The 60,519-nt window shown below is 32.9% G+C and overlaps 2 protein-coding genes across 2 annotated transcripts; both read left to right on the top strand.

Annotated features, from left to right (window-relative positions):
• Positions 1-3,005: 3,005 nt before the first annotated feature.
• LOC140440704 (venom protease-like) lies at positions 3,006-23,546 on the top strand. The gene is made up of 7 exons (XM_072531066.1): positions 3,006-3,184; positions 9,552-9,746; positions 15,313-15,398; positions 15,695-15,804; positions 17,035-17,252; positions 20,154-20,365; positions 23,214-23,546. Exons 1-7 carry the CDS (start codon positions 3,127-3,129, stop codon positions 23,412-23,414), a joined length of 1,080 nt encoding a protein of 359 aa, XP_072387167.1. The 5' UTR covers positions 3,006-3,126; the 3' UTR covers positions 23,415-23,546.
• A 17,270-nt stretch (positions 23,547-40,816) lies between these two features.
• On the top strand, positions 40,817-60,000 carry LOC140440705 (uncharacterized). The gene is made up of 7 exons (XM_072531067.1): positions 40,817-40,933; positions 46,418-47,083; positions 50,200-50,294; positions 51,187-51,296; positions 54,302-54,519; positions 58,745-58,956; positions 59,717-60,000. Exons 1-7 carry the CDS (start codon positions 40,876-40,878, stop codon positions 59,930-59,932), a joined length of 1,575 nt encoding a protein of 524 aa, XP_072387168.1. The 5' UTR covers positions 40,817-40,875; the 3' UTR covers positions 59,933-60,000.
• The last annotated feature ends 519 nt before the right edge of the window (positions 60,001-60,519 follow it).

Consider the following 60,519-nt stretch of genomic DNA (forward strand, 5'->3'; position numbering starts at 1 on the left):
ATTAAAGCATTTTATGGATCTAAATCGTGTTAAATTAGGTAATTGAAATATTGTCAATTATAATAATGGATATTGTGTACATTCTCAACCCTTAAATAATCTTAAAAACCACCCCTTTTAATAAAAATAATTGTAAAAAATCGTTTAACAGGTTCAAACGCTTTTGTAGTGCATTTATATCATCTACAATGTAATTCTCTGCTTATATAAAATAATTTTGGTTGATTGCAACACTTCAACCCTTAAAAACTACCCCCTATGTCAAAATATATAAAAAAATCTTTTTAAACAACTTCAAAAGTTTTTAATGTACATTTATATTCAAAAATTCCTTTCTTATCAATAAAATATTTTTTGATTGGTTGCTTATTTTCAACCCTTAAAAACCACCTCTATGCTCACGAAACAAATTTCCCTTTGGTAAATGTCTAAATAAAAAAATTAAGTATAGTCATGATGTTTTTATTGTAAAAAATTATGCATGAAAATACTTTACATTAGAAAGTATACAAAATATATTTACAAAAATAAAAATTATTTACAATATATCAAATTATTCATTGTCTGAAACGTCATTCTCGTCGTGTTCTAACTCCACCTTTTCGTCTATTGCAGGACAGTTTTGACAATTGTCGCCAGAGCATGTTCCACACGTAGCATTGCAAAATAGACCTAGTCTACGACAGCCACACGCTGAGCCGCAACCCTTTTTGCAATTGCAAAAAATCATTTTTAATAGTTCTTCTGGTGCAGGTGAACTTTTCATTTTTATTGGTTGTAAAATATCATCACTCTTGTACCATCCCCAATTCGTTATATCAATCTCTTTGTTTCCAAGCCATATCTGAGTTTGTAAATAAACTGTTTTGATATGCTCATCCAGGGCACTTACAGTTGGTACAAGAGATGATAATTTAACTGCACTATTTTTAGTTGTGGCTTTAATAAAGGATTCGTATCGCATTTGTTCAAGTAATAATGAATAACCTTCGACCTTATTCATTTTGTTCATGTACAGTATCTCCCAGCTTCTAAAATGTCTTCGAGATCTGAAGTACTCCTGTCATTGGCACTCCTGTCATTGGCACACTCAAAGAAGTGTCGCTTCCCTGTGTTCGTTAGTTCTCTGAAGCAAATGTTCAGTTCAGAGGTGCGTATATTATATACATAACATATATATATATATATATATATATATATATATATATATATATATATATATATATATATATATATATATATGTATGTATGTATTATATACATATTTGTGTGAGTGTTAGTGTGTCTGTTACCAGTTTTTCGAATATACTTGAATAAAGCATTTATATATACAGAAAATAAGTTGATGCTCCAAAATATAAATAACATGCTCCAAAATTTTTTTAGAATAACTCCGTTAATTTTTAAGCTACATTGTCCATTAAAAAAATATTTTGAAGGTAATTTCAAAAGCTACAAGACTAAGTAGATTAAAATATGTTAAAATTCTTTCTTTTAAATAGTAAAGGGCCAAAGTGCTGATTACAGGTGTGTCAGCCGCTGTATCTCAAACTTCAATTGGCTATATCTCTATTATTTTTCGAGCTACAACAAAAATAAAAAAGTCAAAATTTTTGTTAAGAAGAAAACTACATTTTGGTATTGAATCATTTTTCACGTATCTCTTATAGTTTTAGATTTATTTTGAAAAAATGTAAATTTTTAGATAATTAAAAAAAAAAAGATTTTTTAATTTAAACATGGTTTTTTCAAAAAATACGCATTTTAAACAGGCTAAACTTTTAAAACTTATAAATAACACTAAAAAAAATGAATTGTAGAAGATATAGGTACGTTTAATTTTAATTCTGATCGAAATAGTCTTACTTATACTGCTCGTTTTTTTTTTTAACGCTAGAGTAATTCAAATTCTTTCCTTCGTATTTCGCTTTGTTTTAATAGAAATGACTTTTAACATAGCTCATTTTAAAGGTTTTTTCTAGCTCTTTAAAAAGTGTTGTATGAGTTTTTATCAAAAAAGATGTCCATTTTCCGATATTTTTTTGCCAAAAGTTTACTTTTTCAAGTGCGTATAACTCAAAAAGTATTGATTTAGCGAAAAAAATTTATATGACATTTTTTGTTTAAAATTTGATTCTCTATCAATTCCCGGGGTTATTTTGAGTGTAAAAAGTTCAACTCCCTAGATGGGATGCCAACCACCCCAGGGGTAGAAGCACTCATCGGCACCATATAACTTATGTTTTTTGAGTAATTTACTACCCACTGTAAAAATTTCAGATAAATCGGTGCAGTTATAAAAAATTCTATTTTACAAACTTGTGTCTGCTAATGATTGTAATAAATATCTAAATAAACTGAAAAATCTGTTGACAAAAATAGAATACGGCCGGTTTTTATAATTTTTTTAGATTTGTGTACTTTTTGTTAGTTTAAACTTAAATTTTTTAGTATACATTTATAAGTATAAGCAAAATATTATTCACAAATTTTTCAGAATGTACTTAAACTTATAGCTGAATCTAAGATTTTACTTATACTATCACTGAATTCTTAAAGTAAACACTTATTTTTTATTCGCACTGCTAACTGAATCTTGTGAAATCCCTTTGGTCGCAACTACTACGTTACCTTTTACCGCCGATCACTCAAAATCATACGGTGAATTTTTATAATCATTTCAGATACGGTTATGATCTTGACGTAATTAATGTACATGAAATTTTGACAGCTGTCTGCTAAGAAATAATGCTAACCAAAAATAAAATTTATGTACTAAGAGCACGATTTCTTGAATTTTCTAAAAAAATTATTGATCGATCTAGGTAAAATGTTATAACTTAGAGCAATATAAACTCATACATTATAAGTAATCATCGTTTACGAATATTTTATTCGTAAATACGAATATTTAAAAATTTTGATGATGTTTAAATTTTGTCAAGGTATTTATAATACTGGAACCTGTTTATTAAGGCAACGCTTTATATCTACAGTTAGACTTATTCATAATTTGCGCAATCTCGTATTGGAAAATACTAGTACTATTAAATCTGACGTAGATAGCTATTGTTATTATAAGATTGTCGAAGATAACTACTTAGTTTTTTAAATACAGTGCATACTATGTTTGTGATCTTTATTATTTTCACTTTTATTGCAAAGTTACATGCAGCTGACCAAGGTAGGTTATGTTATTTTTATTTTATTTCGAGAATCAGTTGCGTTTTGAAATAAATACAGGGATGAGTGCCTTAAGAACCGGCAAAATAACGCAAAAGATAGAAAACATAATACGTTGTGAAATAAAAAGAGATGAAAGTAGTAGAGGTGAGAAATTATCGACATAAACCTATAATTTACTTTACACTACATTAGATCTATCGAAAGGTTCCCACCTTCAGACGTTAGCTTATGAGCTGGTTGACTTCAGTCATAGTAATACGTATCACGTAATTTAAGTAAAGACAGTTTAAATGTATTTTTTTATCCAAAATTAAAGTATTGATCAATAATAAACTGTGATTTGAGACGTAGCATACACTCTTCTCAATACAGAATTATTATAGCTTGTTATTCTGTATTCGTCAACACAGAATTAATTATCAAATTACTACTAATTAAACTGTTTACTTACATTTGCTTTATTGTCTTCAATCAGTTTTTACTTTATGCGAAATTTAAAAAATGTTAATGTTCGACGTCATACTTGTAATATTATGACTGAAGTCAACTAGCTCATAAGCTAACGTCTAAAGGTGGGAAACTATCGATAGTCCTAGTGTAATGTAATGTAAATTAGAGGTTTCTATCGATAATTTCCCACCTCTACTACTTTCATCTCTTTTTATTTCACAACGTATTATGTTTTCTATCTTTTGCGTTATTTTATCGGTTCTTAAGGCACTCATCATTGTATATTGTTTTGAATGGAAGATTAGGCATGCCCTAAATAGAAATTAACTTTACGTTTTTAACAACAACGTATAATAGCTGTAATTGCAAATATTGGCAAATAAAATTTTACTACAAATAGACGATACTATGTTTAACGTCCTATAGTGTGATCACATGTATCATGTTAATAACTAAATACTATACTATCTTTACATCGCCCCATGCAAACCTTCCACTGTGAAAAGCAGTGCGGCAGGTCATCTTTTGATAGGCTATTGGGTAGCTGCGCCGATTTGTGCCTTATCTTATGGCGGTTTCCTTTCATGCAAAATTTGATTTTTTATATGTATGTATGTACAGCGTTAACAGGCCTTTTAGGCCCATTGCTGGATGGATAATTTCCATCGTTTTCTATTCTTAGCTAACAGCTTCCAATCTCTGATTCCCATCTCTCTGACATCTTCCATCACTACATCTCTCCATTTCTTTCTCGGTCTTCCTCTCTTTCTTTTGCACTCAGGTACTCTCCAAGCAATGTTCTTGACTAGTCTATTACCTTGCATTCTTTCTAGATGACCGAGCCATTCTAGTCTACGTTTTTTCTCCACTTTTGTTATTGTGGGGTTAGCATACAAATGGTACACTTCTGCATTAGTTCGTCTTCTCCATTCTCCCTCTACTACTTTTCCACCAAACATTCTGCGAAGTAACTTTCTTTCCCATGCTTCCAATGTGTTTTGTATGGTTTTGTTGATAGTCTATGTCTCGGCAGCGTATAGCATTGTGGGTCTAATTCTAGTTTTGTATACTCTTATTTTTGTATTACGAGATACATATATCTTTGGAATTAATTATTTTGCTCATGGCTCCAGCACACCTGTTGCTCGTGGTCAGTCTCAGGTGGATTTCAGTTTCTTCCTTATATGTCTGATCAATAAGAGTACCTAAGTACATATATTCATCCACCTTCTCGAATTCTACAACTGATCTATCCTCCACATCCAATTTTAAGAAACCCCTGGTGTTTATTTCTTTTTTTCAGTCCCATTTAAGAGCTTTCCCGATTCAGTTTTTTTTGTTATATTTGATAGTTCTTTTCCATTTCTTGCAATGAGAACCACATTATCAGCGTATGCTAAGCATTGGTGCTTCTTGTATAAAATAGTTCCTGACCTATTTATCCCACTAACCCTTACAATTTTTTCTAGAACTATATTAAATAGCAATGTAGACAACGGGTCTCCTTGGCGAACACCTTTTTTCACTTCAAATTCTTCTGAGACTGTACCGTTGCATTTCACAGCACAAATGGTTTGTCTAATTGTCATTTTTACCAATCTAACTATTTTTTTTTGGCACTTGGAATTTTTTTAACGTTTCTATTAATTTGTTTCTGTCTATTATATCGTAAGCGGCTTTGTAATCAATGAAAAGTACTTGTGCTGAAATGTTGTATTCATAGCAATTAATCAGGATTTGTTTTAGCATAAAAATTTGATCGGTTTTTGATCTTCCTTTCCGAAATCCTCCCTGGTATTCTTCTAGATTCTTCTTTATATATATTTCCAATCGTTTTTTAATTAGTATGGCGATCACTTTATATATTACCTCTAATAAGGATATTCCTCGATATTTTGCGCATTCAGTTCTATCTCCCTTTTTGTGTATAGGAATTATAATCAACTTATTCCATTCTTGGCATCACATACTTCTAGTATTAGTTTACCAAGTTGGTTAATTAAGGCCTCTCCTGCATATTTTATGTTCTCTGGAAACAGGTTCCATAGATATTCTATAAGGAGCCAAAGAATATAGTTTGATATTACTGGACGGAGTAGATCGAACAAAGAATGGTTTTCTCGCCCAAAATACAGAATTGGATTGGATAATGTCAGGGATAGCACAGTAAGAGAATATCCCTAATCTACAAGTACTCAGCATGATATCTAGACGACAGATGGATGAAGAAATAAAAAAATACTGGGAGAAGAAGTAGATCAAAGCAATACTCTTTCAGTAGAAGAAAAAGAGTGTGAAGAATATTATAAAATAACCGTAAAAGGGGATGACCAAGGAAAATTTTAAGTTAAAATACCCTTCAATTCTAATGCAAGCCTATTAAAGGACTCAAAACAGCAAGCATATGCGAGACTGCTACAATTAGAGAAGAAATTTTAAAGAGACACAAACCAAGAAAAAGGAGAGGTGGTGTTGTGCGCTCTTTGTTGGTCCCAAGGAATCTACTTGCAGTAGATTACAATAACTTTTGAACTATTTTGAAGTGACATATGAAGATAAAGGAAGGTGTAAGAATTAAACAAAGGCATAAAGGTTCTTGCATCCAACCTCATCCAGCGTCTCGCAGACATACGGTATCACAACCAAATTTAGGTAAAACTTTAGAGAAAGCCCTTCCTAGACCAGTTTCACTTAATGAGCTTAGATTTGAATTAGATAGTTTAGCTGAATCATAAATTCTAAATAATCAAGTTATAGGTAGCACTGCTCGGGTGGGATAATAATTCAAAAACCGAGTAAATTAGTGTTATGATTATTGTTATATTATTATTAGTTTATATCTGTTTAGATATTTTCTATTGATCGTCTCTTTCTTTTATATAGTGACCAATATTTTCAATCATAAATTATTCTCTTGATAGCAGCATTAAGCTCTACGCTGAGGTATACATTATTTGTGAGATTATAAATTGGGGATTTGAGCTCATTTGAGCGCAGTCTGTTATAGATAGTTACCTAACCAACATCTATAGTATAATTATTAGTATCTGTCAATAAAACTATAATTTTTACTCAACATTTTATTGTATTTATCATCGTCGATCGAGAAGAATCGGACAAAGGGGCATTACAAAACAATTCGATCCTTATAACTACAATCGAATCTGTCCACATATATGTTGCTGACAGTTAGAGAACAGCAGTATTTTAAGTTTTGAAGTTTATAATTATCATTGTATTAAGTATTGTAAACAAGTGGGTGTTGAATAATGTTATTTTTAAGGAGCGTAACATTATTGACTTCCATAGTTTGAAATTAAAAGAAATGTCTCATTATTTGAAAATACCATATACTTATCAATTCGATTTCGATATAAATTCCTGAAAGAACGTTACCTATGGAAAGATTCGAACGTAGTTATGAGGTCCGAATCGTTTTATAATGCCCCTTTGTCCGCTTTTCTCGATCGACGATGATTAATACAATAAAAATTTAAAGTTGTGGAAAAAAAATGTTGATTTTATTGACAGCTACTACAAATTACACTATATGATGATGTTAAGGTAACTCTCTATAATAGACTGTGCTCACATGAGCTCAAATCCCCAATTTATAATCTCACAAATAATTCATACCTGAGCACACAGGTTATTGCTTCTATGATACTAACAAACTTTGAACTATTAGCTTACATTAAAATTTAATCTAGGCCATCATTGCAACAATTAGGAAGTTCAATTAGAAAAAATATATTATTCGACAATTCATTAACAGGTGAATGGACTTTAATTATTAAAATATTACTCGATATCATTTTCACAAAGTTTGAATTATACACGGTGAAACTATAAAATATTAAGAAGTTAAGAATAATGTGAGATTACAAATTAAGGGATTAATTTCTGATTGAACATATTGGCCACTATATAACGAAACATATTACCAACAGAAAATATTTAAACACATATAAAATATAAAATAATAATATAAAAATAATCATAACACTAATTCACTCGGTTTTTAAATTATTATCTCACCCGAGCAGTGCTACCTATAACTTGAATATTTAGCATTTATGATTCAGCTAGACTATCTAATTCAAATGTAAGCTCATTAAGTGAAACTGATTTAGGACGGTCTTTCTTTAAAGTGTTACTTAAATTTGATTGTGATAAAGTATGTGTTCGAGGCGCTGGATGAGGTTGGATGCAAGAACCTTGATGCCGTTGTTTTCTGGCTCTCTTGGAGTTTCGAAAATATCTAACTACCTTCCATATAATGACAATCAACATAACAATGAATACAGTGACTAGTCCCGTGGTTAAATGAGGAATCCACTGATGGTTAGCAATAATTTTCCATGGGTGTTCGGATATATCTTGGTCAAATTGCTCTGCCTCAAGTACAATATTTGGAAACTCATCTCCCCGAATATCTAGATTATGTCTGGGAATGTTATTTTGCTTTATGATTGGCCTCTGTATAAGCTCTTCAATGGGACTGACGGGACTCTTTAAATAACTTCCAATTGCTGTTTCCAATTCTTTACTGGATGTGAGTAATGTTATGTTTCGAGTCTGAGCAACGCATTTTGGTGACAGGTTTATAAAACTCGTTTGATTTATTATATGTTCAGATCGAGAACCATTGCACATTATGGCTAAATTTATAGCGTATGGTGGAATGACTAACCAGAGGTTTGGTGTGCTCATTTTCAATCAACTGGCTTCCTTTATCGTGTATTCTATTATATTGCAAGTGGTATTAGTAGTTCTATCATATAATTGATTTTAGATACAGTTTGGCTGAGTATTCATATTAATGATTCCCATTGGTGAACATGCCAACTCTCCTTTGTTTAATTCTATACTTAATTTATATTAATTCTATATTAATGCCCTTTTGATGTTATTTTGTCGAAGGACCAAGGGACAGATTCGAACGTAGTTATGAGGTCCGAATAGTTTTATAATGCCCCTTTGTCCGCTCCTCTCGATCGACGATGATTAATACAATAAAAAGTTAAAGTTGTGGAGAAAAATGTTGATTTTATTAACAGCTACTACAAATTACACTATATGATGATGTTAAGGTAACTCTCTATAATAGACTGTACTCACATGAGCTCAAATCCCCAATTTACAATCTCCCAAATAATTCATATCTCAGCACAGAGGTTATTGCTTCTATGATACTAACCAACTTTGAACTATTAGCTTACATTACAATTTAATCTAGGCCATCATTGCAACACTTAGGAAGTTCAATTAAAAAAAATATATTATTCGACAATTCATTAACAGGTGAATGGACTTATTATATATATTATATAATAATTATTAAAATATTACTCGATATCATTTTTACAAAGTTTGAATTATACACGGTGAAACTATAAAATGTTAAGAAGTTAAGAATAATGTGAGATTACAAATTAAGGAATTAATTTGTGATTGAACACCTATTTTTTGTGTTTAAAAGTTTATAAGACTTTATGATTGTAAATTTATTGTAGAAATTTGTATCTATCTGTAAAAACTTTTGAAAAAATATGGTGTTGACGTATGGTGCTTTACACAAAGTTTATCTCGAATTTTATGCAAAATTTAAAAGTGAAATAATATACAGAGTGTTCCATTTAAAATAACAAAGTTGCTCTTCGCTTCCGGTATAACCGAGAGTGGCTTCCGATATATAGGTAGTGTAAGCTCGTCGTGACATACCTTATATACATATATATATATATATATATATATATATATATATATATATATATATATATATATATATATATATATATATATATATATATATATATATATATATATATATATATATATATACCCTTAAAATGTTAAAGAGCTGTTTCATTAGCTAATTTTAAAAATAATTATTTATTTTGTTTTTGTTTCAGAGTGTTCTATTGGAGGCCTACAGGGTACTTGTCAGCCAATAAGTGCTTGCAGCGAAGTTTTTAGTTTTCTGACAAAGAGCGATATTAATTTTTGCCAGGAGGAAGAACCCGAACTTTACATTTGTTGTCCTGAGTCTTTACCAACAAGTTCCCCTGTTGAACAAGATGAGAATCCATCGTCAATAAGTGTAAAAAGTAAGTTTGTTTACAAAAGTTTATTGACAAATTTATATATTTTAACAACATTAGGAATTCTTTTATAATTATTTTATTATTTTATTATTATATAAGAATAATTATTTTTATAATTATTGTCCCATGACGGGAGAGATTTTGTTTTGATTCGGAGCAACTGCATATATGTCGTTCTGATGAGACCTAAAGAGGTTGAAATACGTATACCTAAGCGGCTTGCAGATGCCCTGCAATTAAATATTGAATCTTATACCGTCTTTCCGTTTGTTCTTTACTCTGTGGTCGACAGCCAGACAACCAAGTTGTAAAAATTTAATTACTTTATAACAGTTTTTTGCGTCGAACTGAAATTTTTCAAGCAATCATATTACTTATTCATTGACCCAACATACTTGGTGCTAGAGGAGCTGCACCAACACCATGTGATGATTTGCTTGCGTCAGTGTATATCACATAGTGATTTTGACAAGTATCTGTTATAGTTTCACTTTTATGTATATACTAAGGGACTGCAACCTTTAATCTTAGTGCAGGCAAGTGGTTACTACTTCTGTAATCTTCAAACTTTGGTAGTTGGCAATATTGATTGGATTTTGTAAAAATACTAAAAGGTCGATTTATGTTATAAAGGGACATCTTTTATTAATGATTTAGATATCTACACCATTTATCTACACCATTCCTGTCAGTACCACAAATCTTTTAATTTTTAATAGGGAACATATTATATGTGGCACATCATTTAATGGGTATGTCGCTGGAGAATTTAGATATCAGAATCATATACATATACCAACGTTCATACAATTACAAAGTCGCAGTTTAAAATTACGACGAATGTTTTAAAGCCTTTCAGTGTTTACTAGACTAGATTCATGCACTATTCGTCATCTTAGTTCTTTAAATGAAGCAGAAATGGTTCTATAACTATTGCTTTTATTATGGTACTATAAATAAATTTAACTTAAATAAATATAAGGTTGAATGCTCGAATAAATGAACATTGATCAGATAAAAGGCATATAACGAGCACAGTTTAATTTAATCTTGCCCAAGTATTTCGATCCCTAGATCATCTTCAGGGACATTTCGTCAATTGCGGCCTATCCGATAAGAACAAAATGTCATAAACATATAATTGTATATCACACTACACTACAAAAGGACAAACAAACACTTTAAAATTATTAAAGAAAAGCTACATTGCGTGGAGACAGAATGATCATTCTGTCTCCGGCTTCTGCACGCAATGTAGCTTTTCTTCGATAATTTTGTTTTGTTTTGTAAAAGTGTTTGTTTGTCCTTTTGTAGTGTAGTGTGATGTACATTTATATGTTTATGACATTTTGTTCTTGTCGGATAGGCAGCAATTGACGAAATGTCCCTGAAGATGATCTAGGGATCGAAAGTACTTGGGCAAGATTAAATTAAACTGTTCTCGATATATGCCTTTTATCTGATCAAAGTAAATTTAACTTAATTATTAAATAATATCACGTGACTTAGTACCTATCTGTGTCGCTGGCCTGAAACCTCGGGAATGAGGGAAAGTGATCCAGTCGCACTATCCATAGCTGAATGGACCGGAGCAGGTAAGGGTCACGGTCCGTGGACATATAGTCCGTATATGCTCACAAAGCTAGAGGGAAATCCTTTTTTAAAGACATGCAAATAAATGTTTACTAAAACTAAGAATCTGCAAATAAAGTGTTAATTAGTCTTAGAACTAAGAATCTGTAAGAGAAAGTTATTAGTTATCACACCTGAGACTAATTAATGCAAAAAATTAAAATGAAAAAAAGTGAAAATCTCAAAAATTTCGAAAAAACATGAAATTTCTACTAAGTCGATTTCGTCAAAAATGTGATAATATCAATGTAATAATGACGATGTCACCGTCGTCGTGGTGACTTCGGGACGAATCAACAAACACATGTAACGAAATATCAACACAAAGCAAGTTATTGGAAATTTTCGACTATCGAAGTCGATGAGACCTAAAATATAGAAAAATATTTAATTTAGTAAGTTATTTTTATACCAAAAGATTTCAAAGTCCAAAAGGAACATAAAATGTTAGAAAATATTTCAAGTTATTTTTATACCAAAAATATTTCAAAGTCAATAAAGAAAAATAAAATACTAGAAACATTTCAAAGTCCATAAAAGAGAAATAAAATATTAGTAAAATTATTCTGTTAAAGTTATTTTTGGTCTCAAAATATTTCAAAGTCAATAAAGTTCCGTTCGGGAGCTTAGAGAGTCTGAAAGAGAAATAATTTTACAAAATTACCCTCTAAAGTCTAAATTTGTCTAAAAATACCAAATAAATAAACATGAAAAATTATTCTAAATTCGTGTATGAAAAATAATCCGAAAGAGAAAAATAAAACAGCAATAATAACGAAATTATTTCAAGTTAAAATTCCCTGAAAATACAAAATGAATCAAATAAGAAGTTCGTTTAAGAACTTAGAAAAATCCTGAAAAAAATAACCAAATAATTCAAATTATCTTAAGTTATTAAATTAGAAATAAATATCTTACCAAAATTTCTTTTGTTGAAAATACCCTGAAAATAGAGGAAAAATATTAAATCGTACTAAGTCGAAAATACGATTTAATTCGAAATAAAATCTTTCACGAGAAATATCCTAAGTCTAAAAAGCTGAAATAAATACAATTTAAATATAAATTAGACTAAGTCTCGCTAGAGAACTTCTGAAAAATTCTGAAATAAAAGGATAGCGGTTAGGTGCAATAAAAAGCAGAGTTTCTGGGAACTAAATCAACCAGAAGGTCTCTAATGCCAAGAAGGCCGGTTCTGCGGAACCCTGTTCAGAACAGAACGAATTTTTGGCCGTCGTGCACCTATACTTATATGAAATTAAGTAGGTCAAGTGCTCCATAGCGCTCTGCCATTGGAGCTTGCACGACAGCCAATGCTCAATTTCGGGCAATACCATTGGCTGCAATTATGTTGCAATTTGTCCAATCTTCTTATGGATGTACTGATAAAGCAGGTATGAGAGGGGGAGTTAGTTAATGCTCGTTGCTGATGATATTGTGTTAGTAAAGGTGAGCAAAGAAATGTTGGAGGAGAAGTTAGAGGGTTAAAGAAGGGCAATTGAAAAAGGAAGACTTAAAGTTAGCACGTCAAAAACAGAGTGTATCTGGTTGTTATGAAAAGGAATGGTCGAGGACATAGAATTGCTTGGAGAAAAACTAGAACGAGTAAGAGAATTTAAATACCTTGAAAATGGAATACTAGAACGACAAATTGCCCGTAGGATACAAGCTGGTTGATTTAATTGGAAGAAAATGAGCTAGGTACTTTTCAATCTAAAAATCGAGGAAAATCTTAAATGAAAGGTATACAAGAGTGTGGTGAGACCTGTGTGGGTGTACGGTGGTGAAGTGCAGCCTGTAAAGAAGATTCAGAAAAAGAAGATAGATGAAGCTAATATGAAAATATTATGGTGGATGTTAGGTCCAACTAGAAAAGATAGGATCAGGACCGAATTGATTAGTGAAAAGGCCGGGATGACTACAGTCTAAAAAAAGATTTAAGAACAAAGACTGCAATGGTTTGATCAGGATAGAAGTAGAAATGAAGACTATGTGGGACGAAATGTAGAGCTCTTGGAAGTTGATAAAAGGAAAGGTAGAAGAAAACCAAAAAAAAGATGGAAAGACTGTGAGGCAGAGGACTTGAGATAAAACGGTTAGCTAAAGAAAACACGATGGAAAGAAATGAGTGGCGAAAAAGAGTTAGGAACAGTGACACCTGAAAAAGGAAAAGCTAAGTAAAAAGAAGAGGAATGGTATCTTTGCAGAGAGCTCATTTTTGATTGTTTCTAGCTGGTGTCGATTCACACTAGCCCAGAAAGGCCGACGGCTTTTCGTGCATTCCGAAGCACGGTGAACAGCTATCAATTTTAGAAATGAAAATGTCGGTGGTGATAAAATCTTGCCATTAAGCTACGGTGGTCCACACAGCCATCCTCTTTTACTTTCTTTATCAAGTGTATTTTGTAGGCATAAAATTTTCTATGTATAATGCAAACAGCAGTACGTGAAAAACGAGATTCTTGAGCTATTTATTCTGTACTTGAAGTATGTTCCAAATTACCGTTTTTTATCAGCTGCTAAACCCGTTTCATGAATTGTTTTAACTAGCTTTATTTCATATAAGTCATGAAGTAGCTTATCTTGATGAAGCTGAATATACAAATTTTGTTGTTCTCCTTTCACACTTTCTATGTTAAAACAATATAAAAATAATTTTAACGCATTTTGCGAATTCATTCAAACGAAGTTAAAAAAAAATGCTTACCAGACCTGACACAGTGCCACCGTTCTCAGGATTTTCTCTTTAATGTTCAAAAAAATATAAAACGAAAGTATTTTTAATAACTAACTATAAACTAAATATGAAATACGAAAGTAGTCATTAGAATTGTTCTTGGGTATGGTAAATGCCAAAGCAAGGATGTGCGCAGAGACGCACGTCAAATTCCCGACACATGTACCTTGATTCGCGCCGTTTCTTTGCTTGAGTCTTTGTTGTTGAGCAAACATTGCATCTACGAACTTTGTTGTTGGGGACAATATTAGGAAAATGTCTACCTACTAGACGAAAAACGTTTCGCACATAAATGTAAAAAATTCATTTTCTTTAAGTGTCGACCAAGAAATCTTTTTATTTTTGCAAACTTCCGCTGCAGCAAAATCATTTGTTTCATGTATAATTAAATTAACGGTACCTGGATTTCGAAAGAAAAAAAAAAACAATTTATTTCCCTGACAGGATTCTCAATATTTTCTAAATGGGCACCTAAATTTGTGTCATCAAACTCATTCATTTTCAGAAATAGCTTCATCATTCCCATAAATAATAGTAACAATCTCCTCCTCTTCCGAATCATCGCTATCTGGTACATAATCGCTTTCACTTTCTACAAAAGGCTCTTCATCGGAATCCAAGCATGCCAGTATATCGTCATATTCTTTTTGCGTTAGTCCACACAAACCATCTGTATCGCATACGCGCCGTCTTTTTCTCGAATCAGACATTTGCTTGAAATTTCACAATACATTTGTACTGCAACAGTAACAGCAGAATACTGCGTAGTCCGTGCTAACGTGATATTTGCGGTACAAGACGCATGCTAAAAATAGACCAAAAACCCGACATACCCGGCAGTTATCGAAATGCCGTGTATCAGAAGCTGCCGTATCAATACGGCAGTAGGTTCATCACAATGCATGTTCGAACGTACCAATACGGGATTGGTGCTGATGGGACTGTAACAATGCCGGATAGATGCGGCAATAGAGCTGGCAGAGGTGCAAAAAAGAATTTTATGCCGTATACAAACGGCATGGTATTAAAAACGTTTTCACTGGAGAACGTATATTATATATGTCACTGGGAAAAGTGGCACTTTTCCCCAAACCGTAAAGAAAGGGTTAACATCACTGTTATACTCTACCAACGACAGTTCGAATAATTTTTCATAATAAAATAGTTCAAAAAGCTTTTTGCCATTTTTTTTTATTTCAGAATGTGCGGAATACTACCCACCAGCAGAGTTTGTTTTAGCTGCAGTAGGTGGCACTAAGTCACTTCCAAAACAATTTCCACATATGGTAGGTATACTCCAAGTGAACTAAAATTTAAGATATTCAGCTATTAAAGGGACTGTCGACTTTTGTCGGTGCGTACGCCATTAAAATAGCATATCTTCTTTTAATTTTTGATTGCTGTCTTGTAAATAAAGCATTCAGTAACACTTATATCAGCGTAGGGGTAAATATTACAAGAATAGTATTGCGATAGCTGATAAGAGATAAAAGCAATTCTGGGAAGAGTATTTTGCATGTACTTGACTATCTTTTTGAGATATTCACCCACATTAATTTTTTGTTTACTTTAAATATTTTAGGCGCTTATAGGATTTGGGCCAGAAGGGGATAAACAACGGTTATGTGGTGGTTCGTTGATCAGTTATAATTTTGTCTTAACTGCAGCCCATTGTCTTCAGTCAACTGACTAGTAAGTTACTTCGTTTATTTTATTGTTTAGGACAGATTTGTTTAAATTTTTGCAACATCGTTATACTTATCCTTATTATATTTAGCATGACTCACAATTTGAAACAATGCAAACAATAACGTGGAATACATATCTTCTTCTTCTCCAAGTGCCATGTTCGTTCCGAAGGTTGGCGATCATCAGGGCTATACGAATTTTCCAAACTGCTGACCGAAACAATTCGTTGCTGCTACAGCTATACCATTCCCGTAGATTCTTTAGCCAGGAGTTTCGTCTTCTTCCTATGGACCTTTTTCCTGCTATTTTCCCTTGCATAATTATTCGAAGCAGTTCATCTTTCGCCTCTTGTAATGTGTCCCAAGTATTGCAGTTTTCGTTTTTTGATAGTAAATATGACTTCCTTTTCTTTATTCATTCTTCTCAAGACCTCGACATTTGTGACTCTCTCGGTCAATGATATTCTCAGGATTCTGCGATACATCCACAGTTCAAATGCCTCTAATTTTTTGGTATCAATCTTTTTCAACGTCTATGACTCCATTCCGTAGAACAGCACAGAAAGTACGTAACATCTCATCATTCATATAGGAATACATATAGTTGATCAAAATAATAAATAGTTCATGTTGTGAAATCGTTTTCTAAAAATGTTTTTAATTCAGTTTCTTTGCGGATTGTTGTTAAAAAATATTCCCTTTAAACAAATATAAAGGGTGTTGGGGAAAGTTTTGGGCAAAAAATCTTTAAACAATTTTTTAAACAAATTCCAAAAATCACCTTTTTGCTCTGGAAATATTTTAAGAATTTGTGTCATTTGAAGAAAAAGTTTCTTGTTATTTTTCTCTAAAATTTTTTCTTGCGTTTTTTCTTGCTTTGAATAGGAAGAAATGTTACAATAGAAGCAGCGGATAATAATAGAATTTTCTTATCCATCATAATATTATAATATATCTTATATAAAATAACAAAGGTAAAACTAAGAAAAAATTTGTATTATATATCTATGGGAAAAATGAGCTTAAGTTATTGTTAAAAAAAGTAAAACATTGAGGTTAACAGTACATGTGCCAACATAAAAACCATACTTTTTAGCATGTAATGCGCAGAATCACATAACATATTCTAGTACAAAAATGTGACAATGTAATACAGAAAACTTCTTGTATTTAATATTGTATACAATCATTTTAAGTTATTTTGTTTTATCGATTTCTGTTAAACTGCTTACAGTGGTGAAGCCAAATGGGTCCATCTGGGTGATCTGGATATTTCCACAGATGAAGACGACGCAGAACCCCAGGATTTCCAAATAATTAGAGCAATTGCGCATCCAAATTACTCATTTTCTTCAAAATATCACGACATTGCTCTACTTCAATTGGATCGAAATGTTGTTTTAACGGAATATGTAGGAATAGCCTGTTTACAAACGGTGAAGAAGATATATGGTACGTAATGTTTTTTTTCCATTGCTCTTCCTTGAATATTTTGTTTTTTGATCTTATTAGATATTTTCTGGTAGAGTTTTAATTGAATTATTGTACTAACGTTTTCTATTTAACCTTTTTACTTCTCCAAACAGATTGTTTGCAACGGATTAAACTGCTCCTCTTAGTATATCTTTGTTATATATTGTTAAAATAATATATTTAGATATTTGGTAATTTTAACTTTCATCCGGAGTTGGCGTGTTCGAGACTAATAAATCTCTTAGATTGTCCGGCAAAGGAGCATGAGTTTTATTTACTTCTTTTTCTTCATCGAGTCTTATAAGCTTTATCCTAATAATTAGACATGTATTGCTTGCTCCGGTATCAAACTTTGATCCATATAGTCAAAGGCGATTTAACAACAGTTTGTAATTTATGGTATGATAATTGTCTAAATAATTTTTTAATTAATTTTTTGTTAATTATCATTTATAAATTAATTATTTCTAAGGTATTTTTACAGGGTTGGCCAAATATAATACTTATAAAATTTTAATTTTTTTTAAGTTTAAATGTTGTCAATTATTTTTTTTTCTTCTTTTAGCGGCATGACCACAGAATTTAGAATATAGTGAGAACTATAGAAATGTTTGAAGGTTACTAGATATTCTAGACCATATGATTACTATTGTACCGTTTTTAAATAAAACGAGCGGTTCTAAGTTATATAAATATATTTAGTTATAAGTTTACAGCACGAAAATATCTTATCAACTAACCTTAACTCCTAAAAGGTCTGCACTAATGTTTTGGCAAGAAGGTCTTTCACTTCGACGCATAAAATCCAATACTCTTTTTATACATGGATCATCTGCTTGAGCGTCTTGTAGCTGTTGAGGCTGCCATTGAGTCTCACGGGGCAAAGTCGTTCTTCTAATTTAAGACAGTGATTACAATTTGCACTGCGCGGCCGTCTCGAACGGGCATCAGCATTTAAATGAACTCTTCCAGGCCTGTGTTCGATCTCGTAATCATTTTCTCGTAATCGTTCTAACCATCTTGCCATCTGGCCCTCTGCATTGCGGAATTGTAGGAGCCATTTTAGAGCTGCGTGATCCGTGCGAAGAAGAAACTTTCTACCATACAAGTATTTATGGAAATGCAACATCAATAATTTTAGTTTTTCTTGGGATATTTCCAAGTGGAATTGTTTTTGGAGTCCATAGTATCCCCTATTTTAATTTCCTCAATACAACATGTCAATTTGTAGCTAAGAAGACTGCTACGTGTCAGAAAACCGATTGTTATATTTTGGCTAATTTTTATAACTATATAATATAGCTATAACTATATAATTTTTTAACTAAATTTTATAAAAACACTTTATATATAAATTTAATTTTTGTAAATATTTACCAAGAAATTATTTAAGGCCGCTAATAGTTCCTAATAAAACAACTGTTAAATATGTTCAGCAACCTTTAATAGATATTTTTATTATAAGTTACCGCTTTAGTACTATCATGAATTGCCATTAAAGTCTGTTTATTCTATATTATGCCTTTAAAGGTTTTCCTGAAGTACCAAAAATTATCAATTAGGTCATGGAAAATTCTATTTACTTCGACGACTCAGCTAACTGTTTTGACTAACTTGGCGGTTATGGCTTTTGTTTAAAAATATGGGGTATAGGGTATCGTTAAGAAAGCCCAAGAGTGCTAATATTTTCCGTCAAATTCACAAACAATATGTTGCCCAAGCATGTTTGCCTGTGTATGAAAGACACATAACTCTTTTTTCCTACATGTTTTTCCAAGCCTTTTTTTCAGGATAAGACTATTATTTTGGTATCTACTATATTCTTTTATAAATATGTTTAATTTGGTATTTTTTATGTAATTATGGTCCCTTTAAAAATCCAAATTCCTTCTAATTCGGAGGCCATTGTAGCCCAGTTTTTTTTTTAATTTAAAGGCAACCTTTATCCTAATATGGAGGCCCCTCGTATTAAAATTTATCCTAATTTGGAGGTCACTCGTATCTTAGTATGAAGCCTAATTTTGTGTCTTCGTTTAAACGAAGGCAATTTTTGTTCAGGATTCGGCTGGTGTCGAATTTTTTAAATTATTGTGAGTACATCCAGATTTAGCCATACGACTCACTCTCCCTCTAGGGGTAAAATTCCCTCATCCCAGATACCTAGGGTATCGAAAGGATCGTTCCGTGTTATCGAGCCATAGGTGACTTGGTAGGTTGAAGTATCTCCCAAAAATTTTCGTGCACATCTGGACGTCACCAGGAGTACAGATTTCTGCATGGTCTTATAAAGATGTTCATTTAGACCCAGCTGTTTTATGTTCGCTAGGAGGTTTTTGGAAATAACACCAGTAGTAGATAGAATAATAGGTACTGTCTGGGTACTTACCATTCTCCATTGTCTCCTGATTTGTATTTCTAGATCTCTATACTTGGCGATCAAATCAAGTGTTGTTTGCCTGATAAGTTTATAAACTAGTATGAGATTCGGTCTATTATGTGCCACTGGTTGGTCGTGAGCATAGTGCAGTCCCAGTATAGCTTGTAGTTGTCATTTTTAAGTATTATGTTAGGGACGTATTGATAGTAAGGAAGATGGTGGGTTTGGAGAAGTCCCAGTTTGTCAGCTACTTCTAGGTGGATAATCTTTCCTACTGAGTCATGGCGTTCTTTATAATCAGTACCCACAAACGCCTGGCAGCCCCTGCCAAGATGTTGGATTTTTTTCTTAAAACAATCTGTTACCTCGTTTGTTCTTGTTATTTGAATCGTTCTACGATTAAGTAAGCAATTACTTCAGAGAATACGCTGACTTCTAGTGATACGTCTCCGTAAGAGGCTGCAATTCGCTTAAAGGTATATATAGAGTATTTTTCATTTTAGATTCATATGATAATATGACTGCTTCTGGATGGGGTAAAGTAGGATTTGCTGAAGAGCAAAGCAGCTTTTTGCTTAAAGTTCGTTTAAATGAAGTGGATACAGACAAATGCAATAGATTATATAACGACGTAAAAAAGTCGGTCCTACCACAGGGCGTTGATGGTGATACGATGATCTGTGCTGGAGGAGAAATAGGAGTAGATACATGTGAAGTAAGTACTTTGTATACCTCTAATAATAATAAAAGACGTTTTGTGATAATAAAATATTTTAAGACAGGTTAAAAATCTTTAGAATATTATTCCAAAAACTTTTTACTTCTGTAATGCCATAAATTTGTTTTGTAATTTGTACATGTCCTAATTCTACATTTATTCTCTAATAATCTCAAATTTATTATTATGTTAAATTTTTAAACCAATAAGTATTTTTGTCGTTATTGATTTTTATTTTTACAAATATAAGAAATAGGGCATATGTATATATCACAATTTTTTATCAGCTTCCTATGATTTATATATAAAATTTTACCTTATAAATATATTTTTCTTTTTCTTCTTCTTTGTATGTAGACATAAGTCTGTTTTTCAATGCCTCCATTTGATGATATCCTTTTTTAGTTTTTACTTTTTTTTATTATTGAATCGTTTTTATAAAAGTACGAAACAAAATTTGCAGAGCATTGTTTTTAGAGCTTAGCAAAACAATGTATTTACACGAGGGAGAGGTAAAACATTTGCAATGTCGCTACGAGGAAGTTGCAACCGATGAGGAAGAAAATTATAAAGATTCAGATTCCGATGAGTCTATTGTTAGAAAATTAGAAAATGAAGATGGTAATCATAACTCAGAGTCTGAATTCGATTTATCAGATACCGAACTAAACTTACAAGAAGGTGAGTCAAACCAACACCTTTATTACAATACCAAAGATGGAGTGAAATGGAATAAGATATGCGGATCACGAAATGTTAGAGCTAGACGAGAAAATATCATCACAAAACTGAAAAAGAATGCTGGAAACTGTTTTTTAATGACAAAATTATAAAACGTATTGTTGAATGTACTAATGTATATAACGTGCGTGTGTCTGTGAGATATAAAGACAGTTCCGATGCAAGGCTAACAAATATATGTGAACTAAAAGCTCTGATTGGCCTGCTTTACTTAGCTGGAGTTTACCGTGGAGGTATAGCTTCAATTTTTGAGTTTTGGGAAAAAAATGGTACGGGCATTGACATATTTCCGGCAACGATGGCTTTCCGCAGATTTAAATTTCTTATGAAGTGCTTACGCCTAGATGATATTCGTACAAGGGACGAACGGAAAGAAGTGGACAAACTTCTTGCAGCAGTTAGAGTAGAATTCGAGGATGTAGTTGAAAATTTTCAAAAATATTATACCATTGGCCAATATTTTACTATCGACGAGATTCTTTTAGGCTTTAGAGGTCGCTGTAGTTTTAGAACATACCTTTCAAACAAACCGAACCGATACGGTCTGAAGGTATATTCTTTGGTGGATTCTCGCACTTTCTATACTTATAAATTAGAAATCAATGCCGGTACACAACCACCAGGTCCATATTCTATCAGTTCTGCAGCCTACGATGTGGTTGGGCAGCATTGCAAACCAATCTCCAAATCCAATCGGAATATCACAATAGACAAAATTGGTTTACATCAATTGATGTCGCACAAAACTTACTGACAATAGGCACCCTACGAAAAAACAAAAGGCATATTCCAACCGAATTTTTATTGAACAATAGACCGCCAAAATCAACTATGTTTGTATTTACCAAAGATATGACGATATTGGTGTTGACCCATGGTCATCTTTTATGGATTGCTTGATGTCGCTGCAATAAATGCACTTGTGATACAGAGAACTAACAAACTGGATCTAAAACCAAGCAAAAGAAGAAGATTTTTTTAAAAGAACTAGGTATTCTGTTAGTAAGTGTCAATATAAAAAAAAGAGCTCAATCTCCTCATTTGGCACGAGATATAAGAGAGTTTGCTGCTAAACTCAGTGGTGTTGGACCAGTACAAGCACCTGCGGAATTGCAAAATAAAAGGGGGCGTTGTGCTTTTTGTAGAGATCGGAAAACTCAATACATGTGTCACTATTGTAAAAAATTTATTTGCTTGGAACATACCGTACCTGTTTGTCGCATATACATTTATAAAATGTCTGAATAAGTTATATACAAGGTGTTTTTTAAACATCGGCCAGATTATAGTACGTAATTTCTTTTATATTTTTAGTTTTAGAAATTATAATAGAAGTTCATTTTCTTTTAATGTATGTAAGTTGCCTGTAGTAGTAGTTCTAATATATGCAACGCAAACCTTTTGTTACAAAATTAAACATAAAAATTCGAAGTTTAATTTTTGGGTCGCTCAGACTTCAGACCCGTTCTTACGTGTATTAAAGTATCACCCGTGTACAGAAGGGTTATTTAATTCCTCAACAATTTTCCGAGTCTGATATGTCTTACTTTTTAAAGAGGTTTTATGATGCCTGATCTCCATTTTTGTGGTATTCTTTTTTGTTCTATTATTTTTTGGATTAGTTTTAATAATTGTTTTGCAATTTTCTTAATACTTTCTTTACCTCTTCCTTCTCAATAAATAATTCTTCTTTTGTCGTCACTTCTTGTGTTTGTTGTTTATTATCGTCACCTTTAGCCAATAGGAATTGTTTCTGAATATTTTTATTGGCTCGTTCATCTCTTTTCATTTTCCTCTGATTATTCTCCATATTTCCTTTTTGTGTTCTGTAAAAGTCGTGTTTCATCTGTTTTGACAAGCTCTGTCAGTGTTACCTTTTTATTTATTTATCTGATCTACTTCTTTCATTTCTGATTCGTTTGTAGTGTTTGTATACCGTTGTGTTGGTTGTATTCTAAAATTGTATTGTAAAAAGTTGTATAAAAAAAGTATAAAAAAAAGTTGTATTGTAAAAAGGCATTCTTCCTTTCTTCACATTTTGTTCTTACTTTCGTAAATATATTAACCGTTAGTTTTATTTATCTAAAGTATTTTATGTTTTTAGGGAGATTCGGGAGGACCTCTTCAAGTCAAAAATAACTACAAATATAGTAATGGAAAAGGTTTTAGAATAGTTGGAATCACATCGTTTGGTAAAGCATGCGGTATCACTAGAAGTCCATCCATATACACGAGGGTTTCTTATTACGTCGACTGGATTGAGAGTATTGTGTGGCCCAAGGAATACAAAATGGCACATCCGTAAATCACACCAGAGTGGCATTATTTTTAAAATTATTTTGATATAATATTTTGTACAAATAAATTATTGTTATTAAAATTTTACTTACTAATTGTGTGAAGAAAAAAAGTATTAAAAACATGTGCATGCAGACAGTATTCCAGTTTCCATGTCCTCTTCTCCCTCCAAATACTCCTTCTAACAGTTCACTCCTTAATAGCTAAATTAATTTCTTTGTTTCAAGTATGATGAAGGTCTTTCTCTTTTCGTTACTGCTTTTAGAATTTACGATAATACTTTTCACCATAGCTCATCTTTCTTCGTCATTACATATTCAACCCACTAAGGTTTTCTTCTTTGGCGTATCTCAGTTCTTGTATCTGTAAAATTTTACATTTACACCTTATTTTACATTTCTTATTCTCTGCGTTCTTAAAACCTGTCATAATAGTCTAAGAAAGTACAATAAGAGAACTTACATATCTATTTTTTCTGAACATAGTCCAACATTCTGAACTATTAAATTATCACCTATATGATAGATAAGGCCGTTGAAAATCATTGAAAATTTGTCGCATCAACTTTTCCTCATATCTACTCCATCTTTTTACCTAAGTTTTGGCCTACATGTACATTTAGTTAATACGGTAAAAACAAGAGTCGATATCTCTTCCTACTCCTAAATCTTTATCCCACCTTATAATTAGATGTGAATTTGTTTATTTTATCTTGACGGTTTTATTTTGTAATCGATCATGGAACCCTTTAATTTTTCTTTCTTCTGTTCATTCTATATGTCAATGTATTTGGATTATATTCAACCTTATATTTTCTAGCTCTATTCTTATATATGTCTTATTTTTTCTTCTAATTTGTCACTAGCTTATTACCACCCTAAAAATTTTGCACCCCTACAGGGTGCACAAGGGGGAGCGATTGTGCTAACTTAAGGCTTAGGCTAACAGAATTCAATAAAACACTTTTTTTCTATGGCATATTCTTCACCAATTTTTCACCCCTAAACCTTTTTTTTTGGTGGAAATTGTTAAAAACCGTACCAAGTTAACCCATCTCTAAGTATGGCTGGCGTGTGTTGGATTTAGGGTAGAGGAGTATATCCAAACCCATTTCCCCAAGAAGGAGGTCCTAAAAACGGATGTTTTCCTGTTATCCTACCTACCAACTAAAAACCACTCTGTGAGGCTGACGACACTTTCAACGTACTACCTTCTCTTATCTAGATCTTATCTCTGTTGTTGATTTGGCTGGTATTTCTCTTTGTTTTAATTACTGTTCGGATGTAATTATGTACAATATTTCATCCCTCCTTACTTCCTGTCATATTTACGATCATCTCTCTCATACGTTTTATAAATAGGGTTCATACCTATTTCTCTATAGATTCTGTTTTTCATCACTGTCCATCTATTAGACTCCAGCTTTGTGTGAGTAACCATGTCAGAGTATTCACAGTATAGGCATTTATCTGTATCTGTCTTTCTGAACCTGTGAAGATATGCCCTAAAACACCCATATCCTGTGAGCACTTGCCTCAAAAAGTAATCCAGTCTGTGACCACAGTCCATTCAGTAGCTAAATGCTCTCTTCTTTCATAGATATGTCTCCTTTCTACTGCTAACATATACAGAGAATCACAACCCGTGATAATCCACAAGGCCTCCACAGATACATTCCTATAGGAGCATGTAACAGGCTTGTTCTGTCTACTCGTATCATGAGCCATTTGTAGGTGGGTAAATCTACCACCTCGCTCCAGACTAGTACCTCGTAAAGGATGATTGATTGTACAACACCTTGTATGTCTTCCTTTCGGATTCGGGTTCTGCGATGTTAGGTATTATCTTCCTCATCGCACCCTTACTCTTCGCTGCCCTTTGGGCTACCACCAGTATATGCTCCCCCATCCGCCATATTGGTGTAGTGTTACTTCCAGATATTTGACGCATTTTTTGATGTTATCTGTACCACTGCAGATTTGAGTATATCCCTTGTCTTTTCCGTTTATCCTTTAAAATGATGGCTTCACTCTTCTCTGCTGCGAGTTCTAGTCGGTGATCTGACATCAAGTCCTTCACGACGTTGCTCAGCAAGATTATCACAGCAAAAGCAAAGGGGGTTATTCCTTCTAGATATTCGTAGCCCGTCATATGCCAGGTTACATAGCGTCGGACGTAAGAGTGATCCCTGTGGAACTCCAGTCTTTACGTCAACGAGCGTGCCCTTCCCAACCATGATCTTGATAGTTAGGACAATTCCTCGCTTCCAATACTTGCATCACCTCTTTCCACTGCAGAGTGTTAAATGCATTTTTAACATCAAAGAGTGCAGCATGTATAAATTCCTTATAACTATCGAATATTTAAGGTATAAAAATTTTTTGGTACGTCCCTGAGCCATGTATAAAATTTCGTATGTCTTTATTTATATTCCACAAGAAAGAATTAAATGGCGTAATAAACATATGGTTATATTGGTACGTGTTAGTTCTGCAATTTTAAAAGCTAGGAATGATCAAGGTTGAATTGAAAACGCGTGTTTGAACAAAATTCCATAGAAATAGATTGGCTAGTCCCTTTGACTTAGACGTAGACTTAGACGTAGAGGGGGAGAGGGAAACTGATACGACAGAGCGTCAGGTAGAAGTGAATTCAGGTTTGGAAGAGTTTTTGAAGAGATAACACGCAGCGTGGGTCGTCTTAAAAAATTGGCAAATTTGTTGGTAAAAGGGTGAATTATACTCGAGTGTAATGTGTCATTTTTTGCAAGAGTAGTCACTATTTTGTTTTCATGCCGTCTCTCACCTAAGGGATTTGAAGAACGACGTTTCCAACAACTTTAAAAGATACCCACATGGTTCCATTGCGCTTGAGTTTTTAAGAAGCCAAGTTTCAAAGATTGCGTCCCAGTTCCCAGCTTCCACCCTCATTTTGTTTGTCCCAGATCATCAGTGTGAGATGCATCTGTTTGTGTTGCAGTGAATTTGAGTCCAGTTCCAACCCCAGAACTTTTAAAGGAAAAAATAACATTTAGTGAAATTCAGAAATGAAAAGCTTACCTTTCCATCCAGCAGGAAGATTCTTGTAAGCGGCGTCCGATTCAACTAGCTTAAGAACCTTTTTGTGTTGTGTTTGTCCCGGAGATCCATGTAAGTATATTTTTATTTCACATTTTTGTAGTTACTTCATTCCAGTCCCCCTGTTATTCACTGATCTACGGCCCAGCTCTCCAAAAAAACCCTGAGTAACCGTTCGCAAACTTTCCGGTTTGTTTTGCTTACCCTGTCTCCACCACAATAATTTCTATCCCGAATTTTCAACCCCCTACAATGATCCCAATGAGGTAGGCAAAATAATTGTTACAAGAGCAGCAGAGCCGCCGAGCACTGTTTGTCGCCAATATTGTGCAATGTCTCGATTACATTCAAAATTGCGTCAATTGTGCTCTTCTCTTTGCAGAATCCGATTTGCCTCGGGAATAGGCCTCCTGTGGTTCCATTGCGCTTGAGATTTTAAGAAGCCAAGTTTCAAAGATTGCGTCCCAGTGCCCAGCTTCCACCCTCATTTTGTTTGTTCCAGATCATCAGTGTGAGATGCATTTGTTTGTGTTGCAGTGAATTTGAGTCCAGTTCCAACCCCAGAACTTTTAAAGGAAAAAATAACATTTATTAAAATTCAGAAAGGAAAAGCTTACCTTTCCATCCGGCAGGAAGATTCTTGTAAGCGGCGTCCGATTCAACTAGCTTAAGAACCTTTTTGTGTTGTGTTTGTCCCGGAGATCCATGTACGTACCCCTTTTATTTCACATTTTTGTAGTTACTTCATTCCAGTCTCCCTGTTATTCACCAATATTGTGCAATGTCTCAATTACATTCAAAATTGCGTCAATTGTGCTCTTTTCTTTGCAGAATCCGATTTGCCTCGGGAATAGGCCTCCTGATCTCGAATGGAAGATCCAATATTCCAAAAAAATTAAATATGATATACCACAGTATTCTGCTAGGTTTTTATGAATTTTTACCACCATAGTAATTTTTCACCCTCAACTACCTGTTTCATATACAAACTTCCTCCAATTCTTCTTATTGCTTGCCAATTTCTTCGCTTGCTCCTTGGTGACTCCTCTCCTGTCTAGGATGGCGGCAATTTCATTGTCCCAGGTCTTCATGGGTCTGCCCCTCGGTCTTTTCAAGGTTCTTCTCACTTCCCACACTTGTTTCACTTGGCTTTTTTTATCCATCCTTACCATGTGGCCGTACCATCTCAATTGGGCTTCTTCGATTTTCTTCTCTATTAGATTGGATTGAATTGGATTTTAAGGCGTTCTCTTATTTCATCGTTTCGTATCCTGTCCATGCTGGTCACCTCTAGTACCCTTCTTAGATACTTCATTGTAATACTTTGCAGTTTATTTTTTAGTCTGGTGGTGAGCGTCCAGCTTTCACATCCAAATGTTTTTTCGGTAGGAATGTGCTCTTAATTGCGTGGTATATCCGGGAAGCGTTTGCTATTCGATTGTTTATCCCTGCTTCTTGTGTACCCCTACTCTCTAGTTGCACTCCCAGGTATTTAAAAGTTTCGGCTTGTTCTAAAGTATAGTTATTGATTTTAATGTTTGTATGTTGGTCTGTTTTCCCACATACCATGACCTTGGTTTTACTTTCATTAATTCTCAGGTTACGTTTTTCGAGTTTATCTCTCCATATCTGGAGGTTTCTCTTAAGTGCGTCCTCGTTTCTTCCAAATACGACGAGGTCATCTGCAAATGCGCACTCCGCTATCTGTATCATTTCAAGGTTTCTATGTCCAACAAATATTCTCGATGTTTCTTCTCTAGTTTCCTTCATTACATCATCTAGTACAATATTGAACAGGATGGGGCCTAGTACACCTCCTTGACGTAAGTCATCATTGACTCTAAACTCTTCTGATTCCATATTATCTGTTCTTACTCTGTTTCTTGTGTTCTTGTATAGGCTCATAATAGCTTTTCTGAGTTTGCTGTCTACTTCTCTGTTTCTTAGGATTTTGTCTATTTCGGTTCGCGGGGTTCTATCAAATGCTTTTTCGAGGTCTATGAAGGCTTGATATAGTTCCGTGCTTGTATTTCGTGCATTTTCTATTAGATGCTTGAGTGTAAAAACATGGTCATGGATGCTTCTTCCCTTCCTGAAACCGCTCTGTGACTGCTCCAGCTTATGGTCTACTTCTTGTAGTAGTCTTTTCTCCAGTACTCGTTCGTAAACTTTGGAAGGGATACTTAGGAGAGTTATACCTCTGTAGTTGCTGCATTCTCGTCTGTCACCTTTTTTGAAAATGGGTAGAATAACGCCCACTTCCCAGTCTTTTGGGGTCTTGTTCTCATTCCATGCTTTATTGCAAACTTTTCTAAGCATTTCATTTCCATTTTCTCCCATATTGTTTAGCATTTCCGCAGTTATCTTATCATAGCCAGCTGCCTTTCCTCTTTTGAGCCTGAGTATTATTTCTCTTATTTCTTCTATTGTTATTTCGTTTTGGTTTGGGTTCTCATATGGGTTTTCTTCAGTGTTGTCTATTTCATTATTATAGTCTTTTTGAGTCAGAAGGTCTTCGAAATATTCTCTCCACCTGTTCATAATATTTTCGTTCTCGCAGAGGATGTGGCCATCTTTGTTTTTAATTTGTTTTGGTGTTTGTTGTCTGTTCTCTGTTCTTAGGCTTCTCAGAGTTTTGTAAAATAGTTTTTGGTTAGTGTGGTAGTCCTTCTCCAGCTTATTCCCAAAATCCTCCCAGCTCTTCTTTTTTGCTTTAATCACCATGTCTTTTACTTTTGCCCTCTGTTGCTTATATTTTTGATAGCTTTCTGCATTCTGGTTCCCTAGATATTTCTAGAAGAAAAATATCGTGGCTTCGTAATCTACGTGAATGTTTCGGGTGTAGTTCGATTGAACTTTTTCGGCGCGCTGCTAACAAAGTCGCAGTGGCCATGATGATTTCCAATCTCCGCTAGGAGTGGCACGAGAAGAAGAAGAAGAAGATATTTCTTCCACGCTAACTTCTTGGATTTGACCTCAATTCGTACATTGTCTGTTTTTATTGATTTTAGCTATTCCGCAGATTTGCTTGCCCCCATCTAGGAGGGATTCTTTAAGTTTTTGCCAAGTTTCTTCCAAGCCATAGTTCTGGTTTAAGTGCTTTTGTAGACTATTATTCACATAGCTTTTGTATTTCTGTGCTATTTTCTTATCTTCTAACTTGTATGACCTAATAACTGCGTTGGTGAGGTTTCTTGGGGTTCTGTCTCTTTTTCTTGGTACCTTTTGCGTGCGTTTTTGTTCCACACCGATATTAGTTCGAGATACTACCAGATAATGGTCGCTATATATTTCTGCTCCCCTTCTGACTGCGATATCTTTAATACATTGTCTTAAAGGTCTGTTTACCAATACATAGTCAATAATGGACTTTTCTCCTCTACTCTTGACTTCTCTGGTATATTTGTGCACATCTTTGTGTTGAAAAAACGAATTCATAATTATCAGGTCATTCTCTCTGCAAAAGTCTATAATTCGTTGACCATTATTGTTTCTTACTTGTTCTCCGTGTTGTCCTAGTACATCCGAGGATTCTTTGTCTTTTACGCCTACTCTACCATTGAGATCGCCAATTATTATTATGTTACTTTCTGCGCTATCTATGATCTCCGTCGCCTTTTCCCAAAAAATGTCCTTGGTGTTCGCTCTTTCGGTATCGTTTGGTCCATATATAACAAAGATGTTGACTGGTTTCTTCTCTTCGGTTGTCATTCTAATTTTTAGGATCCTTTCGGTAATACATTCCCAATTTTTAATGCTACTAGTCAAGTTTCTATTGATGAGACAACCAACTCCTTCACGTGCTCTTTCTGACGGGAGTGCTCCACTGAGTATTAAAAAATGTCCATTTTCCAGAAACTGTGTGCTGTTACCTTTTCTTTTGGTCTCTGTGATTCCTAGTATGTCTATTTTAGCCTTATTAAATTCTTCTACAAGTTCAGCCTCCTTGCCGTTGAGACCTCTTGAGTTGAGTTAATCTCATTGATTGCAGTTGCTTTGTGTATTTGTAAGCGTTTCTCATCTTCCTTCTTTTTTAAGTTTCCATACTGGTCGTATAGTGCTTTACTACTACTCATGTCCTTGTTCATTGCCTGTTTCGTCATCGTTTTTCCATTGCGGTTTTTTATTAGTTTTTTGGTTTGTCTATCTTATTTTCTTTATTATTCCATTTCCATTCTTCCTTATTTACCCACAATTTATTGGTGCCAATCTTTACGTCGTTGCTTTTATCTCTTTCTTCTCGTGCAATCATTCTTATAGTTTTTTGTATTTCTCTTTCTTTCATTGTGGTGTCGTTGTTGATATATATTTTTTCTTCTTTGTGGTTTTTTAGCTTGTACTTGTTTTTCATGACTTTCATGACTTGTTTTTCATGATTTTTTCTTCCTGATCTTCTAGTTTGATCAGACAGGTTTTTGTTCCCAACTTGTATGCATCTTTGATTTTGACATCAATTCCCATATATGTTTTGAATATATTCAGCATCGCCTCTTTTATTACTTTTTGATCATAGGTATCTATTAATATACCATTCAACACTACATTGTTTTTCCTCCTTTGTTTTTCCATAAATTCCCTATTCTCTTTGATTTCTTTCAATTCCTCTTTGATTTCTTTGTTTTCTTGTTTTAGGTCTTTGTTTTCCTTCTTTAACTTTTTATTATCTTCGATGAGCTGTTCTATTGCTTCTTTACTGCTCTTTTGGTCGTTCTTTATCTCTGTGACATCTTTTGCCAACTTGTTCATCATTTCAATTATGGTATCTAGTTTTGTTTTATGCTCTCTTCTTTCTTCATCTTCGATGTCATCCTCCCTCATTTTTCTTTTTATTCCGTCGTCCGTTACTGAGCTATCGCTCTCCCAATCTTTTCCTTTCTCCAAAAACTTTTTCATTATTCGGCGCCAGGCACTATCTTCCACCTCAACGGTTCAGAGAAAACTGTCTACCGTTTATTTATTACAACCAGCTCAAATATTGTCGCCTTGGATATTTTGCTCACAGTGGCAACGTCGCTTGAAAATTGGTGAAGACTTCAGTGAATGCTTTGCTTTTTATCGCGCTTATCAGTTAACCTCTTCGGTGTATTTTGGTTAATTACTTATAATAATTATTTCACTGACTCACCTTTTAGAAGTCCACTTTTTATACTACTGATTAGATTTTAATTTTGTTTTGCACTCTAACTAATTTTGTTTGTTTATTTCTCGTTGTAACTCTCGATAAATCGGGTTAATTACAGCCTAAACAACAAACGTATTTATCTAATCGCTACCGCGTTGCCTGTTACCTGAGATAAAACTACCTGTCATAAAAAATCAATAGTTCTGTTAGATTAAAATTGAAGGCGAAAAAAATATTTTTTTACAATTATAATGTACTCTACTTATAGCTAAAATAAGAATCTTATAATTTTCCACCCCTAAAACAATCTTATTGAGCAACTTTCCCGTTAGGTTAATATATTTTGCTAGGTTTTTACTAATTTTTTCCACCCTAGTAATTTTTCACCCCTCAACTAATCCTCATTTTGTTTTTTAGAGGCAGCAAAATAAAAAGAAGCCATTTTCAAGGACCACTACAAAGTTTTTGCTATTCGTTTTCACTCTAATACTTGTTTACTCTTCAACTATCTGTTATGAGAAGCCAATAATTCTGCTAAGTGGAATTTTGAACTGAAAAAACAAGATTAAAAAAGATATTTTTGACAATTTTTCTATAGTGCACTTTTACTTCAACCTTATACAAGTTTTTACTATCCGCATATTTTTTAATTTAACATACCTGGCGTAAAGTCCCCACTTAACGCGTAAAGTCGTACATTTCGTTCGCTTTAAAAAATGCACGTTTTCGCATTTCAAGAGTTGAAAATTAGACCGGTCGTGCGTAGATGAATGTGACGCGCTGTTTTTGAATATTAAAAATTACTTAAATAGTATTGTACTCAACATAAAACACAGTAGGGTTAGCACCGTGCCGCTACATTTTCGATCTACTCTTGGGTTCGAGAACTATAAAAAATAAAGATAAGTGTTCCTGTATTTGTCCTTAGGATGTTAGTTATATTGCGAACTTTATTGCAGGCTTTTTCTAGTTCCTTTCTTATATCTGTTTTGGGTATAAAATGATGGATATGTTTTATTACCACTCCGTAGGCACGTTCTACTTTTATTTGGTAAGTATAAGTATCTATTTTATAATCTTGACAGTGTCGTCTGGTAGGGATCTGGTATAGTGGGTTTCTTATTACACAATTTGCGTCATCGAGTGCTATAGTCTGTAGACTAGTGTGTACTCCGATGTGCATCGCTTACAATCTAATACTTCCTATTGGCCAATCGACCTGTAAATCCCTAATATCGCTACAATACGCGCATGTAAAAGTAAGCGATTTTAATGTCAGGCAGGTCAGTTCCTCGCGGGCTCTCCTACTTTCTACTACTTCTAGACTCTGACGCTGAGATGTTCTGCAAACTACAACTGGTTTTTTATTACATTTTTATCCTGGAAGAAATAGCTTGCCTTTTTCAAGGCAAGCCACACCAAACCAGCTACATCAACTTTCTATAGCTAAAATGGACTTCGCAGATATTTCTTCACTTGCGACGGTCGAAGTCCTCTGCAGAGCGTACGAGGATGCTAAGATGGTTCGACCCCTAAGTTTCCCGAGACGTTTCCCGAATGCATTTGTGCATTTTGTTAATGGCGAGCTTGGACAGTTTGGATCGTTATTTTGTTTTCTAAGTTTACGTGTTTTGACTACTTGCCATAAAATTTTCTTTTGGGATTCCTTATCGTCGTCTTCGCCAGAGTCTATATCCGAGTTTTCTGAATGTGTATGTGCAAGTTTTCGCTATCTGTTTAAGGTGTGCCCTACAGTAGATGGATTGCTTGGGTTGTAGGTAATTGATTGGGGTTGTGGTGGAAATTGTTGTGGTTGTGGTTGAAAAGAGCGAATTGACTTTGTGAAATTTTTGGTATAGGAGTATTTGTCTGTTGCCAGTATATGTGATTTGGTGCATTTTCTGATGTGTATTCTAGTGGCGGATATCGTTGAGTAGTTAAGAACATGTTCCTGGATATTTGTTAATAGTGAACGTGCTGCTTACCTGAAATTTCTGCTGATAATACAATAGACACTAGTTGTTTATTTTCCGTGTGTGTGAATTGTTCATTGTAGAAAATACAATACGTTTATTCGGAATGCGTGATTACTCTACAATATTCAAAACTTAGTCTTCAAACAAAGAAATAGTTTAATATTTTTTGTGCAGTATGACAGTATTGTAATATCGACATAAAATTAAAATAAAAGCTTAAAGTATAAATATTCTTAAATTTTTGAAATGCTGTTAATATAAATTCATTTTATTTATACTACATATATGAATAATCTAAACAAGCTGTTTTCACCAGTCTGTATTTTCCGTCTTATTTGTATACCTATCTGAAAATAGTTATATCCTAAAATGTTTTAGAAATGTTCAAGTAATATAAATTCTTTGTGCTATAGAGATAATCTAAACAATATGTTTTGACCAGTCTTTAATCCCCGTCTAATTTGAATAAAATTAAAATATTTATACCTAAAATATTTTCCAAATATTCAGATAATAAATACATAAATTTTTTAACAATATAAGCACAACACTGGTATTTCCTAAAAGATTTTTTTGTATTTAGCTAGGGTAAATGTGTAGCTAGTGAAATGACTTCCATTAAGTGTGACTTGAAACTGAAAAATTATCAGGTTGGTTAATATTTAGTAAAAATTTACTAGAGCCCTTTCTTATTTCAGTTATAAATAGAGTACAGTGAAATTATAAAAAATATTTTCTTCACCTTAAAATTTAACCCAGAAGAATTATTCACTTACACAAGGGTTAGTGTAGATATGTGATATCAATTTATGTGATATATCATAAATAATTTTTTTTTGGAATTTTGCTAGCTTCAATATTAAGCTACAGTTCATTCAAATTCGACGTGCATTAAAAGTAAACAAAACCAGGCTATGCTACGTAAGACTCCATAGGCGTGCGGTTTTGCTTTCATATGTCCTATTTCCTATCAAATTAATAAAACAGTATGTACAATTAAAGATTTGTTTACTATGAACAACGAAGATAAAATATACAATGTTAGTATTATTTTCAAGGAAATTCAAAATTAGCTTCCCTACTGTAAAATAAAAAGAAACTTATGGTTTGACAAAAATAATAAAGCAGTAATTGCAACGTTGTTTTGACACTTAAGCGATCGAAATCGAAACATCAAATACAATTATTTTTTAAAGTAAATTATGTGTTAGTTCGCATCAAAAGTAGTAACTTATTATTATGTTTTCAGTTTTTATTTGAAAAACAATAAAACTGACGTGATCCAGATTACAAATGTTACCAGAAATTAAAATCCCATTTTACATAAATTTCGTAAATTTGAATACAGATATACCTTAACTTAAAATGTTTTCATAAACGAAAATTTTGTATTAAAAAAAATAAGGTATTGCACTTGGAGAAGTGCCGCCAGAAGCGGCACTTCTGTTTTAATAATTTAATACGAAAGCAAAACCGTATGCCAAATTTTGATTTCTTGACTAAGAAAGCTGAGTACAAAATAATCAACTGATCAAATCCTATCACGCGATATAGAAAATGAATTACATTACAAGATATAACGAATCTTGATAGATTCGTTATATCGTCCCTTTGCACATTTGCTATGTCGCATGTTAGGATTCGATCAGTTGTTTATTTTCCACTCAGCCAGAGGCCTTCTTTAAGCCAATAAATCAAAATTTGTCTTACGGTAAATTTTTTTTAAACGATACGTCCATTAATTACAAAGATGCCGTGTAGCGCTGCCCTTTGGTAGTCGCCTTGTTTGTTTTTTCTATCTTAATATATCCGTTATCTCTCCCCTTTAATGTTCTATGCGCATGTGAGAATTCGATCAGTTGTTTATTTTGTAGTCAACCCGAGGCCTTCTTGAAGTCAATAAGTCAAAATTTGTCTTATAGTAAATTTATTTTCATCCATAGTGCCCTATGATATCTCGTATGTAACTATACGTCCATTAATAACGAACATGCTGTGTAGTGCCCTTTTGGTAGTCGTCTTGTTTGTTTTGTCTATCGTAATCTAATCTTTATCCCCTTACCTTTCATTTTCTATGTTGAATGTTAGCATTCAATCAGTTGTTTATTTTGAACTCAGCCAGAGGCCTTCCTTGATTCAATAAATCAAAATTTGTCTTATAGTAAATCTATTTTCATTCATAGCGTCCTATGATATCTTGTATGTAACTATACGTCCATTAATAACGAAGATGCTGTGCAGTGCCGTTTTGGTAGTCGTCTTGTTTGTTTTGTCTATCTTAATATAATCGTTATCCGCTCCCCTTTCATTTTCTATGTCGCATGTTAGGATTCAATCAGCTGTTTATTTTGAACTCAACCAGAGGCCTTCCTTGAGTCAATAATCAAAATTTGTTTTATAGTATATCTATTTTCATCCATAGCGTCTTATGATATCTCGTATGTAACTATACGTCCATTAATAACGAAGATGCTGTGTAGTGCCGTTGTAGTAGTAGTCTTGTTTGTTTTGTCTATCTTTATCCCATCCCCTTTCATTTTCTATGTCGCATGTTAGGATTCGATCAGTTGTTTATTTTGAACTTAGCCAGAGGCCTTCCTTAAGTCAATAAATCAAAATGTTGGTGGGAAACCGCCATTAGATATTACATTTAATTTTAATTCAATTTTTACATATTTAATTTAATTTTATTAATTCAATGCATTACAATAACGAATTCACATATTATGTTGTTGGAAAACCTCATTCTAACATTTATTAATTTAATTTTATCTTTGTTATTCTTCTGATCATAAAGTATAAATGATAACATTTATTATAAATATAAATGAATAAATTCAAGCACTATAATTCCCTGACGCACGCCCTGGCTAAAATAGTATCACTAGAACAACAGTGGTCCAACTAAGTTATAGCAATTCTTCCGCGTACAAGGACTACTAAATGATATGGTATGCTGTTAATACTTGAATTTCGTATACGATGTCTATTTATATAGTTTATGAGGTGGATATTATGTACGTTTATAGATTGTAAATCGTGATTTGGGAGTGCTCCTCGTAATATTCATAATGTTGATAACGTGTCTTGGTTTGTTTACTGCTACTGCATCTTTAAGTTAAATTTGGTTTAGAGGAATCGCTCCCACTAGGGGAAGGTTAGAGGGTAAAAAAATTATTAGAGTGTTAATAAATTAGTAAGAAATGGGTGATGAATGAAAAATGCTCATGTGTCCCTGCTAGCTTAAGGCCTGGCGCATATTGAACCCAGCTGAGGCCCAACACACGCCGAGGCCACGGGCTACCCGTGCATTTATTTTTCTAGTGCAGCGCATATTGAACCCTTCCGTGAGCTGTCACCTTGGTCAGTTGCTAAAATGGTAGCTGGTTTCATATACCACGGGATGATCCCTAACGAGTTCAATTAGCTTCTCTATGTCTATCTCGGAAACAAAAACAAGTAAAAGTAAACAATGGGCAGTAGAAGACGCACGCCACGTCCCACGAAAACTATACGCTGATGACAAACCTTTTCACGTGTAACCAGCCGGCGTGTGCACAACCTAGTCGTAGAGTGGGTTCAATTTGCGGTACCTCGCTTCTAAATGTGCTTCACAAAACTGTCCACGCATTTCGCCGGCGTATGCTGGGTCTCAGCAGGGTTCATTATGCGCCGCGCCTGTCTTATTCTGGGTGATATTGGTTCATTTATAAGGCGGGTATCAAACGCAAAACAATATGATTAAATACAGACTTACCAGACATTTTAAATGCAGTACGACTGGATACCTTACGCCATTTGGAAAAATTTAAAAATATCTCTAGTAGTGAGGAGGTAAATCCAGGGCCGCCGCTAAGGTATTGGAAGCCCGTGTGCAAATTAATATTTGCCGCCCCCCTTCCTACACTTTAGACATACATACTATTATTTAAAGAAATGTGCAGAAGATGCATAATATAACAATAATAATTTGTAACTAGATAAATACTTATTTGAACATTTAGACTAATCTCCATGATCCAACGTCCATATATTATCCTAATGTATATTCTAATGTATATCCTAATATCCCATCCTAATATCCTAATTTAAACGTCCTTTATTCTAATTTAATAACCATGATCCAACGTCCAGAATATGTAAATCCTAATATCCTAATTTAAACGTACATTTAATTAAAATAAACCGTGAATAGAAACATAAACACATAAAAAAACTAAAAACGCACTTTACGGGCTTTCGTCTCGGTCCAATATCTGTATAATGTCGCACACACTTCATGTTCCATAGATAACATTGCTAAAGCAGAAAGTCTATCTGGCTTCATTGAGGATCGCCAATAGTTTTTAATAATCTTAAGTTTTGAAAACGAGCGCTCACCCGTAGAGTAGCTACAGTAACAGGTAGAGTTAGGAATATACGTACTATTATAGGTAAGTTAAGTTAACTATTATTTTCGTAAATATACTCAAGAATATCACTAGGACTTTTTTCTGCGGAAAAAAATGGTCGAATAGCTTTAATTTCTTTATATAAATCGGTTGCACTAATGTCAGTCGCTGAGCTGTTTATGTCTGTAAGGGGTTGATTCACTTTTTCACAATTGGTTTTAAGTTCATCATCGTTTTTAACTTTGTTTATGCCCAGAAAAATAGAATAGAAATAGAAAAGCCCAAGAAGTATTCAAATATCTGAACTTATGTTGAAGGTGAAACACATCTTACTACAATTGTTATTTGTTCTACGTGCGTTATATCTGGGGTACAATCTAATATGATAGAAAAATATTTAGATCCTCGAATTTGTTTTAGGATAACGTCCTGAACAGAGTTTGCCAGTAAAACAATCAATTCATTTTGATGTTGCCATACTAAATAATGTGGTATATTTGTACTCTTGGATTTCACACGACGAAGATGCTCTGATAATATAGCATCAAACTTAGAAATTATTTCAACTAACTGCAAATAATTTCCATTATTTCGTTTAAATGACTTATTGGATGATCCTCTTAAAGCTAAACATTGTTAAGATAAAAATTTTACAATTGATAATAATCTTTCAACAACAGCGTCCCAATGTTTTTTCTCCATTTCATATAATTTTTGATGAGCAAAGTCAACTGTTAATCCTTTTTTTAATGCTGTAGATAGTTCAAACAGTTTTTGAGAATATTTTATATGAGCTGCACCGGATTCATGTCTTTTTAAAATAATAGCTAAATGTTGCCAGTCACTTACCCCATTAATTCCACTAAGTAATTGTCGACTGCTTTCATCACAACAAAACAGTTTACAAGGTGCACAAAAAACACTATTTAGTGATAATGAGTAAAGTAACAGCGGGCGATGAATTTGGTCTTGATTAGGTAATGTGCGATAATAAAAAGTTTCTGAAAATTCCCTATTATTTGTATCTCTGGGGAGGTTAATTTTTGTAAATTGCTAAGGAAAATTTTTAACAACAAATTAAACTTAACTTGGATTCATATTTGCAGGCCATTTTCCGGGATCATCTGAAACCAAGTATATGCTGCAGCTTCCCACACTGCAATCCAGATTAACTGGAACATTAATTGTTCTGTCTTGGTTGGTAGTTTCAGGTTTAGGCGTTTTAGCATCAGCACTCGCATTATCGCTATTATTGTGATCAAATCCTCTGTCTCTATTCGCAGGAATATTCAATTGTTTGGTACTTTTTTCTATGGTTTGGACTTCGTTTGAAGTTGAAGGTCCTAAATTTATATCCGAGTCTTCTATATTTTCATGTATGTTTTTCATCAAAAATAATTCCAGTGCACCGCTAATTTTTTTTCTCCTCAGTTTTTGCCTCTTTTATTTTTCTATATTGAAAGCCTGAAAGTCGTTTTCTTTTTCTTTCGGACATTTTGAAATTATCACTTAAGAACGAAGCCGGGCGAATTTAACAAAATAAATCCAAAAACACTTCAAATAAGTTGTCCAAATAATGTTTCTCCAAATAATATCTAGCCGTAACGCGTATACGAATAAAATTGTTCTGATCTCGACGTTACTTCGAAATACAGTACCTACTGTGCAAAATAAACGGGTACACTACTATATTTTACAAACAATATCGTTTATCAAAAGCGTGTCTAAATTGATCGAATTCTCAACTAAGACTGAACATAAGACGTAATAATCCATCTATAAACATAACCGTAGGAACAATATTATAACAGAAACTTTACAACCACTTGCCTAAATTCTTGTAAAGTATCTACGTGTGAAATTCCAAATAACTGAAGTCCGAAAGCGCCAGCCGCTTTGAATTAAAAAGTATTTCCGAAACTGCTTTATGACTGTACCTGCAATAAATAATATTTTCTGACATTTTTTTTTAGATTAGTATGAAAAAAAGAAGTATAGTTGATAAATGAAACGCATTTGAGTATTATCACGTACTGAATAATTATTATTGTTTGGAATATTAGAGTTCACAGAATTATCTGAATGATTACTATTTAATTATTTGAATTTCTGTTCGTTTTAAAAAAGTATTATTAAACAATGGTATTATCATCAGTGGACTGCTGTTGGCCGCCCCACAAACATATAAATGTACATCACACTACACTACAAAAGGACAAACAAACACTTTAAAATTATTTAAGGAAGGCTACATTATGTGCAGAAGCCGGAGACAGAATGACAGAATCTCCGACTTCTGCACATAATGTAGCCTTCCTTAAATAATTTTAAAGTGTATGTTTGTCCTTTTGTAGTGTAGTGTGTGATGTACATTTATATGTTTATGACATTTTGTTCTTGTCGGATAGGCCGCAATTGACGAAATGCCCCTGAAGATGATCTAGGGATCGAAAGTACTTGGGCAAGATTAAATTAAACTGTGCTCGATATATGCCTTTTATCTGATCAAAGTTTACTTAAATTATTGTTTTACATACTACAGATATAAGTGTGATCTTTCTTCAGTGAAATATTTTTTAAAATGTAACTTTAAAGTGACTCTTCTTATTGTTTCTAATGTAATGATATTTTACGACAGCATGCGTCAGGAAATTTCCCAATGTTTTTTAAAAACGTTGATGGTACTTAATTTCGTCTAAGAATTTATTACACCAGAACCTGTTTTTGAAAACACAGCTACAGGTAGAGTCAAAAATAATTTTTTTTTGCATAAACTGGTATGGGCAAAACCTAATATTATTATAATATTTTACTGGAATTTGTATAATATATTATATAAAGTTGCAAATATTTGGCATAGCTGTTTAGTATAGTTTAACTGGCTGTTAAAATATAGTGTGACATGTTTGTTATTTTTATTATTTTAGCTTTCGCTTCGCACTCACAAGGCACATATCAAGGTAGGCTTATTTTTTCTGTATTCGGGGTCAATGGTACCTGAATTTTAAATCATTATTTAACAGTTAAGTTGAAAATTTAGTCAATGAGTAAATCTTAATTAAAATAATTGTTTTTAATATACGCTATTACAAAATATTATGGTTACGTGTAAACTTTTGTTTTGTTTTTTGTTTAACATAAACCGCACACTATTGGGTATCAGATACCCAATGAGTTTTGTGAATAAATAAAAAAAGTAAATATTTCATTTTTTCCAGAAACTGTTTAATGACTATTGAATATACATGAATAATCAAATAAATCATTTCATTTTCTATCTTAATTGCTGCAATTGAAAAAACTATTAAAAATCTTTAAAAAATTATTAAAAAACATTTTCTAAAAAACCAGAAATATAATTCAAAAAATTTGACAATAATTTGGAGCATGCATGCTTCGTTTTTCTGCCTTCTCCTTTGCAGAGATAACACCTAGTTTGCTTTACTAAAGGCTATAGCAGGATAAGATGGTCAAAAGTGCCTCCGCACCAATCAGCAACTTGTCTTTTCAATAAAGCAAATAAAAACATGACTTCATACAAATTTTTAGCTTCACAGAGCCCATAGAACTTCTTAAATCTAAAAAAGAAGTTTTTTCGACTTTATTTTTTTCTATTTAAATGAGAGTAAGCCACAATTAAAGGTTAAAGTACGTTTATTGACGTTTCAATTTCCACTTCGGAAATTGTTCTCAAAATACAAACATTAGTAAATTAAACAAATTTTGTTTTTTTGTTACTTAGTGAAAAATTCTTTTAATAATTTAATTTTATCTGACTCATCTATTATGACAATTCAGACATACATTATACATTTTAAAGTAGACGACTTTAAAATGATATTGCCAATATTGTTGAGTTGCGTTCCTGAGACGACGTTACTTATAAGATAGTTCATTCGATTACATGAAATTAACTTTAACTTAAGAATATCCGTCAGAAAAAATAATAGCATGTAATTCGTCTTTAAAAAGACAAATACATGCCATGATGACAGTAAAATTCTCCTGTTAGTGATTCCATAGTAATCTATGAGGGAAAACCAGGAAAAAAACCTCATAATATTATCCCGACATGGTAAGTATTTGGTCGTGCATTTAATTTACCTTCAATAAACACCAAATTCTGATTTTATATGTTTGTTATTTAAAAAACATAAATAATGTATCCTCTATATGTTACTGACTTATCAATACTGGTTTTTTCCTTTTAATAACTTTCTCTTTCAATATGGGTAACCAGGTACTACATTCTGCCGAGGAATTCGCGACACAATTGGTCTCATTTAGCATAATTAGAGCAGCTTCTTTGATTTTTCTCTTTTTACCATCAGTTTCTTTAAGGACTATATTTGAATCATTCCATTGAACCCTATGTTCATTATCAATAAACGTACTTTAACCTTTAGTTGTGGCTTATTCCCATTTAAACAGTAATTACTTTAAAATGCCACAAGAAAATAGCTTCAGAACAATATTTATTTTTTTCTGGACGCAATTTTGCTTTAAAAATCTGAAAAAATTCATGAAGATGTATCTTTCGAATACAAAATTTTGTTCAAATTTTTATATTGAAAATTGAGCTCAGGAAAAATCATTGAAATGTTCAATAATTTTTTAGGCTATATTAATAATTTTTGGCTAACTTTTAGATAGTAATTTTTTATGTATTTTTTTTTGTTCTTTTAAATGGCCAAGGCATAATTTTCAATTTCTGAGCGGAAAGCATCTAAAAATCAAAAAACCGTTTTTTTACTGATTTATTTCCACATAACCTCAAAACTAAAGTTGGTAATTCAACATTTTTTCTTCCACATTTTAAAAACTCATTGTAAAATTCCCCATTTAACTTCTTTATAAAGATAAAATTCAAAAATACCACGTTTTTTTTATCCTTTTCGCACTTTTTTTTACCTTACTTCAAAATCAGATAGTTAGATGTATGCTTTTTCATCTATTTAAACCTATAGCTTTATGACTTACCCTTCCTCAACAATTGTTTTTAATCGCATATCACTTTTGTGCTCAAGTCTTAGCTGATAATGCATATTACCTACATATAGTCTAGTGTCGAACTTTTGCATGCCGCAAAAGACAGACGTCTGACCTTAAGATAATTCGCCAACGCACTATAGGTGCACTGCACCATAAGAAGAAGTCTAGTGTCAAATGTTTATCAAAATAAATAAGTTACTAGATAATGATAGAGCACGCCTATGGGATATATCATCCTTTATCCTAAAATCCGTTGCGAGTTAATATCGAAAATCTCGAGTCGTATTGAAATTCTCGAAGTAGTTGGCCATCGAAGTTTAGAGTTGAATATTATAATTATTGTAATATATCCTATAGTCGCGCGTATTGTACTCTATGGGCTAACACAGTCAAAGCGATACGAAGGCGATGGCGACACGAAAGCGATACGAAGGCGACACTAAAACGAAAGCAGTGGCGACAACAGCAATGTCTGTTACTTGCATGATCCATAACCATGCTAAAAATGTGTTATTTTAATATTTTCCCACTTTATTGGCTCATAACCTTAAAATCTAGTAGCTAAATGATCGAATTTCCTCATATTTTTGATCGCACCCTTCAATTTTGTTATACCACTTGTCCTTTTTTTCTTAAATAGTCAAAACTCGAAAAAAAAATTCTTAGTGGCCATCATCTGTATTTTCGTAATGCAGTATAAGAATGCCTACTTCTTTTTTACCAAGAAAAGATGGTGAAATTTCTTGTTTATTTTTTCTCAGTTTACCCAAGAAAGTTAGTTTGACTGCCTTCTATTTTGGACATATTGAGTTAATACACGTATTATAAATAATCCTGTGGGTACTGAACAAATAAATTTACGAAAATAATTACTACTTACTTTCCAAAGTTTCTCGTAAAATACAAAAATAATTTATAAATAAACACACAAACACACACTTAACAATCCGATATATAATTTAGAGAAACACACATATAAAAATAAATAACAACGTATTCCCGTTTGCCAATGTGATACGCCAGCCTTTTCCATTCATTTGTTTTGAAAATTTACATTCAGTTACCGGTAATTTTAAAACTCGGGGGAAATTTTGTAGTTCAGTTGAATGTCTTACAAAGCAGCATATCTAACCCTCTAACAAAAATAAAGAAATTTTAAGGAATACATATACTAAATTTTGCCACTGTGGTATGTTGCAGTCCAATACTAGAGATGAGTCATTTTTTATTATTTCGAGATCTCCCTATAGCGTCTTTTTCTTTGTAAAAAGACCACTAATGATCAAGTTAAGCCATTTTCATAGGTTATAAAGCCAGGATATTCTTCTCCTTCTTGAAATTCTATTTTCATGCTCCCTACCTTAAAGTATGGTCTCAAGTAGGTCCCATTATTTTTTATCAGTTCTTTGTATGTCAATTATGACTATATTATTACGGTTTTAAGATAAGACCTTTTTAAAAGCAAATTTAATTTATTGTTTAAATGGGTAGAGGAGAAAGTACAAATATGGACTACCATTTTCTTTATTGCTGATATCTTGACTATTTTTTTTTTTTCGAAAAAGTTCAAATTACATAATTGGCATGCAGAATTGTTTTTCTTTTTTGTGCTAGTCCGTTTTTCTGCCTAGTAAGATATTTTTTCTCTAATGTTATAAAAACACTCACGGTGTCATTTAAGTAAGAAACAAAAAGGTGATATAAATATGGGCTACTAGTACACATATTTTTATTTTTATTTTATAATTTTTTATGTACAATATTTACACACATATTCGTTTCCTTCTGCACCAGAACAATCTATATGTGCCCAAAAGTTGCACATAAGGCACTGAATCCATTTTCACCTCGATAATCCTCACAAAATTTTTCGTCACAGAAAATTTAAATCAATACAATTTAAATCCGTATTTTCCGGATCCGTTACACCAGGAATATCTTCCAAATCTATATCTTCATCAGCTGGTTGAAATTCCTGCTCACTATCGTTGTCAGAAGAACTTTCAATTTCCTTTTTATGTCGCCTCTCTGACTTGTTTTTAAATTTTTTCTTAGTAACCTCCCTTGTGGACTTGCCGGAATGTGTCGTTTTACCGCTTGTATATTTATCTTATTTCTTTTTGCTGTTTTGCTGATCTTATGCTTCCTTGTAAGGTGAAAAAGTTATTACCCTTTATTTTGATAATTTGCTACCACAATTTGTAGATTTTTTTCTGCACGACGGCACTGGCAATATTTCAAATGGACTTACAAAGTTCTGCAAATCAGAAGGACCTGGTTCACTGATGTTGCTTGCTTCTAGTGTTTTTGGTAGGATAGCAGGTTCAATAGCTTGTGGACTTACAAACTTCTGCAAACCAGAAGACCCTGGTTTACTAATGTTACTGGCTTCTGGTGTTTTTGGTATGATAACAGGTTCAAAATAACATTCGATTGATGTCAGTCCGCGTTAAACTATAGAATTTCGCTTCCATTTGAAGGATACAGTCCACCAAACATTTTTATAAATCTGGGCCAAGAATAGTTCCTCTTCCCAGTTTCTTAAAAACTGCTTCATCTGGACTCAATTCAGTCATTTTTGCTAACCGTTGTGCTGTCGATCTCGGGACGTTAGAAGTTTTAGCTGGTTTTAATGTACCCATCGTTTTATCTCTCACAGCTTGAATAGTAGATTTCATGCCATCTGGATCCCAGGACTTTAGTTATTTTGGGCTTACAATACTCTTTCTAGGCATTCTGAAAAGAAAAAAACCCTGTAGACTAAACTGATACAAGTACTGGCTAACTCATATTTGTAGTACCACGCCAGCCCATATTGCAACATAACCAAACATATATTCAAATATTAATAACTAAAATGCAACACAAATTAAAAGAAAAAGTCATATTATGAAAATATCAGCCTTTCGCTTACTATGTGTGATAAAATATTAAATTTATTCTTAGTTTCACCGAAAAAAAATTGAAATAAAAACATACCTTAAAAATTTTTTGAACAGCGTCAATACTAACATGTGATTGTTTCAACGGCTACTAGACCTAAGGTCACTATAAGCTTTATTAGTTATTATTTTAGACTAAAGAGTGTCTAGTCAAGCTATTGACGTATAGATGGTGGTGTGTATTTCTTATTAATTGCGATAGCCCATATTTGTACCTTCTCCTCTAATACCATATTTTGCGGTTTTAAATATAAAATAGGTTTCTTAAATTATCCAATATTGCAACGCTACTGCATAGTTGTTTAGGATCTTTAGCTATGGTCAATTATTTAATTTTTTTGGTACTTTGTATTAGGTAGCATCGTGTACTTGATTTATAGACTTTAAATAATTCTCTGATTCTACCATTACTGCTATATCCTGTCCATCAAGTTATAGCTGCTATATTTTCTGTTATGCTATGCTATGTTTAAGTCCTATACATTTTTTCTTTCTTTTTTTTTGTTTTAGCATGTTGTATTGCAGGCCTACACGGTGTTTGTCGACCTGTAAGAGTCTGTGGCGATGTTTTTAAATTAGTGACGAACGCCTATGTAGGATATTGTTTACCGGAAGGGCCTGAACCTTATATTTGTTGTCCTTACGTGCTAACAGCACATAATAGAAATCCTCTATATTTCTTCATGCAGAACGTTGACCAGAATATAATGCTGCCTAAAAAAACACCCTCATCTACGAAACCTAATGAACATCCATTTCCAGTCAATGTACAAAGTTCTACAGTATCTTTAACATCCACAAAAGATCCTATGAGTTCCACCATGAAGTACGATAGGCTGAAAAGTCCCCCATCTGAAGATGTGCCCTTATCTAAGGAACTAACTGGAGATCCATCATCAATTAATGCACAAATTAACACAGTTTCTTCAACATCCACAGAAAATCCTATGAATTCCACCACACAGAATGAAATGGAAAATCTCGGGCCTAAAGATATGCCTCCACCTATAATAGATGAGGATCCATCATCAATTAATGCACAAATTAACACAGTTTCTTCAACATCCACAGAAAATCCTATGAATTCCACCACACAGAATGAAATGGAAAATCTCGGGCCTAAAGATATGCCTCCAGCTATAATAGATGAGGATCAATCATCAGTTAGTGCAAAAAGTAAGATAGTTTCTTTTTGATTCTAATTGTTTTTTTACAAGTAGTTCGTCAAAAGTTCGATATGGTTAGAAAGTATTTGAAATTCAGATAAATAAAAAACAGTAATTTATGTTAAAATAAATTAACACTTCTTTTAATTACCTGTATACTAAATGCGTTTTACAAATCAAAGCATTAACACATTGTCCACTAAATAAGCTAATATCTCATTGTCAAGGGTTTTACATGCCTTTCACTTAATGTTTTTTATTATTTAAAGAAAATGTCACGCCAACCTAAAGCGATTAGTGAGTACATGATTCGCAAATTATAAATTGTAACACATAAGTGTTACAATTTTTAACTTATACAGAGTGATCGACACCCACCCAGATATTTTGCAACATTTATTAGATGTTGTGAAGTTTCATCTTCTTCAAATGGATCGTAACTACTCCAATCAGGGTCCGTCACGCAAATTTTTAGAACCTTCGGTATGAATATAGAAATTGATACCACATTTTTCTAAAAGGAAGAAAGTCAATATCATCATCATTATCCAGCCTCAAGAGTCCACTGCTGAACATAGGCCTCTTCCTCATGTTTCCAACCCCGTCTATCTTGCGCCGCTCTCATCCAGTTTTTATTGAGTCTTCTTAAATCGTCAGTCCATCTTGTAGGTGGTCGACCGACGCTTCTCTTGTCTTCCCTTGGCCTCCATTCCAATAACCTCTTTGTCCATCGCCCATCTGTCATTCTGGCTATGTGTCCTGCCCATCTCCATTTTAGTCTTCTCGATGATGTCAGTCACTCTGGTTCTTCTCCTGATGTCTTCGTTGGTTATTCTGTCTCGCAGAGTTATTCCTAACATGGACCGCTCCATTCTTCTCTGCGTGACTCTCAGTTTGGAAGCTGCTGCTTTTGTTAAGGTAAGTGTTTCTGCTCCGTACGTCCAGACTGGAAGGACGCACTGATCAAATACCTTTCTCTTTAGGCATGTGGGCAGCTCACTTTTAAAAGTTTCTCTTAGTTTTCCAAATGCTGCCCACCCAAGGCCGATTCTTCTCTTCAGTTCATGAGTCTGGTTATCCCTGCCAATCATAATTTCATATTCCAGATATTTATATCTATCTACGAGTTCTATTTCTTTCCCACCGATACTGATGTTCTGGTTGGGTACCAAATTGGTCATGATTTTTGTTTTCAAGATATTTATATTTAAACCTACACTTCCTGTAGCCACAACGAGTTCCTGTACCATCTCTCTTGCCATACCTAGATCTTCAGATATTATAAGTATATCATCGGCGAAACGTAAGTTGTTTAGATATTCTCCATCTATTTTTATTCCCTTTGTCATCCAATCCAAATTCTTAAAAGCATGTTCTAGCACCGTATTAAAAAGTTTAGGTAACATTGGGTCTCCTTGTCTAACTCCCCGTTCTATTTTTATGCGATTACTGTTAGTATGTAATCTGACAGTGGTTGTTGCCTGCAGGTATATTTTGTATAATAATTTAGTATATCTATAATCTAGCCTGCATTCTTTAAGCGCCTGTAATATTTTGCTTAGCTTAACTGTGTCAAAGGCTTTGTAAAAATCGATAAATATTAGAACTAGAGGTTTATTGTATTCCACTGATTTCTCTATTATGGTGTTTATACTTTGTAAATAGTCATTTGTTCCGTAACTTTTTCGGAATCCTGCCTGTTCCCTTGGTTGATAAGTCTCTAATTTTCTTTCCATTCTCTTAACTAGTATTCGCGTAAACAACTTATATATATATATATATATATATATATATATATATATATATATATATGGCTGAGGAGGCTAATCGGTTTGAAGAAAGTCATACGATAGAGGAGAAAAACTGAAAATAATTGAAAGAAAAATTATGAGAATACACTGCTCAATAAAAACAGAACAAGGAGGATATAGAAGACTGATGAACGATGAAATAATAACTAAAACCAAAGAGGATGATATAGTAAAATTAATTAAAACACAAAGACGGAGATGGTTTGGAGACATACAACGAAGAGAAGAAGAGGCACTAATTAGAAAGATAACTAACTATAAACAGACTAAGAGGAAGATCAAAAGTAAGATGGAAAGACCAATTACTAGAGTAATTAGTAGTGTATTGTACAAAAGTTATTGTAAAATATATAAAAACTTACCAAACGTAAATTTTAACGAAACGTTTATTTCAACGACTCCCAGAAATACTGACTCGCAATTTTTTTTGCATCATCAGGGTGACAGATTGGTTGTCGAGGTGTTAAGAAAATTATGTTGTAAACTCATCACAGAAAATGGAGACATATTATAAAAATTCTAGGTTATACATATACTTAATCAGAAGCAAAACAATTAGTTGTGCACAATCAAAGGTTGTGGATTTAATCACAGGACAGAAAAGAATTTGATTACAAAGAGAGATCTTCCAACTTCTTGTTATGTATGTTCGTATAGATATCGCTGGTAGCGTACCAGGCTGTAATGTTAACTATAACGGCCAAACAATAGACTATATTTTTCAGTACATTTTAAACTTCCACAAGTGCTCCTGATGAGGAGTGAAATAACTCAAAACACGTGTAGAACAATGAAATGAACAATTTTAAATTCGAATTGAAATGAAATGCAATCTTTTACTTTCATTATAAAGTCTTTCTTCTACGTAAAGAGCGAAAAAGATAATGTTTTTCAAGGGTGAAGCATAGATGTATGTCGGAGTAAGAGGTCATTCCTAGCGTCGTTCAACAGCCTTTAGTAAGAGGCTTTGAATTTAGGGTTCACCTAATTTGTTATCAAAGAGATGTCTCCTGACTTCTTGATACTTTGTATAGATGCCACTGCTAGCGTACCAGGCTGTTATGTTAATTATATTTGCCAAATATTAGCCTGCATTTTATTTCAGTTTGAACTTCCAAAAATGTTCCTGATGAGTAGTTGAATAACTTGAAACACGTGTAGAACAATGGTGGAATTCGAATTGAAATGAATTACAATCTTTTTGCGTGCTTTAGGGGTTTGTTACAACAAACAATTTTTATTTGTTTTATTTCTTTTACAAAACCATTATTTATATATTTTCACATTTTCATCACACACAAAAACATTTTTTTAGTATGTAAGAAATACTACCCATTCATGCCGTTTTTTTGGGGCTATGTAGCTGTAGCAGGTGGCGTTTTATCTCTTCCCAAGCAATTTCCGCATATGGTATGTATACTAAGTATTATTTTTTGTAGTGTTTAATTCTAAATATATCAACATCAAATAGTATATTATAATATAATATAATAATATAATGTTTTTCAAGGTATTTATTTGTCGAACGGACAATGTCTGACTTCAAGAGATCTTGTACATACGAACATTTTCGGTAAAGAGTAGATTTAATAATGGCTTGAAAGATTTCCGCGGTTAGTACAATTAAACCTAAATCTAAGATTAATACTATTACAAGAATTAATATTAAACTCAACTTGAACTGCGTCGATTATCACTGCGCCGAGCTTTCGACATCCTCTCTGATGTCTTAAGTGATGTATTAGTCTCTCGAGCCCTTAGACACCACACCACACCACTGATCACTAATCAATGCACTACTGCTTCTGTGAACAGCGAACGGTTCATTTATACTGTCTAAGGTGACGTTTCCAAGCTTATATAGGCCAAACAATTCATAGAATCCAAAATAGGATTTATGACCATTCCATTTCTGTTTACAATTTCGATTCAATTTCAGTTCTAGGTCAACACCATCTTCAGACGGTCACAAAATTGATTTTAAAAACTCCATAACCATAGGCCGTTCGCTTCTATAGACCAAGAATTATTCGAGAAGCTATAGAAATTGAATAACGGCCAAATTGTCTTAATAAAAGAGATGACGGCCTCCGGTTAGCTTCGAATTCCTTCGAATTGAGATATAAATGTATTCCTACACCATCAGAAGAACATGGGCGGTAACATACAAATATATTTTAATTCAGATGTCGAATTTTATCTATTAATAGATATTACACATTCTTTTTATGAAATTATTTTGTCATATCTTTCAATAACTTGCAGTAATATAGTATATTAGTATATAGTTTATATATTTTAGGCTCTTATAGGCTTTGGACCAGAAGATGATAAAAAATGGTTATGTGGTGGTTCGATAATTAGTGAGAATTTTATCTTAACTGCAGCGCATTGTCTTTCATCTACTGAATAGTAAGTTTTTAGATATTAGTTTCTTGTTGAAGAAAGTTGTTATTTATTATAAAAATATCAAATCTATTTGGTAACAAAAAGTTTTACATTTTTGCTTCTTGATTCGCTAAAAAGATTTATTAAAGCACTGAGCGGGAGTATATGAGTATAAATCTATTGACGTGGTAGAGCAAAATTTAAAACATTTCAGTTTTCAACTATTTTGAAGATATACTTCAAGGGCCTAGGTATATTAGTAACGACAGCATTTAATGAATGGTTGAACACAAGAACAATCGAAATTGTCAATTAGTTTAACGCGCACAATTACCCGACCCATTATACTAATGGTGCGCATATGTCGAATAGCTATACGCAATAATAACATTTAAAAAATACCTTCTAAAATGTAGTTTATTGAATACAAATAATACGGGTAGACACGGGAAACAAATATACGAGAAAAAATAAGAATCCAAGTTAAAAATACTTTTAAAAAAATCTAAGCATATCAGAAGTCATAAATATATCCTTATAAACTATAGCAGGAGTGTCATTTTTGCTAGCATGTCCCATAATGCACAGAAGTCATTTTCATTTGACATGAGATATTCTAACTCATTATCAGCGTACAGTTTACTTTCTGAAATATCTTCGGAGCTTCTGTCTTCAAAAATCTTTCTTTTTGTACCTGATATACTAATAAATTGGTTATTGAAGGATTTACCTCAAAAAAGACAGACGACTTGACTTTCAATACCAAACTTGCTTGTATCATTTAAAAACTAAATTATAATTTTAAGTTAATAAAATACAGTATTTATTATAATTTATTTTTTAAGTCTTTAGTTTTTTACAATTTGGCTATACATAAAAAAAATTGCCTACGGAAATAGGGCTCAAGCGGAGTTATCTATTTTTATATCCTATATAGATATAATATGTGTGCATCCCCAATACTATACACTAGGCGCCGCCACTGGCTACATAGAAAAACTGATAAATTTTGATGCAGCTTATTTCAAATCGAGTGGCGAGCCCTTCCACGAAATAGTTAATCGCGCAGACAATAAAATATCTATGATCAGACCTATGCAGTGGCGTTGCAATATTAGACAAATTAAATTATTTAAAATCGCACTAATTACAAAATTATTATTTACTTAAATAATAAATAGAGTTTTATTGTACATAGATTGTTTTATAGATACCAAACTTTTTTTGTTATAATACCATCTTTAATAATTGATACTCTATAAAGTATGGTAAAAGTTAATTTCCAATTTAGTATCAGTTACCTTAAAACCCTAATTATAAAGTTATTATTAATGACTCTTTAACGACTCGTTAAGGATATACAAAGAACTAATAAGAACTATTTCCGAGCATTTCTAGTCACTGGATTTCAAACGAGTTCGTAGTTTAGTCTCATTATGTTGTTGAGTCTCAACAAGAAAGGTATTACCACGCGTATTAGAACTATTTTGTAGAATGGAGATGGTTAAGTGTAGTACGAGTAATCAGATCAGATTGACACCAGAATCCAAAGAAATAGTTTACAATGTATTTAAATATATGCAAATACCATTTCCTTAAGATAATCGAACCAGTATCAAACAACGTGTGAGTGAAGCTACTGGAGTATCTTTACGTATAGTAGAAAGGATCATTCAAAAAGCGACTATATTAAAAAACGCAGAATCAAATAATACACTAAAATTTCCAGCTGCAACACTTGCTAAAAGGAAAGCAACCATGACAGACTTAAAGGAGTATGACAAACAGTTCATTCGAAATAACATTGGTCGCTTTCATGAGACTGAATGTTGTCGTGTATCATTGAAGCTTTTGCAGAAAAGGCTTGAAGAGTTGTACAAGTGGACTGGAAGTGTGAGTTCTCTCTTCAGAATTGTGAAAGATTTCAGATTTAAATGGATAAAAACGAAAGATAATCGACGTTTATTGATTGAACAGAATTATATTCGTGCTCTACGCATTAAATATTTGGACAAAATTAAATATTACAGAAGCGAAAGTAAGTCAATTGTATATGTTGATGAAACCTATGTACATGCAGGACACACTACGCCAAAAAGCTGGACAGATGACAGTGGCAAAGGATTGTTCAAAAACATTTCAAAAGGAAATAGGTTAGTTATTGTACATGGTGGTGGGGAGATGGGTTTCATACAGAATGCCTTTTTGATTTTTAAGGCATGATACGAATTCAGAAAATTATGAAAAATGGATGAAAGAACAGTTGATCCCCAATTTGCCTGTTAAATCTGTTGTTGTTATTGATAATGCATCATATCATAAAGTACAAAGCATACACCAGTAATTCTAAAGAAATGGATATATTATGATATCTTGACAGAAAGAACGCCACTGCTTTGTTTGGTGAGGCTTTAGTGTTCCTGTTTTTACATAAAAACGGCGTCCCATATGAAAAAAGGTAGAAGAAATTTTTTATTACAAATTGAACGAGAAATTCAAAAATAATTTTTAGTTTAAAATATTATAGTTGTGTATATATTATACAATTTTGTCTTTAAAAAATAAAAGATTTAAAGACAATAATTATTCATATGCGTGCCAATAATGAGTGTAAATGCCATAATAACTTCTTTTTAAAACACACTAAATTTCATTTGCTTATCTCAATCAGTTTTAAAGCAATAAATAAATCTTCAGTGTGTAAGAAAAATTTTAACACTTCGTATCTCTGAGAACAAAGCATTTACGAACATACATTTATATAGCAAACTCTTATTATTTTTTCATACAGAATCACCCCCTAATGTTTGTCGCACTTATTTACTAATATTCTGTATATTAAACAGAAGCAACTAAAAGGCATTAATAAAGGAATTTAAGAAAGATGCAAATTTAATTAGAGGTTCACAAGGAAGCGAGATTGGATATGGACTCGAGATTTAAGATAAAGAGTTGCTTTTTTATTAGTAAGACTCGGAACATATTGAGAAAAGATTAAATAACTGACTTGTTTTACTTTTCATTTCTAGTGGTGCAGCCAAATGGGTCCATTTAGGCGATTTAGATCTTTCAACTGATCAAGACGATGCAGAACCGCAAGATTTTAATATAACTAAAGCAATTGCACATCCAAGTTATGTGTCTTCTTCAAGATATAACGATATTGCTCTAATTCAATTAGATCGAAATATCCGTATCACTCCATATGTACAAATAGCTTGTTTAGAAACGATTAAAGATATACATGGTAGGTAATTATTTTCTATTTTTGTTTTTTGTCATTTTGTGCTTAACAATGCTCGAATTTTGTTCAAGAAATTTGGTTTTGCACGATACTTACAAATGGGATACAAAATCTGATAGTTACCCAGATAACAATTTAAACTTGATTCAGATAAAGTTCCTGTAGCTGGCTGTATACCATGTATCACAAAAAATTTTGTTAAAATCCTTTATAAAAGGTATATAAATTAAAAAACCCAATCGGGCTATGTCATGAAGACAAAACGTTTTCGTAAACCATGTTCCATCATCAGTGTCCTAAAAAGTGTATAACCACTTTAATTAAAAAGAACATGAAGTTTAAATTTTGACCAAGGTTAATACAATAGAACCGTGAAGAGTGACGAAAAATGGAAGAGACCTATATCCAGCAGTGGACAGAAGAGGTTGCATGATGATGATGATGAATTAATTTGACGACTAAAACAACTTTTTTAATGCTTCTTTATTTCGTTTCAATGAGGGTTTGTTAATCTGTGATGTAAGCTTCACCTTAGTATTGTAGTATTTCACTAAAAATCGTAACTATATAATTCTTAAAGAATAAATTAACCGTTTTATTACTGATTTCATTGAAGCTAAATTAAACTGTTTAAAATAACTTTAGTGGTATTCTTTGATACCTAGAGACCCAACAAAGCGATTGATAAATTTTGCAAAAAACCTTAGACATAATAAATGGCACTTTTTTGTGATAGATAAATGCCATATTAGGTAAAATATAATGATTTTTTTCTTAGAAAAGTTATTGGGTTTGCTAGAAAAAGAAGAAAAATTTGAAAATACCGAGTTTTGCAAGTGAACTATGTAAATACAGATTTATGCAACTAACATTTGCAAATACATGATAATAGTCAACCATTAACGATATTAGTGGTTGTTATATTAGTCTGTTTTCTAAACCTAGTGTGTTAGGAATAAGGAAGAAAGCATGTGGAAGTAAACTTTTAGTGAAGTTTATTTTTATCCAAAGTACAAAAGGTATTACAAATTATAATATGTATATATTTATATTAATTCCTAAACTCTAAGTTCCTCTGGGTCCTCATCATCAATATGATCATTTTCTGCAGCACTCTCGTTATTATTTGCTTGTACGCCAGTATCTATAATTTTATAAAATTTGAGATCCGGCTGGTCTCTCCAATTTTCACCAAAATGGTTTCTAAGGAGAGTGCTTATGGACGATTTATCTCCTTTCAATGAACATCCAATCTGTTGTAACTTTGGTTTCAATAAAGAAATCTTTTTCCCTTTTCGTATTATAGACTTGCTGAACCCTATGTCAGAACGATAAAATATTTCCCCCCTTACCGTAGCCATATAATCTTTGTCCTTAGAAAATATAAATCGTTTCGTTGCATTACATTTAAAATGCCACTGGGAAGGTTTTTTAACAACAACGTCACTCGTCTTTCTCCAGTCTGATATCTGCCAGTCTTTACCAAGTCTCAGCACCTTTGAGTGTTTTCCAATTATGTCTTCATATTATTTTCTGTTTATTACAACGTTCTTCTTTTTTATCTCCCTTTCTATCATACCGAAAATCCTATCTGGTGGCAAAAAGGAATGACCAACAACAGGAAACGTAAACTCCACTTCCTTGATGTGACCAGGTGCTTCATAAACCAACCAGTAGATTATCATAGACATCATCGTGCTATTTTTGTTCTGTCCACCACATCCATCTGCAAAGAGGTGAACTTTTTCGATTTGATTTTTAAAGTTGAATTTTATGAGAGTATCATGTACAGCAGAGGCAACAGCATTTGAATCTTTTGGATGTTCAAACTCCAGCCACACATATGACGTCACATTTGCAGAAGAAAGATGGGATTTCGAATTTCCAGCCACGATGGTCAAATTATAAAAATTTTTTTGCTGTGAGAAATAAGCCGCCTGGTCGGGAAGCTTTGGCAAAGAAAGATTTTTTTGACAATCAAAAGAAAATATTTGTATGTTATGATTTGATTCATTTTTTAACAAAGAATAAAAGGCTTTAGCTCTTAACGTATGAACTCTCTGCTCTGTTATAACCTTTAACTTTTCTTCTTCTGAATTTTCTTTTCTCAAAATTTCCTTCGCTCTGAGACACACAGAACAAGCATCTACTAAGGGAGTGCCGAATGATATGTTGTAGTGTTCATTAACGTATGTTCGGAAATATGAAAACTTTACGGAATGATGTGGATGACGTTGACAATACATTCTGTAAAGCTTTGTAAAATTCAGATCACATGGTAAATACAATCTAGTCGATCGTCCTCTATTATAATGACTCTCTGCACCGTTCAAACGCCCCATAAATGTTTGGATAGATAATTTTATTGGATCAAATCTACCTTTTGTTGTATCTCCCCCTCTTCTCTCTTTTGGTATTTCACCCCGGATAACAAACGTTCTTACAACACGCTCTATTCTTTCAGAACTTAAATGAGTTATTCCAAGAAATGCTGTCTTGCATACTCTTAAAAGTCCACCCTCTACTGTAGGAACAAAATATTTAATTGAAATTCCATGTAGGTTTGTACCTGATCTCTTGGGCTTTTGACCTTCACAAAATTTCAGCAAAAAAATATCTTGTTTTATTTTGTCAGTTGTTGAATACAGATTATTATGGAAACGCTGAATGTCTCGCATCTTTAAATCTATACAACAATACACTTTCTTTGAATGGTTACAGGTGGGAAAACCGGGTAAATCCTTAGGTTTATGCCTAAAAATATTGACAAGTCCCAAACCTATCAAGTTAATTGTAGACACCTCTTACCTCTTAAGTTTCATTACATTTCGTTTCCATTTTTCTGTTTGTACAACTCGTTTTCTCCCTTTTCCTTTTTCACAAGGTCTAATATGCACATGAAGATCCATAATGTTAATTATTTGCAATAAACTTGGTGTTTTCAGTACTCAAATAACAAACAGTGAAACCGGTAATGGCGAATGATGGAATAATTGACATGTGCACATGAGACGTGTCATGTGACTCAAACAATGTAAGCGATTGGCCAATTGCAATTACACAGTTATGCAACTGGCATAGGCTGACAAATACAGAGTTTTGCGTCTGATTCAGATTTCTAATGCCTTTTTCTTAGTAAATACCTTACTTTGCTGCTGAATTTCTACATCAGCAGATAGCTATAACATGTGACAAATAACTGTCGGCTAAAACTCAATTTTTACAATTTTTGCAAATACAGAGTTTTGCATCTAGCGGACTCAAATAATCCAAAAAATTACAATAACGTACCTACATAACTAATCTATAAAAAGCTTTTCTCTTCGCAGATTTTTTGGCCCATATCATATGTGCTAACGTTTTGATCGGTGAGATCTCCTCCGCCCATAAACTTATTGTAAAAAATAATTGCTTCTAGACAGCTTTTTCTCTATTTTTCAGATTTCTGTTGATAATTACAACCGTTGTATTATGACAATTAAACATCAGCATCACTTCTTTGGTACCTTTCCATTTAGTCGCTAAAATTCCTTCGGATGAAAATAAAAACTCCGTATCACCCCTTAACATTTTGTTATTTTTAAATTTGGCTACGTCTTCCCGATAGGCCATAAATGAAAAATCTATCAAGGCATAAAAACACACCTGGTGACCGGATGGTGTTGGCTGGAGTTTCAACAACTAGTTCTACTAGAGTTTCAGTAGTTAGTGTGGATTCTTTTTCTGAGTAGATATTGAAATATATCCTGTAAAAGAACTACGTTGGTACCACATTTTTATACCTCTTTTACTGGCTTCATGGGAAGATACTGCATTAGGGCAGATCTTCCTTTGAACTTATTTATTGATTCGTTGATGGGCTGATGGGAACTCAGTCTTTGCCTTTACAAAAGTATGTTTTACACAAGCAACCACTTCGATGTACTATGTTTTTAATGTATTACTTACCATTTCTCTTAGGATTATTATGACAGGAATTAGACAGGAATAAACAGCGATCTTTTTAAATACCTTATTATTCTTATTATTATCTATTAAAAAACTACATTATGCAGTCCAATATGGAGATATACCTACACACGTTGATTGCTGAAGAGACAATGATAATGGCGGATATCGATATGACAGCCGTTGAAAGCATCCTACGTCAAAATGGGTGGCAGGGTTGCCAAGCCATAATTTATACCGTGAGTATTTCTTATTAAAATCAGTTGTGGTATTATTTTAGACTCGTATGTTAATATGACCGCTGCTGGCTGGGGTAAAGATGAATTTGCTGGAGAACAAAGTACTTTTTTACTACATGTAAAATTAAACGAAGTGACCACGGAGGATTGCAACAACTTATTCAGTGATGTAGACAAATCTGTTTTACCAAATGGAATTGATGGCGATACGATGATATGTGCTGGCGGAGAAATAGGGAAAGACACATGTGAAGTAAGTACTGTATATAAAAATATTAAATGTAATGTAAAATCCAAAGCTAATAATTTAGATGGTACTAGCAATAAAATTCATAATAACCAAATAGTTAAAATCAAACCAAATTATTTTTATAAAACCTTTCTCACAATTATAGATAATCTATCAAAGAGATAAGGAAGCAATACAAAAGTATACTAGTGAGTAAATGAAAGATAAACGACGTTAGTATACAAAAACTATGATACTATGACCCGATTCGAAGAATAGGAGGACTTGTGGGGGGCTCTTCGACAAGACATTTCTGTGAAAGGAATTGACATTCCTATGATTCAAGATAGAAACCCATGGATACTTAAGTGTGATTTGGTGAGCTATTAAAGATAATGGGGATGCATAAACCTTATCGTAAAAAGATTAGTGACATAGATGATATAATTATTTTTATTTCGGCTTACTTATTATGAGTACAAGAAATCAATTTGCCAAGGATTTTTGCTTGGATGAGGAAATATCTTGTGGAATGCAACTTTTAAATTCTTCATATTTTAGCCCCATGTTTTGCCTTGCAATTTATAGAAGGCACAGATTAAAGCAAAAATCTGAATTTTGGTTTCATCAATAGAAATCTTTGGATTTTTACTTTCGTAGTTTATTCTTCTTATTTGTTTGCACTATCATTTGACATACCAACGATACTATATGCTTTCTTACTATTTCGTAAACTTAATAAACCAATAATGTAATTTTCATTTAGAATAATTTATGTTTTAAGGGAGATTCAGGCGGACCACTTCAAGTCAAAAATAGCAAGAAATACAATTATGGAACGGGTTATAGAATAGTCGGAATTACATCATTTGGTAAAGCTTGTGGTATCACAAGAACTCCATCGATATACACGAGAGTTTCTTATTACCTAGACTGGATTGAAAGAATTGTGTGGCCTGAGGAATACCAAAAAGCACATCCTGAAATCACACCAGAGTAGCATCAGTTATTTTTTTGTTGATATAATCATATTATACTATATTATATTAATAAAATAGTGCATAGTTTTCCCTTTTTCTCTTTCTTTATCTTTCCGGCATTTTTCTTTAATTGATCATGAATGCAGTATATAAAATTTATAGCAATGCATTAAATTCTATATTATTGTGTAGTGTCAAGAAAATGACGAGGAATTTCATAGATTACTCGTTCACAATAAAGTGCGGTGGCTTCCGAAATGATTATCTGTGGCAAAATTTTATTTACATTTTGAAAGTTTTTTACAGTTTTGGAATAATAAATATCCATATTGGATTAATCAAATGGAAACCAGACATTGTTTATTTAACAGATTTGTTTATTAAATTTAATGAAGTTACAGTTACAATGTGGCAGTCTGAATTTAATATAAGCAAAGTGCATAATTGCAGCTTTTCTTGTCAAAATAATTAATTTAATAAAGGAGAACATTCGACACGAATTTTACCAGTTTCTCAACTTCTCGTTATTAAAGGTTCAGAATAATGACGTTTTATTTTACGTTCAACATTTAAATGCGTTTCACACAGATTTTACTACTAGGTATGA

This window comes from Diabrotica undecimpunctata, chromosome 5, assembly GCF_040954645.1.
Source record: "Diabrotica undecimpunctata isolate CICGRU chromosome 5, icDiaUnde3, whole genome shotgun sequence".
Taxonomy (NCBI): Eukaryota; Metazoa; Arthropoda; class Insecta; order Coleoptera; family Chrysomelidae; genus Diabrotica; species Diabrotica undecimpunctata.

Excerpts from the sequence above, each read along its gene's own strand:
- LOC140440704 (XM_072531066.1), top strand. The coding sequence starts at position 3,127 with ATGTTTGTGATCTTTATTATTTTCACTTTTATTGCAAAGTTACATGCA. Across the intron at positions 15,805-17,034 it reads TGTCTTCAGTCAACTGACTA|TGGTGAAGCCAAATGGGTCC; the intron begins GTAAGTTACTTC and ends AACTGCTTACAG. Across the intron at positions 17,253-20,153 it reads AACGGTGAAGAAGATATATG|ATTCATATGATAATATGACT; the intron begins GTACGTAATGTT and ends TTTTCATTTTAG.
- LOC140440705 (XM_072531067.1), top strand. The coding sequence starts at position 40,876 with ATGTTTGTTATTTTTATTATTTTAGCTTTCGCTTCGCACTCACAAGGC. Across the intron at positions 50,295-51,186 it reads CCAAGCAATTTCCGCATATG|GCTCTTATAGGCTTTGGACC; the intron begins GTATGTATACTA and ends TATATATTTTAG. Across the intron at positions 58,957-59,716 it reads TAGGGAAAGACACATGTGAA|GGAGATTCAGGCGGACCACT; the intron begins GTAAGTACTGTA and ends TTATGTTTTAAG.